The sequence below is a fragment of the Ruditapes philippinarum genome, unplaced genomic scaffold (assembly GCF_026571515.1).
Source record: "Ruditapes philippinarum isolate M1 unplaced genomic scaffold, ASM2657151v2 ctg4708_1_1_1_1, whole genome shotgun sequence".
NCBI classification, from domain to species: Eukaryota; Metazoa; Mollusca; class Bivalvia; order Venerida; family Veneridae; genus Ruditapes; species Ruditapes philippinarum.
In genome coordinates, this window is record NW_026851660.1 from 1 (window position 1) to 63,956 (window position 63,956).

The 63,956-nt window shown below is 33.7% G+C and overlaps 2 protein-coding genes across 2 annotated transcripts; one reads left to right on the forward strand and one right to left on the reverse strand.

The window, feature by feature from the left end:
* The first annotated feature begins 1,123 nt into the window (after nucleotides 1-1,123).
* LOC132735810 (protein GDAP2 homolog) lies at nucleotides 1,124-35,398 on the forward strand. Its single transcript, XM_060722852.1, has 12 exons — nucleotides 1,124-1,497; nucleotides 2,048-2,190; nucleotides 3,304-3,457; nucleotides 9,317-9,405; nucleotides 14,917-14,993; nucleotides 16,622-16,784; nucleotides 22,967-23,144; nucleotides 23,539-23,692; nucleotides 25,060-25,199; nucleotides 26,853-26,907; nucleotides 27,804-27,947; nucleotides 28,892-35,398. The coding sequence occupies exons 1-12, from the start codon at nucleotides 1,229-1,231 to the stop codon at nucleotides 28,946-28,948; spliced, it is 1,623 nt and encodes a 540-aa protein (XP_060578835.1). The 5' UTR covers nucleotides 1,124-1,228; the 3' UTR covers nucleotides 28,949-35,398.
* A 26,760-nt stretch (nucleotides 35,399-62,158) lies between these two features.
* LOC132735719 (uncharacterized) lies at nucleotides 62,159-63,919 on the reverse strand (the record flags this gene model as incomplete). The annotated part of the gene is given in 1 exon segment (XM_060722741.1): nucleotides 62,159-63,919. A coding segment is annotated over 1 exon segment (982 nt), but the record flags the coding sequence as incomplete, so codon positions are not given.
* Nucleotides 63,920-63,956: the final 37 nt, after the last annotated feature.

Sequence of the window (63,956 nt, forward strand, 5' to 3'; positions counted from 1 at the left end):
AAAAGTTATTCACAAAATTTTCTAAGTTTTTTTCCACTATTTTGCCACCCAGAAAATAGTTAGAGTTTCTGACTTTTCCACGAAAAGCCACTCATTTTCCACCTTCAAAATAAACTAAGCTTCATTTTTCACCAATTTCCACCCTTTTGCCACCATAAAAAAAGTCTATGTTCATATTTTCACTCAATGCCACCTAAATGCCACCAAAGGATAGTGGCATTTGGTGGTAATTTTGCCACTACAGTGGAAAAAGAGTGGAATTTTGTCATTTTCCAGTTAATGCCACCTTTTTTACACTTAATGCCACCCTTTTCAATGGAAATAGCTGGCAAGTAGTGGCAAATCTAGGGACGGGGGTCATTGATTTTCCTTATATGTGTATAGCAAAAACTTAAAAAATCTTCTTTGAAAAAACCTAAATAGCTAGAGTTTAGATATTAAGTATGAAACATCTTCTAGTGAGTGTCTACAAAGTTTGTTCAAATAAAAGCCCTGGGGTCAAAACTGGTCCCGCCCCGGGAGGTCATTGATTTTCCTTATACATGTATGTGTATAGCAAAAACTTAAAAATCTTCTTTGAAAAAAACAAAAATAGCTAGAGTTTAGATATTAAGCATGAAACATCTTCTAGTAAGTGTCTACAAAGTTTGTTCAAATTAAAGCCCTGGGGTCAAAACTGGCCCTGCCCCAGGGGTGTCATTGTTTTTAACAATATGTGTACATTTGTATAGTAAAAACTTGAAAAAATCTTCTTATAAAAAAAAACCAAGGAGCTAGAGCTTAGATGTTTAGCATGAAACATCTTATATAGGTGTCTACCAAGTTTATTCAAATAAAAGCCCTTGGGTGAAAATTGGCCCTGCCGGGGGGGGGGGGGGGGGGGGCGATTGTGGAGATCATCGTTTTTCATTATACATGTATGTTTGTAGTAAAAACTTAACACCGTGAAACATATTCTAATGAGTGTCTTCCAAGTTTGTTCAAATAAAAGCCCTGGGGTTAAAACTGGCCCTGCTCCAGGGGCCTGTTTACAGGTGAGTGAACTCAGGGCCATCATGGCCCTCTTGTTGCTTTACCAGTAGTTCTATTAAAAGGGCTTGTTATTGCACACATCTTGCTGATTTTAGATGTACCATATATACTCTCTTTTTTTCAGAATGCTGGCTTCATTTTACTCCTGTGAAACTATATGTATTATGTTCAAGGAGCATAGATTAAATTAGGAAAAATGTCTGATATTGATATAGCTGTCGACCCTCTTGAAGTTAATAATCAGAAATCAAACAATGTGAGATGGAGCCCCACAGGTGCTGACGGAGATGCGGACCCGTTGGGTTTAAGAGACACAGTTGTTCATCTGGACTCTCTCACAAGATGGAATCTTACCTTATTACCACTAGCAACAGATACTGATGATGATAATCCAACTGTTGCAGAAAATGAAAAACGGTCACCATTTCCATGGCGAAATGATCTTAATAATAAGATTGTTTTGTGGTTAGTGCAATAAAGATTTATTACATAATGATATTTTATATGTAAGTCAATTAATATTGAGGTTTATACATGTACATTTTCAAATGAAGAAATTGATAATGAAAAATTTGTTTTTCTTCATGTATAATACATTAAATGAGCTGCGTCATGACAAAACCAACGTTATGCGTTTGCGACCAGTATGGATCAAGACCAGCCTGCGCATCCGCACAGTCTGATTAGGATCCATGCTGTTCGCTATCAGTTTCTCTACTTGTAAAAGGGTCTGTAAGTGAACAGCATGGATCCTGATCAGACTGTGCAGATGCCCAGGCTGGTCTGGATCCATGCTGGTCGCAAACCCATCATGTTGGTTTTGTCATGATGCGGCTCATTTCTTTGTAGAATGTACAATATTACTGTACATGACATGTTTATTATTTTGTGAATGTCTATATACATGCAAGCATAATTATTTTCCAGAATTAAAGCATTTAATTCAGATTTCATAACAGTTTGCAGTTAAAAATTTTACCCAACCATTATTTTATTTTCTATTTAATCATATCAGGAAAGGTGACATTACAGAGTTGAGTGTACATGCTATTGTTCATTCAACTAATGAGAAGATGACAGACAGGTCTTACATCACAGAAAAACTCTTTGCTAAAGCCGGGCCCAAATTACAGGCAGACATTAAAAACAATATAAGAGGTAATGTACTGGTTCCAAGCTCCAAATGTCGCTAAGCTAAACTTTAAGATAAGTCTGATATCTGTGACAGCTTACTTTTACTCTGTTGTTGTGGCATGTTGGATAAAATTTCAGTTATACAGGGAGCATTGGCATAGTGGTGAAAGTGCCTGCAGCTTACCCAGAGATAAAGGGTTCAAGTCATGCTTTAGTCACCACCATGTTTCTCCTTATGACACCAGTATTGGTTTGTTCTTATGACACCAGTATTGGTGTCTTCATATGACACTTGTTTTGGTTTCTTCATATGTCACCAGTATTGGTTTCTTCATATGACACCAGTATTGGTTTCATCATATGACACTTGTTTTGGTTCCTTCATATGTCACTTGTTTTGGTTTCTTCATATGACACCAGTATTGGTTTGTTCATATGACACCAGTATTGGTTTGTTCATATGACACCAGTTTTGGTTTCTTCATATGACACCAGTAATGACAGCAGTATCAGTTTGTTCTAGGAAGCAGACTGAAAAAATATAAGTTGAAGAATTTTGTTGCACACTCTTGCAAAGTATAGTTCTTGGGTGTGTTTTTATATTTTCTTTTATTGAAGGAGGGGGATATTTCTGTTATAACAATTTTCAATTTTAAAAGTACATGCATATTCCTAATTTAAAAACAGTGACCCAATGTAATTGTTAATGGAAATGTGAAAATAGGAAAGTGTTGATTAATTTTCTCTTTATTACATGTTTCATTATTTATATTGTCGTAGCCTGGGATTCAGGCGTTGATAGTTTTTGCTTATTTATAACATTTTTTTTTCATAACATATGCGCTAAAATATTCCGTATTCGTTTGTCGTTATGATAGTCGATTTGCCAAACAGAAACATAACATAAAATCGACAGACTGGAACCCAGGCTAATATTGTCGTTAATCACTGTAGTTAATTCCCGTCATGATTTCTATTGAAACATCACATGGTGCAAATGCTGACAGTGCATTGGTTATATTTTATAACATGTGAAATAAATATTTATATGTGAAATAATCACATGTCACATCCTGTATTTCCTATATGTATAAGAGTTCATTTATATACAATAATGTTTATCTTAATCTAATTTAGTTTGCAAGACAGGAGAGGCTAAGATCAGTGAAGGTTTTGACCTGTTGTGTCGTTATGTGATACATACTGTAGGACCGAGATACAATGTGAAATACGTGACTGCGGCAGAGGGAGCCTTATACAGTAGTTACAGAAATGTCTTACAGCTGGTTAGGTAATTAAATAATTATATACTAAAAAAAAAATCAAGCCATGTACAGCCCAGTTATGAGGGGTTGGGTGGGGGGAGGGGGGGGGTACTTGAACTACATATAGCTTGTCTATCTGGCAGTCATACTATGTTCATCTAAAATCACATGTAGTCAAGGTATTAACTTGAAAATGCATAAATGAAAATATTTAGGAGAGGTGCAGTGCTTTAAATTATTTGCTCAATTATGTTAAAGTTGGAAGTTATTGCCTATCATAAATTTTATAATGATTGATAATTGTCCTGGGCATATGTTAATCATAAGATGTATCAGCTTAAAACTTCAAGATATCCTACTTACAAATGGTATTTATACCAGGATAGTTGCAGATCTTGGGTTATTTTCTAATGTACGTTAAAATATAATTACATTTGTAGACTTTGGTTTTTTAGCTCGACTATTCAATAAGAATAAGTAGAGCTATTGCAGTCACCCGAGCGTCGGCGTCCGCGTCGGCTTAGGTGTCGGCGTAACCACTTATGTTAAAGTTTTTGTAATAGACAGAATTATGCCCCTTTTTCGACTTAGAATTTACGTTAAAGTTTTTGTAATAGTTCAAATATTTTCAAAGTCCATAGACATATGGCTTTGAAACTTTGCACACTTGTTCACCATCATGACCCCAACCTGTAGACAGGAGGAGGTAACTCTATCAAGCATTTTGACAGAATTATGCCCCTTTTTAGCTCGACTATTCGATAAGAATAAGTAGAGCTATTGCAGTCACCCGAGCGTCGGCGTCCGCGTCGGCGTCGGCGTAACCACTTATGTTAAAGTTTTTGTAATAGTTCAAATATTTTCAAAGTCCATTGACATATGGCTTTGAAACTTTGCACACTTGTTCACCATCATGACCCCAACCTGTAGACAGGAGGAGGTAAATCTATCAAGCATTTTGACAGAATTATGCCCCTTTTTCGACTTAGAATTTACGTTAAAGTTTTTGTAATAGTTCAAATATTTTCAAAGTCCATAGATATATGGCTTTGAAACTTTGCACACTTGTTCACCATCATGACCCCAACCTGTAGACAGGAGGAGGTAACTCTATCAAGCATTTTGACAGAATTATGCCCCTTTTTCGACTTAGAATTTACGTTAAAGTTTTTGTAATAGTTCAAATATTTTCAAAGTTCATTGACATATGGCTTTGAAACTTTGCACACTTGTTCAACATCATGACCCCAACCTGTAAACAAGAGGAGGTAACTCTATCAAGCATTTTGACAGAATTATGCCCCTTTTCAACTTAGAATTTACGTTAAAGTTTATGTAATAGTTCAAATATTTTCAAAGTCCATTGACATATGGCTTTGAAACTTTGCACACTTGTTCACCATCATGACCCCAACCTGTAAACAGGAGGAGGTAACTGTATCAAGCATTTTTTTTACTATCAAGCACTAAGAATAGTCGAGCGTTGCTGTCCTACCGACAGCTCTTGTTTGACTTAGAATTTACGTTAAAGTTTTTGTAAAAGTTCAAATATTTTCAAAGTCCATTGACATATGGCTTTGAAACTTTGCACACTTGTTCAACATCATGACCCGAACCTGTAACCAGGAGGAGGTAACTCTATCAAGCATTTTGACAGAATTATGCCCCTTTTTCGACTTAGAATTTACGTTAAAGTTTTTGTAATAGTTCAAATATTTTCAAAGTCCATTGACATATGGCTTTGAAACTTTGCACACTTGTTCACCATCATGACCCCAACCTGTAAACAGGAGGAGGTAACTGTATCAAGCATTTTTTTTACTATCAAGCACTAAGAATAGACGAGCGTTGCTGTCCTACCGACAGCTCTTGTTGATATATATGATCAGTACATGTGCTGGGATTGACAAATATGCATTTAATTTGGATTTTAAAGGCGTTTTGAGCTCCAAACCCCAAGTGTCTGTGATTTCATTAAGTAATTATATGGTCAGTCATGGCTGAAAAAACATTGATTATTTGATAGAGAAACATAACAAAGAAACACTTTGAAAAAAATCATTCATTGTGAAGTTAATATTAATGCAATAAAATCATTTCTTTTCATACAAGATGAGGAATAATATTATAAAAAAGGAATATGAAACAAAGAAAATAAAAAAAATAACTTTATTAAATTGACAGTTTCATTAGAAAGATAACATCTTTACCAACATGTGTTATACAGTGACAGTTGGCATATATAACATGTATAATAGCTGTAAGTAAAATTTATCACTGGCTTGATTGACAATTTTACAATTTGATAACGTTTCTTAACTGTTATAGTGGACCTGGCCGCCACATCACTCTATAATTGTCCTAATTGAGCAGTATAGTCAGAGCATGATAAACAGAACTTCCGTCAGTTCTAAAAATATCAGCACAGTCCATTAAAAGATTAACTCGGGTAAACATAGGTACCTGCAAGTGATTAACCAAATAATTACATTGAAAGTTATACAAATTATATTTTATGAGATGTTATATTCGTTTGGCTGTATAGCACAATTAGTAAGACTGCTTATTAATATGAAAGTGAATTAAGCTAACGGGTTCGAAACCTGTTGGAAACTGTTTAAATTTTTTTACAAGTTTTAATTCTTCTTTTTTTATTTCTTACTGTCTGACAAAATAAATATATGATTACGCATAAATTATGAACTTAAAGATATTTTATTTTTTGTCTCTTGAAAGTTAAAATATTCATACATTTGTAATATGAAATGCAAAACATATAATAAAGGAGGTGAAGATACTTTGTTTAAAATGTTATATAAATACATCAATAAAAATTAACCAAACAAATTATAGTTATGTAGTTTTGTATATATATATATGAAAGGGAAAATAAAAAATAAATAAAAAAAAAACTTTTTTGAAGCCTGTTACCCTCTTGTAGAGGAGTAGGTTCCTTCTGAACATAGACAGTGCTCTACCGATTGAGCTATTGTGACATTTATTATTTACTTTACAATTATTAGTCAAACGTACATGTACAATCATTGAGATGTGCAACATTTCATTTACCTATATAGAATTAAAATAAACTGTTCTGTACTGTAAATAAATATGAAGAAAGTTCTGTTTATCGTGCTCGGATTATAGAATAGATTAGACTTTATATATAAATATATTATTGTCACCTTAGTGCAATAACAGGTTAACTCTTATTTAAAGTTAATAGGAGTTAACTTGTTACTGCTTTAAGGTAAAGATTTTAAAGCAGCACACTTCAACAGTTGTGCTAATTATTATGAAAATATAAATCTTATTTTTGATTAAAATGTGGAGTATAAAGATAAAGTGATTACAATTAGCTAACATTATTGATTACATGCATATTCACAAAAACCACATATAACATGTCATAATATGTTGCCATGGATGCTTTATTCAAAGATTTAAGCAGTATTACCTCCACCAGTCGCAATTTTATAGCATCAATCGCAGAAGTCAAATTTTTGTATCTCAACTTTAGGGGGGAGGGGGGGCATTTAGATTTACCCTTGTTCTTCCGACCATCCATCCATACGCACTACTGAATAGGGATAGTGGGCCATCAAACTGTAAATAGAACAAAAGAGAACAACAAAGTTCATTTTAAACAATAGAGTAAGGGGCCATTGGCCCTCTATTAAACAGTATAAAAAAAACCAAAATAAATGGCCCATTATTCCATTTTGGCTGCATGTCCATCCGCCGTCCTCCATCCATGTGTCCACCATTCTCATTTTGTGTCACATGTAACTCCAGAAGTATTTGACCTAGAGTCATGAAACTTTACAGGAATGTTTATCAGCATGTGTAGTTGTGCACCTTGGTATTTTCGTGTGGATTTTATCAGCACTTTGTAGAGTTATTGCCCTTGACTTAGTTAATATTTACATTTTTCAACTTGTGTCGCACATAACTCAAAAAGTGTTTGAGCTAAAGTCATGAAACTTTACAAGAATGTTGCTCAGCATGTGAAGTTGTGCACCTTGTGTTTCGCTTGTGAATTTTAATTCTGTTTTGTCAGAGTTAGTACCCTTGACTTAGTAAAAATTTGCAATTTTCAACTTGTGTTGTATTTAGCTCTTAAAGTATTTGACCTAGGGTCATGAAACTTCACAGGAATGTTTATCAGCATGTTTTGTGAGAGTTATTGCCATTTTCAATTTTCAATTTTTGTCGTGCATAGCTCAAAATATATTTAACCTAGAGTCATGAAACTGGAATGTTGGTCAGCATGTGTAGTTGTTCACGTTGGGTTTCGCTTGTAGATTTATCCAGTATTTGTACAGTTCTTGTCTTTAACTTTGTGAAAACTGTTTCATTATGTTGTGTTATTTGTTCCTTGAGTGCTTAACTCAAACACTCAAGAAACAAATAACACAACATAATAAAAAGGTTTTTACTTAGTCAAGGGCAATAAGTTTCATGACTCTAGGTCAAATACTTTTTGAGGTACATGCGACACAAAAGAGAACGGACAGACAGAAGAACAGACATGCCACTTAAATGGACTAAAGGGCCTTACTTTTTGTTATTTTCTTTTGTTTAATAGAGGGCCATGGCCCCTTATTCTATTGTTACAGAATGAACTCTATTGTTCTCTTTTGTTCTGTTTACAGTTAGATGGCCCCCTACTTCTCTTAGATAGCCCTGACAGCTGGACGGACGGACAAGAGTAAATCTAAATGACCCCCCCCCTAAAGTTGGGGCACAAAAATGATAATCAACTTAGCATGTATACAGCTACAATCACAAATTTGCTAAACTTTTTACATGAAAAACTACATGTAAAATCCTTTGTGTTAAATTGACTTCACAGAGAATGTGTTATAAACATTCGATTTTCACTATAGTGAGAGGCTACAAGCGGGGTGTGTGTATTGATCAAATTGAGGTGACAAACGGGGTAAATTACATAAAAAACTATGACATGTTTGTGAATTTAATTTTGGGGCCGGAAGAAACACGTAAAATATCGCAGAAATTAGCTATCCAGAGAAATAACCAGTTATATGGTTATTAAAAATCTTCTTGTCTGAAGGTACAAGGCTTAGAGCTTTGATATTATATATATATATTATCATCTATGGGTCCTCTACCAAAGTTGTTTAAGTTATGCCCCTAGTGTTAAAATTGCTCTGCTCAAGATGCGTTTGTAAAAACTTAAAAAATCTTCTTCTCTGAGTTGACAAAGGCTAGAGGTTAAATATTTGGCATGAGACCAAGACTGTTCAAATTATAGCTCTGGGGTCAAAATTGGCTCCGCCCAGGGGTCATTGATTTTCTTTATGTACACATAGAATTTTTTTTAAATCTTTTTGTCTGAAGGTACAAGGCTTAGAGTTTTGATGTTTGCTTTATAATATCATCCATAGGTCCTCTACAAAAGTTGTTCAAATTTTGCCCCTGGTGTCAAAATTGGCCCTGCCTAGGGGCATTGATTTTCATTATGTACATGTAGTAAAAACAGATACTAAAACAAATGTTTTCTGAATTGGAGAAAGCTACAGCTTAGATATTTAATATTAAATGTTGTTTGGTGGACCTATATCAAGATTGTTTGAATTAAACCCTTGGGTCAAAATTTTGCCTTTCCCTACTTTCTTGTCCTTTATTTGACTTACTTTCTTGTCCTTTGATGTGCAGCTTGTTAGTTTTGAACTCGTGTCACATGTAGACCAAAATATATTTGACCTAGAGTCAGAAGATTGACTAAACAGTGTAGTGTTGTGGCACCTGTGTCCTATGGACACATTTCCAGTGAACTTTTTTTTACAAGAAAATAAACAGACATAAGTAGTCAAGTACGATATTACAGTGCTTGAAATTTTTTCATTAATATATTTCAGAGAAAATTCAGTCCGTTCACTGGGATTGTGTTGTGTTCATTCACAAAAAAGAGGCTATCCACCAGGAGAGGGCGCTCATATTGCTGTCAGTAAGTATATAACAGATTCTAGCTCTTCCGTTTTTTATAGCCTTATGGTATATAGTAATTAAACTGTCAGTCCATCAGTCCTCCTGTATGCGTTGAAAGTCAAGTTCTACAGGAATGATCAATAGGTGACCCTTTACAGAAATTGTTCAAATTGTTCCTGGCTGTTGAACAAAATAGTCATAAGAGCTATAAATAGAAATAAGCTTTCAAACACATCTCCTCCTCAGCAACTTGGTAGATATTAGAAATAAATAAAAGAAATAAGCAATAAGAGCCATCATGGCCCTCATGTTTGTTATATAGTACTCAAAGTCTTGTATAAGATAGAATTAAGCTCATAGCTATGTAGCTTGTGTAAGATAATTATGTAGCTTGTGTAAGACGGCATTCAGTTCATAGCTATGCAGCTTGTGTAAGATGGCATTAAGCTCATAGCTTTGCAGCTTGTGTAAAATGGCATTAAGCTCATAGCTATGTAGCTTGTGTAAGATGGTATGAAGCTCATAGTTATGTAGCTAGTGAAAGATGGCATTTAGCTCATAGCTATGTAGCTAGTGAAAGATGGCATTAAGCTCATAGCTATGTAGCTTGTGTAAGATGGTATGAAGCTCATAGTTATGTAGCTTGTGTAAGATGGCATTAAGCTCATAGCTATGTAGCTTGTGTAAGATGGCATTAAGCTCATAGCTATGTAGCTTGTGTAAGATGGCATTAAGCTCATAGCTATGTAGCTAGTGTAAGATGGCATTAAGCTCATAGCTATGTAGCTTGTGTAAGATGGCATTAAGCTCATAGCTATGTAGCTTGTGTAAGATGGCATTAAGCTCATAGCTATGTAGCTAGTGTAAGATGGCATTAAGCTCATAGCTATGTAGCTAGTGTATGACTGCATTTAGCTCATAGCTATGTAGCTTGTGTAAGATGACATAAAGCTAATAGCTATGTAGCTTGTGTAAGATGGCATTAAGCTCATAGCTATGTAGCTAGTGTAAGATGGCATTAAGCTCATAGCTATGTAGCTTGTGTAAGATGGCATTAAGGTCATAGCTATGTAGCTAGTGTAAGATGGCATTAAGCTCATAGCTATGTAGCTTGTGTAAGATGGCATTAAGCTCATAGCTATGTAGCTTGTGTAAGATGGCATTAAGCTCATAGCTATGTAGCTTGTGTAAGATGGCATTTAGCTCATAGCTATGTAGCTAGTGTAAGATGGCATTTAGCTCATAGCTATGTAGCTAGTGTAAGATGGTATGAAGCTCATAGTTATGTAGCTTGTGTAAGATGGCATTTAGCTCATAGCTATGTAGCTAGTGTAAGATGGTTTGAAGCTAATAGCTATGTAGCTTGTGTAAGATTGCATTTAGCTCATAGCTATGAAGCTAATGTAAGATGGTATGGAGCTAATAGCTATGTAGCTTGTGTAAGATTGCATTTAGCTTATAGCTATGTAGCTTGTGTAAGATGGCATTAAGCTCATAGCTTTTAGCTTGTGTAAGATGGAATAGTCATAGCTACATGTATGTACCCCATGTAAAATGACCAATTAAGCTCAAAGCTATGTAGGTTGTGTAAGACAGCATTAAGCTTATAGCTATGAAGTTAGTGTAAGAGGGCATTTAGCTCATAGCTATGTAGCTTGTGTATGATGGCATTTACCTCATAGCTATGTAGCTTGTGTAAGACAGCATTAAGCTCATAGATATGAAGCTAGTGTAAGATGGCATTTAGCTCATAGCTTTGTAGCTTGTGTATGACTGCATTTAGCTCATAGCTATGAAGCTTGTGTAAGATGGCATTAAGGTCATAGCTATGCAGTTTATGTAAGATGGCATTAAGGTCATAGCTATGTAGCTTGTGTAAGATGACATTAAGGTCATAGCTACATGTATGTACCTCATGTAAAATGGCATTAAGCTCATAGCTATGTAAGTTGTGTAAGACAGCATTAAGCTTATAGCTATGAAGTTAGTGTAAGAGGGCATTTAGCTCATAGCCATGTAGCTTGTGTATGATGGCATTTAACTTATAGCTATGAAGCTAGTGTAAGATGGCATTAAGCTCATAGATATGCAGCTCGTGTAAGATGGCATTTAACTCATAGCTATGAAGCTAGTGTAAGAGGGCATTTACCTGATAGCTATGTAGCTTGTGTAAGGTGGCATTTAACTCAAAGCTATGAAGCTAGTGTAAGAGGGCATTTAGCTAATAGCTATGAAGCTAGAATAAGATGGCATTAAGCTCATAGTTATGTAGCTTGTGTAAGATTGCATTTAGCTCATAGCTATTTTGCTTGTGTAAGACGACATTTAGCTCATAGCTATGTAGTTTGTGTAAGATGGCATTTATCTCATAGCTATGTTGCTTGTGTAAGACAACATTTAGCTCATAGCTATGTAGCTTGTGTAAGACAGCATTTAGTTCATAGCTATGTTGCTTGTGTAAGATGGTATAAAGGTCATAGTTATGTAGCTTGAGTATGATGGTATTAAGGTCATAGTTATGTAGCTTGTGTAAGATGGCATTTAACTCATAGCTATGTAGCTTGTGTAAGAAGGCATTTAGCTCATAGCTATGTAGCTTGTGTAAGATGGTATTAAGGTCATAGTTATGTAGCTTTTGTAAGATGGCATTTAGCTCATAATTATGTAGCTTGTGTAAGATGGTATTAAGGTCATATCTATGTAGCTTGTGTAAGATGGCATTTAGCTCATAGCTATGTAGCTTGTGTAAGACTGCATTTAGCTCATAGCTATGTAGCTAGTGTAAGAGGGAATTTAGCTAATAGCTATGTAGCTTGTGTAAGATTGCATTAAGGTCATAGCTATGGAGCTAGTGTAAGGCAGCATTTAGCTCATAGCTATGTAGCTTCTGTAAGATGGCATTAAGGTCATAGCCATGCAGTTTGTGTAAGATGACATTAAGGTCATGGCTACATATATGTAGCTTATGTCAATTGGCATTGAGGTCATAGCTACATGTATGTAGCTTGTGTAAAATGGCATTAAGCTCATAGCTTTGTAGGTTGTGTAAGACCGCATTAAGCTCATAGGTATGAAGCTACTGTAAGAGGGCATTTAGCTCATAGCTATGTAGCTTGTGTAAGGTGGCATTAAGCTCATAGCTGTGCAGTTTGTGTAAGATGGCATTAAGGTCATAGCTATGTAGCTAGTGTAAGAGGGCATTTTGCTCATAGTTATGTAGCTTGTGTAAGATGGCATTAAGGTCATAGCTACATGTATGTACCTCATGTAAAATGGCATTAAGCTCATAGCTATGTAGGTTGTGTAAGACAGCATTAAGCTTATAGCTATGAAGTTAGTGTAAGAGGGCATTTAGCTCATAGCTTTGTAGCTTGTGTATGATGGCATTTAACTCATAGCTATGAAGCTAGTGTAAGATGGCATTAAGCTCATAGATATGTAGCTTGTGTAAGATGGCATTTAACTCATAGCTATGAAGCTATTGTAAGAGGGCATTTACCTGATAGCAATGTAGCTTTTGTAAGATGGCATTTAACTCAAAGCTATGAAGCTAGTGTAAGAGGGCATTTAGCTCATAGCTATGAAGCTAGAATAAGATTGCATTAAGCTCATAGTTATGTCGCTTGTGTAAGATGGCATTTATCTCATAGCTATGTTGCTTGTGTAAGACAACATTTAGCTCATAGCTATGTAGCTTGTGTAAGACGGCATTTAGCTCATAGCTATGTAGCTTGTGTAAGATGGTATTAAGGTCATAGTTATGTAGCTTGTGTAAGATGGTATTTAGCGCATAGTTATCTAGTTTGTGTAAGACGGCATTTAGCTCATAGCTATGTTGCTTGTGTAAGATGGTATAAAGGTCATAGTTATGTAGCTTGTGTAAGATGGTATAAAGGTCATAGTTATGTAGCTTTTGTAAGATGGCATTTAACTCATAGCTATGTAGCTTGTGTAAGAAGGCATTTAGCTCATAGCTATGTAGCTTGTGTAAGATGGTATTAAGGTCATAGTTATGTAGCTTTGTAAGATGGCATTTTGCTCATAATTATGTAGCTTGTGTAAGATTGCATTTAGCTCATAGCTATGTAGCTTGTGTAAGACGGCATTTAGCTCATAGCTGTGTAGCTTGTGTAAGATGGCATTTAACTCATAGCTATGTAGCTTGTGTAAGATGGCATTAAGGTCATAGCTTTGTAGCTAGTGTAAGATTGCATTAAGGTCATAGCTACATGTATGTAGGTTGTGTAAAATTGCATTAAGCTCATAGCTATGAAGCTAGTGTAAGATGGCATTTAGCTCTTAGCTATATAGCTACTGTGATATGGCATTTAGCTCATAGCTATGTAGCTTGTGTAAGATGGCATTTAACTCATAGCTATGTAGCTTGTGTAAGATGGCATTTAACTCATAGTTATGTAGCTTGTGTAAGATGGTATTAAGGCCATAGCTATGTAGCTTGTGTAAGATGGCATTAAGGTCATAGCTAGCCTATGTAGCTTGTGTAAGATGGTATTAAAGTCATAGCTATGTAGTTCGTGTAAAGTGGCATTAAGGTCATAGCTACATGTATGTAGCTCGTGTAAAATGGCATTAAGCTCATAGCTATGTAGCTTGTGTAAGACAGCATTAAGCTCATAGCTATGAAGCTAGTGTAAGAGTGCATTTAGCTCATAGCTGTGTAGCTTGTGTAAGATGGCATTTAGCTCATAGCTATGTAACTTGTGTAAGAAGGCATTTAGCTCATAGCTATGTAGCTTGTGTAAGATGGTATGAAGCTCATAGTTATGTAGCTTATGTAAGATGGCATTAAGGTCATAGCTACATGTATGTAGTTTGTGTTAAATGGCATTAAGCTCATAGCTATATAGCTTGTGTAAGATGGCATTAAGCTCATACATGTCATAGATATGTTAAGCATAGATATGTAGCTAATGTAAAAATAGGTTAATTCTGGTGCTGTTCTGTGTTTGAAAAATATAGGAAACAATTGGTCTAGATAATGAAATGATGGGTAGATGTACTGAAGTTGGTTAAACATCAGTGTAGAATATGGTCAGCCTGTGTAAAACATGTAGCTAGGTCTGTGTCAAAGGACGCTCAATTTTACCACTAATTCAATCAAAATTGTTATTATTCTGTGTAAAGAGTGACAATACACCCAAACATAGACTTTTCAAATATGTAGTCTGGTCTAGGTTATCTAATTTAGTGACCAAGGACATTCATTTTTATCAGTAGAGAATTAGATTTTCTTTTTTTTTTTTGCATAAAAAGAGGCCAAATTTAGGCCTTTTCCCATTGACATAACTGTTGAAACAACAACTAAATAACAAAAAAACAAAAAAAAACCATCACTTTTTATATGTAAGTTGAAATTAATAAAAGTGTATGTTTTGATAAGTTGGTTTAATTTTCCCTATTTTCTTCATAGCCTTAGTGCTAGATATTTCTGAATGAAAATTGCAAGGTATGTTCAAAAAAAGATGAAGAAGAAGAAAAAATAAGTAAGAGTTAATTATTTTTGTTACAGGAACTGTGAGGAGATTCCTGGAGAGATATGGCAGTGATGTTGATGTTATAATCTTTGTCTGTGATGATGAAACTTATGTAAGTTAACAGAACTTTTTAACTTAATATTATTTTAATTTCTAAATGTTTGAAAAAGCTTGTAAGTATCAACTAGACATGGAATTTTGTGATGTGATAGCTGATGGAGGTCTGCACAGGTCACATGGGTAGATTCATTTGCTGTCAGCATTCTAAAGATTAAAGTTAATTCAGCAGAGAATAAATTTATTCGATATCATTTGGTCTAATGACATATCACATTTTATTTTGTGTTTTATAAAAAGGTATAGAGAAATAAAACATGATATATTCAATGATTACATTAATTAAAATATCATTTTATACTTTCACTATTTTAGGATAAAAAAAAAGGGAATTATTTTCTGTAAGGTGACCAAAAAATAAAAATATTTTAAAAGTAGAACTGAAAAGCAATGTATTGAAATGTTGTATTTCACTTGTCACGGAAATTAGACTTTACAATCTGGAAAAAGGGGAGATCCAACCAAAAAAGGATGAATAATCGAAATAAATGAAAACAGTAAAATTATATAAAAAATTACAGACTTTGTTTAATGTAGTGTGTTTTTGAGAGATAAATATTCAACATCTGTGACACTCCCTTGACATCACCATATGTTATACATGTACTTATAAACGTTGATAAAACATTCTTGTTGAAAAAAAATAACTATCCCATCCAGCCAGTTATGTATGTTTATTATTCTTCAAAAAGTTTAAGAGGATATTTTTTTCGTTTATATGGAATATATTAATTACAAAACATGATAAAATGCCACATATTTCCACAAGCCGGGAAGGCAAGTGAAAATATGTGGAATTTTATTATGTTGAGTGAAAACATATACCATATTTCACAAAAATTATAAAAATATCCTGTTGATTTAATTTCATTATCAAAGAAAATGGTTACAAACACCATTAATTGCTTGCTTAAGGCAACAGTTTTCTGCAATTGTACAGCGCGCAGTAATATATTATTGCGTCTTGTTTTGCACGCGATATTTGGCGCTACATTGTGACATCACATAACTCTTTAAATGTTACTACAGCTTTAATTAAAGATATTGGTGTTCAGATTAATTTTCTTAGTTAGACCAATTTTTATCATTCTAGATAGTTTTCAAAACGAAATTCAACAAAAAGTTGTTTTGCATTTATCAGATTTTTCAAAAAAATTTTTTTTTTGAAAATATATTAAATGTATTTGACTGATATAGTACCATATTTCATGGGTAAAATTAAGTAATGCAATTTGTTCTCGAAACTTATAATAAAAAATATTTATTATTTCTTCCTATTTGTTAGTTTTAAAAACAATTTTATCTAAGAGAATGAAAATAATTGAGTAATGTTTTTTTGTTTTGTTTGGTTTTACAGGGCACCAGCACAATTTATGTCATATGGTGATTTTGGCTAACCTTGGGTGCTACAAACTTTAAGTAACACCAGGGTCAAAACCACATCACCTGTCGGACCTAAGAGATGCATGGACTCCAGTAATTCAAACCCATTTACTTGTCTCATATGATAAAATAGGGATAAACGGTGGCTGCAATGCTGCTGCCTCAACCCATAAAAGCAACCACTCAGCTACAAATGAAAAATGAGTGAAATACTTTAATATATACATGTTTATTTTTCAGTCTGTGTATGAAACAGTTTTACCTCTATATTTTCCTCGAAATCCACAAGAACAGAGAGAGAGTTTGTCCCGGCTCCCTGAAGATATCGGCAATGAAATGGGGGAACCAGTTATACCAGAAAGACAAATTAGAATCAGTGATAAACCAACATTTAATCCTGCCGGTATTATCTCCCTTTGTTAATATACAAGTATTGACTAGTGAGAAATAGATCAATTATTTTTAGCACAACTATTCAAAGAATAAGAGCTGTTGTACTCACACAGTTGTCAGCATGGAAGTTAGACACACTTCTGTGAAGTTTTTGCATGCAAGATGCAATCTGCTAAACTACTAAAGGGAATTGGTTGAAATTTCCTTACTTTCTAAAACAGCTACAATAAATCACCAATATTAACAGTCCAAGGGAGAGAACTTTAAAAAACAATCTGATACCAAATTTTTATCACACTGCTCATTTTTACTGAATATGTAAACCTAAATATATAAGAACAGACCAAACATAAATAATAATAAGTTTTTAAAGGTTTTTGGGAATAAATCCAATCAATTATTCAGTAAACATGTGTTAAAATGGATTCTTACACTTCTGTGAAGTTTTTGCATGCAAGATGCAATCTGTAAAACTATTGAAGGGAATAGGTTAAAATTTCCTAACTTTCTAAAACAGCTGCAATAAATCATCACCAATATTAACAGTCCAAGGGAGAGAACTTTAAAAAACAATCTGATACCAAATTTTTATCACACTGCTCATTTTAACTGAATAAGTAAACCTAAATATATTAGAAAAGACCAAACATAAATAATAATAAGTTTTTAAAGGTTTTTGGGAATAAATCCAATCAATTATTCAGTAAAACATGTGTTAAAATGGATTCTACAATAAAATATTCACAAAGTGACCAAAGAATAGGATTTATCTACTCTCCCCTTTGAAGTGAGCAATAAATAGCTTATTTTTTTTATTATACAAGTTTTCTGCATCTATATATATTATAAATACAAAAAAAGACCAAATATAGGACATCTAAAGATTAAATATTAAGCTATCTTTGGTTAATTTGTACAATTTTCCATCCCTTTTCAGGTAACTAGACCTATATAGTGGTATAAACTATAACCATGAACAATACAAGAAAAAAATGCTTTTGGTATAGCGGGGGTTCAGAGACTTTTTATGTTCTCCTCCAGGTCCATTCGGGTCCATTTGACTGGGGGGGGGGGCAAGAATTCTCTCACCCCTAGGGTGCCCTGTTTATTCAGGGAGGGGGGAGATATATATGCTATGTTGCCAGGAGGGGCTGATTACCAAAATTTTTGTAATCTTTTTATTCAAATTTAAATCCCAATCTCTAAGCAACTAGTTTAAATGGAAGTAGATATCGAGGATGGTTGACCTGAGCGTGTGGATTGACCAAACATCACAAGAAAACCTGACTGACTTTTTCTAAATACACTGTAATTATAATGTAGTTAATATATACTATTAAACTCCAGCAAATTAACAAATAAACTAATATATGTAATAAATTTAGATTCAACTACTTTAAATAATATATCTGTGGTGAATCATGCTTAATAAATAAGTTTTGTAATGTAAACAATCATGTTTTTAACATCACTTGGCACTATATGCTCTACATACTGTACAGCATAACATAATATACATGGTTTGTTAAAATAACACTACTGAGGGGGTCATAGGTCAAAGTCTTGAGCTTGAAGTCAAAATCGAATAGTAATTGGACCAATCAAAACACAGGAGACTACTGTGCCGGTTCATCAGAACAACTCTTATATCGGGAGTTTGGTCGGACTATAACTAATGAAGACAAAGGAGACAACACCTTCTCCACCAATCAGCAAAGTTAACAGTCTACAATGTTTGGCCATTGAAAATGGCATTATGATTATTATTTTTTGCTGTCAAGTTGAGTTGAATTAGTAATATATTTTGAAAGATAGACTATTAACATGGTGCTTGACCAATAAGTGATAATGAAAAATGTTAAAGTGACATTATGCCCATCCATGGGTAGATATAGAGTGAACAGTTGAAAGTCAAAATAAGTTAACATTTTCGCATAATTATGCCCCCACTTCGAAGAAGAGGGCCCCCACTTCTAAGAAGAGGGGGTATATTGCTTTGCACTTGTCGGTCAGTCCCGTTGTCAGTCCGTCGGTCCTCAGACCAAATGGTTACCGAGTGATAACTAAAGAACCCTTAGGCCTAGGAACTTCAAACTTGGTATGGTGATTGGTCATGTCCAGTAGATGATTGATTTTGGGGTCAAGGGGTCAAAGGTCAAGGTCATATTGACCTTGTAAGCAAAAACGGTTTCCGATCAATAATTAAAGAACCTTTAGGCCTAGGAACATCAAACTTGGTATGGTGATTGGTCATGATCAGTAGATGACCCCTATTGATTTTGGGGTCAAGGGGTCAAAGGTCAAGGTCATAATGACCTCTTAGGTAAAAATTGTTTCCGATCAATAACTAAAGAACCCTTAGGCCTAGGGACTCTAAACTTGATATGGTGATTGGTCATGATCAGTAGATGACCCCTATTGATTTGAGGGTCAAGGGGTCAAAGGTCAAGGTCACATTGACCTCTTAGGTAAAAACGGTTTCCAATCAAAAACTAAAGAACCCTTAGGCCTAGGGACTCTAAACTTGATATGGTGATTGGTCATGATCAGTAGATGACCCCTTTTGATTTTGGGGCCAAGGGGTCAAAGGTCAAGGTCACATTGACCTCTTAGGTAAAAATGGTTTCCGATCAAAAACTAAAGAACCCTTAGTCTTAGAAACTTCAAACTTGGTATGGTGATTGGTCATGACCAGCAGATGACCCCTATTGATTTTAGGGTTAAGGGGTCAAAGGTCAAGGTCACATTGACTTTGTAGGTAAAACGGTTTCCGATCAATAACTAAAGAACCCTTAGGCCTAGGAAATTCAAATTTGGTATGGTGATTGGTCATGACCAGCAGGTGACCTGTTGATTTTGGTCAAGGGGTTAAAGGTCAAGGTCACATTGACCTTGTAGGTAAAATCGGTTTACGATCAATTAACTAAAAACGCTTAGGCTTAGGAACTTCAAACTTTGTATGATGATTGGTTGTGACCAGCAGATGACCCCTATTGAGTTTTTGGTCAAGGTGCCAAAGGTCAAGGTCACATTGACCTTTTAAGTTAAAACGGTTTCTGATCAATAACTAAAGAACACTTAGGCCTAGGAACTCTAAACTTTGTATGGTGATTGGTCATGACCAGCAGATTACCCCTATTGATTTTGGGATCAAGGGGTCAAAGGTCAAGGTCACATTGACCTTGTAAGTAAAAACAGTTTCTGATCAATAACTAATGAACGCTTTGGCCTAGAAACTTCAAACTTTGTATGATGATTGATCATGACCAGTAGATGACCCTTATTGATTTTGGGGTCAAGGGGTCAATGTCATATTGACCTTGTACTTAATGACAGTTTCTGACCAATTACTCAACAACTCAAGTTGCCTTGGTTGATATTTTTATATTAAACTAAAAATGCTTTTGGTATACACATTTGAAGGTCTTATGTAATATGACAACTTGGCTTTCATTAATGAGGCCTACTTGATTCATAAAATTTATGCATATATTATTTGGTAAGATTTGTAATAACTTAAATTGCTGCACACAGCCTACTTGTCATGACCAGTAGATACTAGATAACCCTTATTAATTGTTTGTTCACTGGATCAGAAGTCATGCATAATAACCTGATCACATGACTAATTGGCTGCCGATAGGGGGCATACATGTTTTACAAACATATCTTGTTCCTTTCAATTTTATAATTTACTTCACATGAACGATAAATAACTCAATAGGCCCTGTGAAATGTGTGTAAATATCCATCAAAATGTATCTATAAAAAGAGTAGGGCAGTCTTTTTTATGTATTTAGGAAGATTTATTTTTATACCCCCGCATAACAAAGTTGTAAGGGGGTTGTAAGGGGGGTATACTGGAATCAGATTGTCCGTCCGGCCATCAGGCCGTCTGGCCGGCCGGCGTCCGTCGGTTTTTTCTTGTCCGCCCAATAACTAAAGATTCCTTTGACCCACAGTCTTCATATTTGGCATGGAGGTTAGTCATGATTAGTAGATGACCCCTTTTGATTTTGAGGTCACCAGGTCAAAGGTCAAGGTCACAGGGGCCTTGACTTCAAAAAGCTTGTCCGCCCAATAACTTAAGATTCCTTTGACCCACAGTCTTCATATTTGGCATGGAGGTTAGTCATGATAAGTAGATGACCCCTATCGCTTTTGAGGTCACCAGGACAAAGGTCAATGTCACAGAGGCCTTGACTTTAAAAAGCTTGTCCGCCCAATAACTTAAGATTCCTTTGACCCACAGTCTTCATATTTGGCATGGAGGTTAGTCATGATAAGTAGATGACCCCTATCTATTTTGAGGTCACCAGGTCAAAGGTCAAGGTCACAGGGGCCTTGACTTCAAAAAGCTTTTCGCCCAATAACTTAAGATTCCTTTGACCCACAGTCTTCATATTTGGCATGGAGGTTAGTCATGATAAGTAGATGACCCCTATTGATTTTGAGGTCACCAGGTCAAAGGTCAAGGTCACAGGGGCCTTGACTTCAAAAAGCTTGTCCGCCCAATAACTTAAGATTCCTTTGACCCACAGTCTTCATATTTGGCATGGAGGTTAGTCATGATAAGTAGATGACCCCTATTGATTTTGAGGTCACTGGGTCAAAGGTCAAGGTCACAGGGGCCTTGACTTCAAAAAGCTTGTCCGCCTAATAACTTAAGATTCCTTTGACCCACAGTCTTCATATTTGGCATGGAGGTTAGTCATGATAAGAAGATGACCCCTATTGATTTTGAGGTCACTGGGTCAAAGGTCAAGGTCACAGGGGCCTTGACTTCAAAAAGCTTGTCCGCCCAATAACTTAAGATTCCTTTGACCCACAGTCTTCATATTTGGCATGGAGGTTAGTCATGATAAGTAGATGACCTCTATTGATTTTGAGGTCACTGGGTCAAAGGTCAAGGTCACAGGGGCCTTGACTTCAAAAAGCTTGTCCGCCCAATAACTTAAGATTCCTTTGACCCACAGTCCTTATATTTGGCATGGAGGTTAGTGATGATTAGTACATGACCCCTATCGATTTTGAGGTCACCAGGTCAAAGGTCAAGGTCACAGGGGCCTTGACTTCAAAAAGCTTGTCCGCCCAATAACTTAAGATTCCTTTGACCCACAGTCTTCATATTTGGCATGGAGGTTAGTCATGATTAGTAGATGACCCCTATTGATTTTGAGGTCACCAGGTCAAAGGTCAAGGTCACAGGGGTCTTGACTTCAAAAAGCTTGTCCGCCCAATAACTTAAGATTCCTTTGACCCACAGTCTTCATATTTGGCATGGAGGTTAGTCGTGATTAGTAGATGACCCCTATTGATTTTGAGGTCACCAGGTCAAAGGTCAAGGTCACAGGGGCCTTGACTTCAAAAAGCTTGTCCGCCCAAAAACTTAAGGTTCCTATGACCCACATTCTTCATATTTGGCATGGAGGTTAGTCATGATTAGTAAATGATCCGTATTGATTTTGAGGTCACTGGGTCAAAGGTCAAGGTCACAGGGACCTTGTCAAAATAAAGCTTTTCCCCAATGCCTGTCCAGAGTGTATTGATTTTGACATTTTCACATTTGAAGCATGTAGAATACATAACTTAGCAATGCACTAACTTAGTCACCTCAGACTTGGCAGGTTGGTTGTCCTTGAGTTCTAAATGGCCACTGTTGATTCTGACAAAGTGGCATGCGGGGGTATTCACGCCATGATAGTGGCAGTTCTAGTTTACCCTAAACATTTTCAAATATCATATGTGTTTGTCAATCACCATTATAACAACATGAACAAGTTTACTGAAATACATAGTCAATTAAAGTCAATTTGACAATGAAAAAATGAGCATAATGTCACTTTGATATATAAACGATCAAAGTTGTAAAAAGACCGTCCCACTTTTTTTCATGAATTAAACATTACTGTATCAGTAGGAATTCTGAAGGATTTTTATAGGCATTTCAGTCTATCATATGAATGACTGATTATTTTTTTCATAGTAAATTCAAAAATTGAACACAAGTATGACAAAATGTCAAGTTATTTTGAGTAATCCCTCTTGAACTCTTGAAAAAAAATGCAAAAGAAATTTCAGTTTCCATTAATTATCTCCCCAACAGTTATACAATTTCAACTCAAATTTTATATATGGATAAAGTATCCACTTCCATCCGTACTTATACCTACACTTTTCTCTCAATTACAGGTCCACAGAAAGAAGATGAATTCGAGAAGACAGTAGATTTGAACGAGGAGTTTGGAAAGTCTATAAATGGGTCAGTAGGTCAACATCCCTTCGCCAGCATGCAGGAACATCCTGATGACCAGAAACAGCGCAACCCAAGGACAGTAAATGAGGTCAAACATATAGAACAGCAGAAAAGGTATACAACCAGTCAATTACATCAATCAAGTAGGATATTAGTGTTAGAAAAATAGGTTTTTATTTATTACTTTATTTACAAGCGGGAATATTTTTCATTTAATTTGTCAGTTAATTTTTTACCATTTTGCCAGATTATTGAGCACTATTTTTTCCATTTTGTGTCACCTTTTTGTAGTGGCTGATGGAGATAGATTCAAAGATCATAAAGTCAAATGTGTACAATTCTTTACCTCAATGGACTTCTTAGTTAAAACAGATATCACTTTTGTCTCCTTTTTTACAAAATCATCTTATATCCACTTGTTTGACAGTGAAAGGTTGTTAAAATACCCTCATAAATTTTAGGGGTGTGATAAGGTATTTAAAAGTTCTCATATGTGATATGATTACAGGTATGAGAGGTTATTAAAACGGGCTCGGACTGAAGATCTTACAGAGATTTCAGCTTTGCGTTGTCTTTATCGGACTGGTCAGGATAGATTTGGACGCCCTGTTATTGTGTTTGTGGGTAAAAACTTTCCAGCTCATACTGTGGATATGGAAAAGGTAAAATCTTTGAAAATACACTTTTTGTTCCCTGGTTTAGATTACTTTAAATCATACCAACTCTGTTAAGGTCAAATAATTACTCTTTCCCTAGCGGGATATCTTATACAGTATATGTGGATTATTCTGCAGTGACTTTATTACTGGGTATTCTGCGGTCAGTTTCAGCACGGCAGAAATAAAAAAATACAGAATATTTCTCAATTATTTGGTTATAAACCTGTCATGATATATGTCCTACATTATGATCTGTGTCGTCTAAAGTGATATCAACTAACAGATTATAACGGTTGAGGGGTCATCAAGTTGTGTAAAACTGCTGCCAGCAATGTTTGAAAGGATGTATTTATTGTTATAAATTATGTCAATTTATAATGATGAAAAAATTTGCAGCAGAAATCAAGTCAGCAGAAATAAAAACATGCCAAAATTTGAAAAAAAACACGGAATTTAGAGCCCACAGAAAAAACAACTTATATGGTAATATTCCCTCCCTTTATAATTATTTAAGACAAGAGCAGATGAGATACTGCAAAATCAGAATCATTTGTGGGGTGCTTTTTTTCCTGGTTTTCTTGGATTAATTAATCTACAAATTTAAGATCCATTGCAATTTTATTTCACCTGCTGTAAGATGTTTTAACATTATTTGTATTTAATTATCTTTTTCGTCTTCTTCAAAAACAGAAAACCCAAATTTAAGGGCCAATGAAATCTTTACATTTTTGTCAAAAACCGTAAAATTAAGTGAATTCACAATAGTAATGTAAGAACTAGTAAGAATTGCAAGTTGTACATATATGTGTGTAGTCTATATTAAATGAGGGTTCATCTGCCAGCAAGGCACAAACAGAGCAGCTTTCATTGTCGAGCATGGATTGAACTTTGAAGCACAAAGGGGTGAAAACTTACCTCCATTCAATTTCCACCTACTATTTGCCAGAGAAATAAATTTTTAGCCAAAAGTAGGTCACTGTATGGTGGTCAATGAGAATCTAAAAGTATAAAAACCTGAAACAAAATAAGAAAAGAATGTAGCCCTTTAAAAGGGCTGTAGGTGCCAAGCAAAGGGTCTGCCTTTTAAGTTGTCATTCTAATTAGGGGCTCATGCACCCTAGTACACCATCCTCATTGACTCTGCCTACTTCGTAGGGTCACTTCTCTCGGCATTAGTTAGGACTCCGGCAGCTGGTCCACAGAACATGATTTTGAAAATGTTAATAACTTTTAACTTTTCAGTGAAATACGAATTTTTCTGGCTGAAAAATATAACTCTATATCTAATTCTATAAGAATGTACAGTCTACAAGAAACATAGAGAAAAAAAGATGATTTTACCATGCTATGAATTGTTGTTTTATTTTCAGGCATTGTTATATATGATACGGTTAATGGATCCAATTGTGGACAGAGATTATGTTGTCGTGTATTTCCACACACAGACCAGTAATGAAAATCTACCACCTATGAACTACTTAAAAAATGTCTATCATACCTTAGATCATAAGTAAGTATATAATTATCTAAACATTATTTTGTTTTAAACAAGAGTCAGGAAGGAACTAATAGTAATAATATTTCACCAAATAATAGGTTAGAATAATTAATGTCTTTAAGTTTCAATTATAACAATAATCTTCATAAGTATTAGTATTTAAGTTTGGCTGATTTTGAAAAAAGCTTGTAATTTATTTGTACAATCATCCTGGGCTGTGCTTCATAGAAAGTTGTTAGTGTATCCTAAGACCTAAGACTTATGTAAACTATAGGACTAAGTTAAGACCATTTCAACAAATATTTACATCTTTAGTAAAAAGTTTATTTAGACTTTTATCTAATTCATTCTCCTGAGAAAATTGCAAAATCTAGAGGCATGCGCTTTATACCATAATGTAAAAATGTTCATCTGCATGGCTATTCAGAGATAATGGGGCATACAAACACTGATTTTCCATGAAATGCAACCTGGAATCTGGAACATAAGATAATGGGGCATACAAACACTACAGAAGCTGTGTAGTGTTGCTGTCAATTTGACAGCCCATTGATAAGTTACAGTTATGTCTATTCCTATAATTATTCTTTTATTATAGAAAAACTTATATCATTGATTTTCATAACATCATGTTAAGACCATTTAAATAGATATCGATATCCAGTTGGTTTATATTGTCTCTTACATCAATAACTAAGGAGAAAGTAAATGAGCTGTGTGACGGCAAAACCACCATAGTGGATTTGTGACCAGCATGGATCCAGACCAGCCTGCGCCTCGACTCGGTCTGATCAGGATCCATGCTGTTTGCTACAGTTTCTCTACTTGTAATAGGGTTTGTAAGCAAACAGCATGGATCCTGATCAGATTGCGCAGATGCGCAGACTGGTCTTGATCCATGCTGGTCGCAAACACATTACGTTGGTTTTGTCATGATGCGGCTCATTAATCTATTTTCACTAAGATAAACATGACAAAATGGTAGCATGTGAGGGTGTTTGGATGAAAAGATAACATGGCTCAAATCTTAATTTCATTGTCGTGTTATGTCTCAGCTTGAATTGAAAGGGTCTAAACAGGAATCATTGTCCTTACTGGAGTAGGGCTCAATTCCATGATCTATTTCTTGAGAGGCAGACATCTATATTAGAAGACCACAACTCCAATTTTTATGCTTCATTTATTTTATAGATATATATACACAAAATACAATCAGGGGACAATAAGGAAATATAACAAAAGGCATTATGGAAAGCACTATGGGTAGTAATATAAAAAAATCCTCAATATTATTTATACCTTACCTTGCTGAGTTTATGTCTTTTCCGTGCCTTGAAAACAGACATTTCCATGCCTGGAATTTAGAACAGCCTATAAATGGACAATTTTATATCAAAATGTTGAAAATGTATATAGAAATTTTCAAAAAAAGCTCACATATGGTGACATTATTGATTTGACGGAGATCAGCTGTCAAAAATGTTTACGTTTAATTTTCACTCCACTTTCTTTTCAGTCAGTCTCTAGCTTACATTTGAACAGGTAAAAACACAGAACATGAGACATATTTCACAATAAAATAGGTTGAATCATTTTTTATATTGGGGGATTGTTATAGTTTGCACTATTAAATCATGATTATGTTCATAAATTTATACTTTTCAGATATAAGAAAAATTTGAAGTCATTCTACATTGTACATCCTACATGGTGGTCAAAGGTAAGCACTACTAAGGGTAAGGGGGTCACAAATGTAGTTCAGGCATTTCAGAATAGTATTTCCTGTATAGATCATGATGGTAAAACAAAACAGAGGCTATTTTTGCTTGTTTGATATCGGGCATTGGCTTGACTTTCTATATATAGAATATATTGAATGAGTGTAAATTCAAAGAATGAGTTGAATAAAATTATATTATACGAGCCTCTGGCGAATATAACATTCTATTTTTGCATACTAGTACCATAAATACAGACTGCTTAAAGTGAAAAAGAATCACTTTTTCATTGACATGTCTGAAGTGTAATGTTCATATATATAACGCAAAAGAGGTCAAAATGTATGCATGGCCTTGCAAAACCATTTTTATTGAGTCGCAAAAGCAGCACTGACGTGTGATAAAAGTGCATAGCTAGCCCACTCACTCTGGTGATATTGTTAGTATAACATTTGTTTAATAATCCTTACCCAATAGATATCTTAAACGGACTTGCCCATCTTTCATTCTGAACAAAACCATTTGTCATTTTTATGGAAAAATTCAAAATAATTACTGACTGAATAGCAAAAAAGTGCGAAGCATATTCATACCTTTGGTCTGCGAGGTATAAATTTTCCCATCCAGCTTGTAGTGAAACACAAAGCCTCAGAAACCTACTACAACCTGCTTTTTGTATTTGTTTTATGGATACAGTATTTCATTCCCAGGCATAGAATGAAAGTTTCTGAGTAAATATTCTGTGTAAAATAACCATGATTTTAACTCAAACATCTGTTGTCAAGTTAATTGTCAAAGTTAAGTTTATGAACAAATGAATATAATAATGCTTAAATATTTATTGCCTTCAAAGTTTTTATCACTGTATGAAACCAGTATTTTTCATTTTCTATTTCAGTTTGCAACATGGTTTTTCACAACATTTACAGCATCAGATATCAAACAGAAAGTTCACTCACTTAAAGGTGTACAATTTCTATATGCCAAGATAAATCCAGATCAACTTGATATACCTCCATTCGTTTTAGATCATGATATACAGGTATTAAGTTACTTTGATTAACCATGATATACAGGTATTTAATGACTTTGATAAATCATAATATACGGGTTATTACTTTGATAAACCATGTACATGTAATTAGTTACTTTGATAAACCATGGTTTACAGAATAACTTTGATAAACCATGATATACAGGTAATTTATCAATATGATGAACCATGATATGTAGGTAATGTATCAATTTGTCAAATCTTTTATGTTATTGTTGACATTAGAAATAGACAAATGAATCATCTTTGAGATATTAAGGAAAAATAGGAACTTCCAAAGTTTTTATGCCTCCAAAAGGTGGCATATTAAAAATCCCCACTTGCACAACATTTTGTAACATCATTTTAAAATAACTTGGCATAAATATCTACTACATCATGATGATGTGTCACCTCTCAGAGACATGTCCCTACCTCAAATGTCAAGGTCACATAGATTGGAGGTTCACATTCACACAGAGTTAAAAGGTACACACATTCAAGTTAGGACTGTAACATTGCATAGAAGGTCTTTTAAATAACCTAGCATGTATGTCTACCACATTAAGAAGAGGAATTTTGTCTAAGACCCATGTCCTTAACTCCAAGGTCAAGGTGGTTAGTCTGCTATGAGTAGCATTTTATTTCACAAGAACAATATTAAGCAATTAGTTACTTTTATGCTCTTTTCTTTTCATTATTCTGCCGTACTTACAAAACCTTTCCGGGGCATTCTTCAGTTTTGCAAGACAGCTCTTGTTTACTCTTTCAATAGCTGGAGAATTGAATATCTTTATGTAATATGATAATTAAAAAAGAAGAATAAAGTATGTAAAGTGTTTTATCTCATACTTGTGGTCAGTTGCTAGTAATTATAATTAACAAGTCCAAAAAAAAAAAGTAACTGTAATAAATATGTTATGCTGTATGAATATTTATCTTTTTTTTTCCAGGAAAATGGGCCGAGATATTTTGTGCCATTTGAAGAAGGTACCGTTGAAGATTTGTGATAAAGTATAGAGACATCTACTAGGATATATGTATTCTACAAATATCAAATATTTTAGTCTGTGATTTTGGAAGCAAGCTTTGCTATATATATGTAAAGCAGGGGAAAAACATTTAATCTTATTGGATGAAATTTTTTTATAGTATTTATGGTCAGACTGATTCTTTTTTTTTGCTCTTTTATCAGCGTTTTAGTCTTATCATTTGTAGCTTTTGTATTATTGAGAAAGCAGGGGCTCTAACTAGAGCAAGGGCTTTAACTATATAAGGCTTTTTGTATCGGAGTTATTGCTCATTGCTATACTAATGCATTCCATGGTAGTTTGTTTTGAAAGAGTATTTTTTGTGATTTCTTTAAAGGAACTCCACTGAGGTCCAAAGCCCAAAAATATGTAATTTGAATTTCTTACAAAGATCTGCTGGGGCACTTAAAATAGAAAGATAGGCAAAAGATAATTTAGAAATATGCTCAGAAATAAATTGAAAATTGTATTTTTATGCTATTCTTAGTTTGATTTGAGAGAAAAGTGTTGTAACACTTTTCAATTTTAGGTCATTTTTCACAATAAGAATAATTATTCTGAAAAAGGGAATAAGCAAGTGATCTGAAATTTATGCACACAAGTTATTGGTCTAGGCTTACATCAAATAGATCATTAAGCTCGAAAAAATATTTCCAGTCTGGCCAGGTCAAGAAACCTTGATGGAGTCCATTTAACATAATAAACATTTTTTCCTTTATTTTAGAAATTTGTGAAAGCATTATTCCTGTTTTAAATGTAGTGCAAATGAATTATATTGTTATATTAAAATGATAAAAAAAGGTATGAATCAATCAATGCTGTACAAAATAGATCTATATATTGATATGTATGAAATCAATATTTTTGGCTTGTTTTTGAAGGGTAAAAACTGGTAGAAGATGGAACATTTAAAGTATCAAAAATCAGTTAAAGTATCTAGCATGTTTGGAAACATAACATACATTTAACCAAACCAATGACTCATTTATAATGATAATTTGCATAATATAATAATGAGATTTTTTCACACACTTTATTCATTGTGTCAATATGTAGTTTAAGACACATGGAAAAACTTTGGTATATAATGGTTACTCATTATTATTTTGTAAGGGTCATGTATAACAAACCCGCTATTGATAATGTTCTTAGAGTGTTTGAATATGCATAGGTAAAATTACAAAATGGGCTTATGAAAATAAAAATTTCAGTTGTCAACAAAAGCTATGAAACTATCCTCACTTAGGTAACTATCTTTTTAGCTCGACTATTCGATAAGAATAAGTAGAGCTATTGCAGTCACCCGAGCGTCAGCGTCGGCGTCGGCGTAACCACTTATGTTAAAGTTTTTGTAATAGTTCAAATATTTTCAAAGTCCATAGACATATGGCTTTGAAACTTTGCACACTTGTTCACCATCATGACCCCAACCTGTAGACAGGAGGAGGTAACTCTATCAAGCATTTTGACAGAATTATGCCCCTTTTTCGACTTAGAATTTACGTTAAAGTTTTTGTAATAGTTCAAATATTTTCAAAGTCCATTGACATATGGCTTTGAAACTTTGCACACTTGTTCAACATCATGACCCCAACCTGTAAACAGGAGGAGGTAACTCTATCAAGCATTTTGACAGAATTATGCCCCTTTTTCCACTTAGAATTTACGTTAAAAATTTTGTAATAGTTCAAATATTTTCAAAGTCCATTGACATATGGCTTTGAAACTTTGCACACTTGTTCAACATCATGACCCCAACCTGTAATCAGGAGGAGGTAACTCTATCAAGCATTTTTACAGAATTATGCCCCTTTTTCGACTTAGAATTTACGTTAAAGTTTTTGTAATAGTTCATATATTTTCAAAGTCCATTGACATATGGCTTTGAAACTTTGCACACTTGTTCACCATCATGACCCCAACCTGGAAACAGGTGGAGGTAACTCTATCAAGCATTTTGACAGAATTATGCCCCTTTTTCGACTTAGAATTTATGTTAAAGTTTTTGTAATAGTTCATATATTTTCAAAGTCCATTGACATATGGCTTTGAAACTTTGCACACTTGTTCACCATCATGACCCCAACCTGGAAACAGGTGGAGGTAACTCTATCAAGCATTTTGACAGAATTATGCCCCTTTTTCGACTTAGAATTTACGTTAAAGTTTTTGTAATAGTTCATATATTTTCAAAGTCCATTGACATATGGCTTTGAAACTTTGCACACTTGTTCACCATCATGACCCCAACCTGTAAACAGGAGGAGGTAACTCTATCAAGCATTTTGACAGAATTATGCCCCTTTTTCGATTTAGAATTTACGTTAAAGTTTTTGTAATAGTTCAAATATTTTCAAAGTCCATGAAACATATGGCTTTGAAACTTTGCACACTTGTTCACCATCATGACCCCAACCTGTAAACAGGAGGAGGTAACTCTATCAAGCATTTTTTTTACTATCAAGCACTAAGAATAGTCGAGCGTTGCTGTCCTACCGACAGCTCTTGTTTCTTAAGTTATTACCTATCGTAAAATGCTCAAAGAAAACTCAAAACTAAACCAAAGGAATTATTTTTTCTTAATGAATACAATGGAATATGCCCAGGCACTATTGTTATTGAAATGTTGTTATTACAGGTGTATCCATAAAATGTCAATATACATGTTTATCAGGCTATAACTTGGTATAAAATATGAAAGTCTATCTCATGTGATAAAATACCCAAGCTTCAGAAAAAGTGATGATTTTTTAGCTTGTCTGTTTCAAAGAAAAGGTCAAGTTATTATGATTGCTGCATAGTTGCCTTGCTAAATTAATGTAGCCTATGATTCAAATGATTTTAAAAGGTATAAGCATGAAACTTGGCATACTTGCTTATCATGACAAAGTGCAGTTATAAGACAAAGGGTATTATTCTAAAAGCTTTATTATGGAGTTATGCTTCTTTTAAACTTTGTTAAAAAAACTTGGTCAGAATTTGAGCCGCATCACGACAAAGCCAACATAATGGGTTTGCCACCAGCATGGATCCAGACCAGCCTGCGCATCTGCGCAGTCTGATCAGGATCCATGCTGTTCGCTTACCAATCCTATTACAAGTAGAGAAACTGATAGCGAACAGCATGGATCCCGATCAGACTGCGCGGATGCGCAGGCTGGTCTGGATCCATGCTGGTCGCAAACTCATTATGTTGGTTTTGTCGTGACACGGCTCATTTGTTATTGATAGTCATCATCCATTACAGACAAGCATACAACACAATATGTGGTGCTTTTGTTTATGAAACTTTGTAATTTTGGTGCCAATACATAAAAAAGCCCTGTCTTTTATTTTAATGTAGACTTTTATATGAAATAATGTTGTATGTCTTTAAGTGGTGGCTAGTAAAAGCCAAGAATTTTTCATGAGAAAAATTAAAACCTCCAATGTTGTATTTTTATTGGATATGAGATAGTGCAATTTATCTATGATACTTGTGTTCAAGGCATTAATTTATAAAAATGCTTGATTATTTTGGAAATGTTAAATATTAGATACTTGTCCTTTGACACAAAATTAATTAATTAATTAATTTATCTGAGATATGTGTATGTTATTGTTGGGGAATATTTATTTTGAAGTTTAAGAAAAAAATGCTAAATATGTAGAAAAGGTGTTTTGCTGATAGATGTTTGATAGAAAAAATGTACATGTATTGTTTTTTTTTAAAAAAAGCTTGCCTTAATTTAGTTTTATAAAAGGTTTTTTTTTTCTAATGGAAATATATTGGTTGAAGTTGGAGTGTGACAGGTTAGGCAGCTGGGTGACAACAGTTTCTTCTGTATTTAACTTTTCTGTCATTTCTAGAGACATTTTAACTGATTTCCTCAGAATGATTTTCATCAAGTGACCCCGCGCATATGGCTAGGAATTTGTGATTTGATCATTTTACATGATTTTGGCCTTGCTCTCAATATATAAAATTAGTTTCGTGGAAATCCAGATTTTGTTGCAATTTACTATGATTTTGATTTGTAATCTGTTAAACTTGATTTTGACTTGTTTACCATTTTTGTAAAATAAAAAAAGATTTATTTTTATGAAATGTATCAATGCCTACTTTTGAAAATGGAATGACCCAGTGTTATCTTTTGGGTTTTCTATATCCAAAGACTCATAGATCTTGATTTAAATAACCAATACATAAGGGTATGGTCGAACTGCACATTTAATTAAGAATGCTGACCTCCTGGCATAAACTGTTACTATCATTGTTTACTTAGTTCTCAAAAATGGATTTGTACCTGAAATAATCTATTTTTTCTTAACCTTTCTCATGTCTTGATATAGTAAACGTTTTTGAATGTAGAATATATCTGTATATATAGTTGCTTTACACACAAAGGTGCAATAATTTTTCAAATTTCACTTGTTTTCATATTAGCTTGCTTTATATGCCCCCAGATTGATATATCAGGAGGGCATGTTGTTTTTAGTCTGCGTGTTTTTCTGTTTTGTGTGTCTGTTGAAATTTTTTAAGCCATGACCAACATACGCAAAGATAAAGAGTAATATAGAATCACTAAAGAATGCACATAATGACAAAATTGTAAATGTTGCAGGCTCAGTTTGATTGAGCCTGTTCACGGACAGTCCTAGATAGTGCAAGTTACTGTCCACGCCCACCTTAAGCCGTATTCAACATTTAATATGAAATGGTAAAATTGGAATTTAGAAACATCCGTAGATGTGTTTGTATGGGGGTTATCATGGAACCTTCAATGTGACATGTAAGTGCCATATGGTTCCCAAGTAAAAGAATGTGCCATAAACAAGAAAACAATGGGCGGAACTAAATAAAATGAACAGGATGTCCTACCACCTTTAAACTTTCAAACTTCAAAGGCGCTTGTATGTTAATGAGCTCTACCAGCCAGACTGGCTTTGAGGTTGCATAGCCAAAGGTCAAGGTCAACAGGGTCAAGGACCCAATGGCATTCATTTGAACTAGCATTTGTTGTATATTAGATTTGTTTTACATGTATTTATATTTTTTATCAATGTTCAGAACTTTGCTTCACTAGTTGTTGATGATATACATTTATATTAATTAAGCTGATGTTACCTTAATGCAATAACAGGTTAACTCCTATTAAATTAGATGGGATTTAATATGTTATTGCATTAATATGATTATGTGTTTGTATTCTCCAAAATTTATAGTCTGAAATAATATGAGATTGTCAACAATAAAAATTTTACCCTACAACTGCCTGTTAGATAAAATTCTAGCTTGTAAATAAACTTAACAGTTGGTGATAGTGCTTTTGGTTTTAATTAATGAATGTACATTTGGCTATTGAATGAAAATAATATATTTGTAAGGCATGTCAGTACAGTAAACTCCACTTATAACGATATCACTTATAATAATATATCACTTATAATGGTATCGCTTAATACCATGTACCACCTATAATGATATCACTAATTAGATATACCACTTAAAACAATGTTGATGCAGCGGGCTCAACTCTTGTTTTCAAATTTTTGCTTCTTTTACATGTATATCCTGGTATAATGGTATGAATTTGGCGGTCCCCTGAAAATCGCATTTAGCGGAGTTTACTGTATTGATAAAGATAATTATAAATTCTGCTGTGTCATTATCAGTTATCTTGCCACTTTTTTATCATATACTTGATTCATGATATGTTGTACATTTTTTTTAACACTGCGTAAAGGCAAAGGACAAAATTATGTTTGTTTGTTGTCTCCTGACATATTCCATAGTAACTGTACTGAAAAATTAATCATCATAAATTTCGAAAATTATTTGTTCAATGAAGACATAAGAAACAGCATATGAGGGTAAAATTATTTGGTTATTAGTTGAACTATACAAAAGAAAAATGGGTAAAGAGATAGAAAACAAATATAACTTCTATCATGCTTAATTTTAGTGCTATCTTTAAAATGATGTATACTTGATATGTGTGAATGCCTGTTAAAAAGAGATATGTTAATTCTATGTGAGAGTATGATTAAATAGGGATATAACTGCCTCGGCTGAATTTTGGTAAAAAGAATGTTAAAAGGTATACTGCTTTTTCAAGCGAATTTGGCTAAAATGGAATACATGTATATTAATATATAATATTATATATTTATTCCCTATGAAATGAGGATATATTTTGATTTTAAAGGTATGTAAAAACAACATGATTCATCTTTGTCAAAAAAAAAATCAGATTGTTTATAAATAATGATTTATTTCAAAGATGATTCGATAACTTTTTTTGCTTACTTACACATTGTTAATAATTGTGAATAGAGGAAAATATGTGAATGTGATAAATGTGGTTCAAGAAAAAATTAATTTGTACATATCCAATTATGTAAGATGTTTATACAGGGTGTCAAACCAAATACATGATTATTATACAAGTGCTTGTTTGTTGTTTTTTTTTCTTAAAGAAAAGCTTTGGAATTTTTAGATTGACACATTAGACATAGATTAGCAACATATCAAGTTTTATAAACTTTTGCTGTTAAGACTAAACTCCGCAATTAGAAATTAAACTCCCCATTGCGAAACTCAAATTCTTATCGTTGACACTTGAACCCTTACCAAAGAAACCATAGATACTCAAACCCTTACAAAAGTGCCTGAAACCCTTACCATAGAGACTCAAACCCTTACAAAAGTGCTTGAAACCCTTACCATAGAGACTCAAACCCTAACCAAAGGGACTCAACCTTGTTAGAGACCAAAGAGACATTAACCCTTACCAAAGAGACTAGAAATCTTACTAAAGAGAATTAGACCTGTAACAAAGAGAATTAACCCTTTGTCGATGAAGTTCTTACTGTTGATACTCGAACCCATGATTGGCGGGAAGTGAGCAGACGGAAGAACAATTCTCAACACATCTGTGACCAAAGTTATAACACTTGTCTGTTAACATATTAACAATCATAGTCAGCTTCCGGTGTAGATGAAACCTAATATGATAGTGATATATTATTTATTAACCCTTAAAATGTCCATTATTCAATCAGAATCATACCATTTATCATTTTAAGAAAAAAAAATATATGTATATTGACCACAAACACTATCCCCTGGCATGGTCCACCCTAAATTTCTTAGAAATCAGTGATCGGTCCTCACCGAAACGATAAGCAAAATATATACATGTACATGTTGATTTACACAGAAACAATCGAGTTTCGAAATGATAATTAGCAAAACTGTTGGGCCAAAGTTCTTACAAATTTAGCGATCGGCCCTACCAAAAGGTAAGTGAAATGTTTATATTTTATTGTTTCGAAGTGATGACTTTAAAAACCAAATGATCTGCAACATATGTAACGTTTGAACAACTCTGGGAGATAGCTTATATTCATGTACAACTTTCATCCATAAAGAACAGGCTCAATTAAACCGAGTTTACAACAGCTCAAATTGTGCTGTGTTTGGCGATCTTCAAATTCCCCTTTTGATTATTTGTGTTTCAGTTGAATAAAAATTTCAAATAGTAAGGCTTAACTTTTACATATGTCTTCAATTTTATTGTTATTCCCTTCTGGTTGAGGGGTTGCTTTAAAGGCTTGATGCATCAGAATTGCAGCCACCGTTTTATCACTGCGTGATCGTAGGAAGCGACTGAATGGGTTCGAATTACTTGAGTCTATGCACCTCTTAGCTCCAGCAGGTGAGGGGTTTTGACCCTTGGTGTTGCTTTAATTTTGTAGTACCCGAGGTTAGCCAAAATAATCCTTCCTCTTTCGGCGCCATATGACCCAAATTGTGTTGGTGTGTAAAACCAAACCAAACAAACAATTTTATCGTTGATTTTTAGTAAATTCTGACAAGTCATTTCTGAAATTTTACTTGATAAGAATGTGAAGAAAAACTAACTTGTTGTAGTATATTTTAAGCTTCAGAACTTCAGAATATCATTAAAATAAATTCTTGATTTTGAATATAACATTTTCATTATTATCATCATCGGTTTAAATCCAACAACTCTTAATTAGGATTCAACAAAATATTTATTTGTGCCACAGGGGGTGACATGAAATATGCAACATTACCAGGATATGCTACTAATCATAACTGAAAACGATTACAAAAAAGCAAGAAAAAAAACAACAACAAAACAAACAAACAAAAAATAACAAAATAATCAAGGCAAAGTCAATTCACTTTGTTATTGTACACTTTGAGTGAAACATAAACATATAACACTCGTTTCATTGCAGTCATAACCGTGATCAATGCTGATACTTGTGGTGAAAAACATCCCTAAGATATGCTTTATTTTATTTTATTTTAATTTCAAAATTTATTAACCCCGTCATACAAAGGGGTCGGGAAGCATCCCCAGTGTACCTTATAAATACAGTGATAATATAGGTATGCAAAGATGTAAGTTTTGTTGGTCTATGAAACATTAAAGTGAAGCTGGATATTAAAAAGTTGATAAAAAACACCTGGTCCAGTGGATTGATCGGAATGATAAACAATCTTCATGCAAATTTTAGAGTTCTTTCAGAGAGGATTTTGTAATTTGCATTTCGAACAAAAATGTGATGGAAAAACTTTCTTTTAGTGGCTCCTCCTGTTGAATAAACCATATACATGTACAATGTCACATCGCTTCAAATTAACTGTTTATTAATTTATTTCAATTTTGATACTTGGAGATCAAAGGCAGCATTAATTAAAAGAATTTCATCTATATAAATTTCTCATCTGACCTCTGAGATGGATATATCCAGTGTGTTGTCTACACTGTAAGGAGGATAACAAATTTCACTGAAATTAGTATTATTGTCAATTTCACGACATGGTCCGTTTGATGTTGTTTTTTGTTACTTGGTGCCGCTGAGGTGGCTTGGTTATGTCTAGGGTTGAGTTCTGAGGACGTGATTAGTTTCGTTGTGATTTTTCCATTTTACATACTGCATCACTCGAAATTACTCTTGCTTGTATGAAATATATTCATAAGTGTTGTTAAAGTTTGTTCACTATTTTAATAGTGTTCTTCAATGGTTTTTATAACTGCTCAAAAACAAATATTGGAGGTAATGAAAAAGTAATGGTTTGTGTTGTAAAACCACTTTTGATGAGAAATAGATCAAATACAGAACAAAGAAAACACTGTCAAGCACACCGATGGCAAAACAAAAACCGCCTAGGGACCGCCTTAGGGGATGTGTCCATTGAATGCCAACCTTCCTTGTTTCATACTTGCAGTGATATTCTATACTGTTTCCGCAACGTTCCTAATTTATCTGATTTTTAAAGAGAAATGTCATATCGTCGCAATGCGTAGGACAAAACACCAATGCATATATTTATTCGTGAAACATTCTATCTGCATATTGTCTTTTCGCTGCATAACAGTATTTCATGGCTGTTTTATTTCTTTGTTAGGCCTATCTTAAGAGACCAAATTTTGTTGCATCGACAGTTTCAATTTTTCATTTAGGAAACATATTAGTAGAAATTGTTGTGCCCCGTGTGGTGCTCCAATGCTTGTTCCGTTCCGTTTTGTTCCGTTCGCAAAGTAAAGCCTTTTGCTGCTTTGGATGTTAATGCACGACAAAGATACATCAATTATCATGAGAAATTGTAGGTAGTTAATTTCGAAAGTAATATAGTCTAAAAGCCCCGTCACACTAGACTGGGCTTTTATTGTGTTTGCATGGCGTTGTAAAATTTAACAAAGCGTCGCGAGATTGCAAGAAAAATATATTTTTTGACATGGAGACTTTGCGGCGTCCTCACGGCCATCATGGCGTTGCTTCGGAGCTTCCATGGCGTTGTAGTGCGTTCTTGCGGCGTTTTAATCGGCGATTTCTGCGTTCGGACTGCGCTTCTACCGAGTTTTTTGCGCTTTCACTGCGCTTTCACAGCGCTCACACGGCGCTCTCTCAGCACTGACACTGTGCTGAAATCGTCCTTCATGTACCAGCGACTCATGTCGGAATAGTCATGTACCTGCTGCAACTGCATGCAAGCATCAATATTCTAGCTTGCTGCCGTTCATCATCCATGGTTTAAATGACATTTACTTGCAAAGTTCTGTAAAAAGGTTAGTATTTAACACCAGTACACATCTAAAATCTTAGTAATGTTGAAATGTGTATTTTAAAATTTGTACCTAAAATGCTTCAAAAGCCATCATTTAATATTCAAAGAATTACTGCCATTTAACCATAACTTACATGTTTTTTTGGTGAAAATTTGTAGACATTTCTATTCAAAAATGTGCACCTAAAATGCACCAGAAGACACCATTTAACATGTAAATTAATGTTTTTTCCTGGGAAGAGGAACCCAGAGCCCCCATAGAAAGGAGGTCAGTTTGGTCAATTCAAACTTAAAACCCCCGAGGTCCCAACTTCAAGAGTGTTCCAGTACTTTTCAAGGATAAAAAAGGCAACTCGCCAACTGTACATATTGTTTTTAAATTGATATTTTTCTCATTATACAGAAATCCACTTGTAAAATATAATCCCATACTGGTTGGGAAAATACTTCTAACACTGGATCAACTATTTTTGTAATAACTTGATGTTTATTTAAAATATTGACTCTCTTAAGCAAAGTTTGGTTCAAAGACTACAATAGATCTATATCACACAAATTATTTATCGAAAAAGAAACTGGTACTTCTTTATAGTCCTAAATGAGGTATCCACACAGTCTTTGTACCCTTTTTTACGTTAATTTCTATGTCAAATATTGCTGAAAAATCAGCATCAGTCAATTATTTTTACATTTTTTATGTTGATATCTCAACCATTTTTCAAAAATCTTTCCCAAGTCGGTGGCCTGTCATCTATCTAATATGGTAGTTTAGAAAGAGGAGCACATTGATGGAGTTTTTGTGAACAAAAATTTGAGGTAATTTGACAAACAAACAAAAAGTTAACAAATTTTTTAACAAAGGCCGCACTCAGAATTCAAAAATTTATTTTAAATATTAATACAAGGGAGAAACCTCTATTTACTGTATTAATCTATTTAGGTATAAGGAAGAATTCAACCTTAACAGCCATGAGGCAAGAGGTGAAAGCCCAATATGGCTTTTTCTGCTTTTGGTGTATATATTATGATTTAAAAAAAGGTTCTGTGGAGTCTAAAATTTTAATTTAGAAAAAATATTTTCAGGAGAATTTCTTTCTAGAAATAAGAGCTGTTCTATTACAATTTCTTGCTATCATGAGGATATTTAATATTAAACATGTTTTGAAAAAAATCATGAATGCAAAGTCCGTTCCCTTATTATACATCCGAAAAAAATGTAGGCGTAAACTATTATGCACCTGGTTGTCCGTCCGTCTCTGAACACCTTTCTTGTCCTGACTTTATCTTTTTGACTTGGCAAAAATGTTAACCAAAATGAACCAATGTACAGAGCGCAGGTTTGACCTTTCTCAAGTCAAGGTCACACTTGGTGATTTCATATAAAAAAAGCATTTTTTCACTCTGTATCTTTTGAACCAATAGAAAGAAATAATTTTTTTTGGCAGAAATATTACTGATAATGAGACGGTATGCAGAGCATTGGTTCGGGCTTCCCGATACCCCAGGTATTATATGATTTTTATAGACTTATATAAGAAAACACATTTAAGTTTCAATGTGTGAATCTACAATGTCTAAAGCTTAGATATTTAGCATGTTGCATTGCCTAATTTTACCTTAACAAAACTGATATGAATTATGTCCCTTGGTTTAATATTAGCCCTGTCCAAGGTCTTGATTTTAATAGACTTGTATATTGGCTAAATAATAATAATGATTACCGCATTTTTATAGCTCCCTTCTAAAAAAAAAATGTTCAAAGGCGCTTTACAATGGAATTATATACATTTACAATGACTTTAAAAACAAACAAAAAGTAATAAAAATATTAACACACATATATGTATACATTTACAAATTATAAAATATGCCATGATTAATCTAAAAGTCTAAAACTCAGTCGATAATACAAATGTTTAAAATAAAAAAAATGTACATGAAGAATAATCTAGGACTTGAAAATAAAATAAAGAGAAACGTTAAAACTATTAAAATTAAAAAAAAATACAAATCAAGATAAGACAACTGAAATCTAAATCCAATTTGATAAAACAGTAATCAATTATTGAATTGTGATTCAAAAATAGACTATAATATTTCAAATGTGTACCCAGATATCTCATAACGAAATACAGAACGCCAATTCACAGTGATGACAAATACAGCACAGTTAGTTACTATAAATTTTCTGGAAAAAAAGTGTTTTTAAAGATTTCTTGAAAACATGTATTGTTTTTGAGTCTCTGATACTGTCTGGGAGTGCATTCCACAGTTTTGGTGCCACCGAAAGGAAACTGCGGTCACCATATCTTACAGTCCTACTTTTGGGAACAGCAAGTTGCTTTGAAGAGTTCTTTGATCTTAAGTTTCTTGTTGGTTGATATAGCGCCAGTAAATGTTTAAGGTAAATTGGTGACTGGTCATTTAGGGCTTTATAAGTTTGCATAAGGATGTTAAAATCTACTCGGTAAACCACAGGAATCCAGTGTAGTTTCTTCAATACTGGAGTGATATGTTCAAATCTGGATGTTCTTGTGATGATGCGGGCAGCAGTGTTTTGAAGATGTTGTAGTTTATTCGATGTCGTTTTAGGTACACCATATAAAAGTGCATTACAATAATCCATGCGTGAGGTGACTAAAGAATTCACTAAAGATTTTGTTGCATCAGTATTCAGGTATTTCCTTATATGACCAATCTGGCGTAGTTGTCCATAACAAGATCTGCAAAGTGAGTTAATGTGCTTTTCCAGGGTCATGTTGTTGTCCAATACAGCACCAATATTTCTTACACTATTTGATGGTTTTATGTTTTCATCTCCGATAGTCACAGTTATGGTCTCAACATGCTGTTGGTTTCTCTGAGATTTAAATATAATAACTTCTGTCTTGTCAGGATTGATTTTCAACATATTATTGTTCATCCATGTTACTATTTCAGCAAGACAGCTTTGAACTCGATCTAAAGAGTCATTCTTATAGACCGGACATGTTGGTTTAAAGGAGAGGTACAGTTGTCCATCGTCTGCATAATAATGGTATTCCAATCCATGTTTCTTACATATTGCACCAACAGGTTTAGTGTACATAGTACAAAAATTGGTCACAGAACGTATCCTTGAGGCACACTATAGCTCAATTTGACTGGATTTGACAGTTCACCATTTATTGTGACAGTCTGGTGTCGATCACTTAGATATGAACGTATCCATTCTAACGGTTTTCCAGAAATGCCAAAGTTGGTGTTAAGGCGCTGTAGAAGTGTAATGTGGCCGATTGTATCGAATGCAGCTGATAAGTCCAGCATAACTAACATGGTAACATCGTTGTTGTCTAGTGAATTCAATATATCATTTTGAACTTTTATCAGTGCTGTTTCAGTTGAATGGAATTTTCTATATGCAGATTGATGGGGATCGTGAAGCTCGTTTGCTATTAAATATCCTTCCAGACGAGAGTCAACTATTGTCTCAATAATTCTAGACACGTATGGCAGATTCGAAACAGGTCTGTAATTCTTTAGAATGTTGGTATCTTAATCTGGCTTCTGGATGAGCGGTCTGATCAGGGAACTTTTGAATGATTTCGGAACATATGAACGAAGCGGTCTGATCAGGGAACTTTTGAATGATTTCGGAACATATGAACGATCTAATGAATAGTTAATCAGTTTTGTCAATGAGGGGACCAATTCGTCCAAACATTCTTTTAACAGCCATGTTGGTATCGCATCCAGTTCACAAGATTTATTTTGTGATTTTGATATAACTTTTCTCAGTTCATTTTCAGTTACAAGTGTAAATTCAACTAGCTCATCTATTTCACTATTCATACACTCTTGTGTGTCGACTTGTACAGCTTGAATGTTTGTCTCTGATCGAATCTTGTCACGTATTTTATCTATTTTATCAAGACTTAACATATCTGAGACTTATTGTGAGAAACTATGATGCCAAGAGCTTAGATATTTGGCATGTAACATCACTCGTGGACCACAAAGTAACTGGTATTAACCATGTCTCTCATTTGAAAATTGGCACTGCCCTGGGAATCACTTATTATATATATATATAAAGAATTTAACAAAGACAAATGTCAGGGAAAAATATTTTTTCCCACATTTTTTTACTTTAAGTGACCATTGGTATAAATTACAATTATTCATACAAATATCTTCCTTGTATCCGTAATAAAGCATGTATCCAAAATGTTACTGACTATATATTAATAACAGCTTAATATGCTTGCAATGTATTCTTTTTAGTCGGAGCTAAATTTACATAAATTTGCATACCATATCGCGTGTACATCCCACTGTGTACTTCACCTTTCCAGTTGTAGTACCATCAGCACGAGCATAACACACCTGTGTGAAGGGAGAAAAAATACCTAGTAATTATGGCATAAATTCTGGATGGTTGAACTTAGAATTCATATGAGTATTGATAAAATATAACCATAAGCCTTATATTGTGATGGTTGACTACTTATTTCCATAGTTAAATGGAGATAAGCCGGTGTTAAATTGTTCAATGTTGAGAACTGAGCCTCAGTCATGTTTTTACTTATAGAAGTTCCCCTTCCAGCAATTAAAAAAAACATTTCGATAACAAATTGTTGAGATGATGATGAATTTTTAAATTTTGATTGAGTAAGGGTCTGAACAGAGATATTACTATTTCATTTGTATGACCATATGTATGCATGTTTGACAATACTTTTTTGATTTCTTATCAATGTTTACTACAGTCAATCAATTTTCAACAGGGATTGTTTTAACGCGTTGCTGGGTCATTAAATAACGGGAAGGAGTCAGTTTATTACATTGAAATTGAAAAACGACACTTCCAACCGGGTCAAAATTTACCCCATAACATCATTGTCATATGCACTGTTCGTTTTGTTTGGTTAATTGATAAAACGTGCATACACAATTCAACTTGAGCATATGTTTTTGTACAATTTTTATATCAATATGCAATGCATAAGTAAATGCTTTAACAGTATTGTTTCATAAAAATCTTGGTAACTGTTAACTGTTGTCTTGAATAAATGATATTTAATCATTTTCTTTTATGTAAATATTTCATTAATTAATAGTAATGTTATATTTAATTTAAATACAGAGCATGTAGTAATTAATTGACTTAATACCATGACTGTTTGTTTGTTTTGTTTGTCTGTTTTGTTTGTTTGTGTGTTTGTTCCTATTATTTAACTTAGTGTAATATTGATTGTGTTAGGTCAATAATACTCAAGTGCGCTTCATAGAAGGTCGTAAGTCTGTTATCCGTCATATAGTCTTAAACTAGGACTTTCTTTGAAACTTACTCTATATACTACTATTTTATATTACAAGGTTTGAAGGATGGAAGTATACCTCATTATTACCGCAGTCAGTTATGTTCATACAATCTTCGCTGGTATCAAAATTGTCACAAGAATAACACTGTATTGCAACAGTTCCTTTGTAAAAAAGATAAAAAATACAGCTAAAACGAATATGAAAAACTATGTAAACCAGATAAAGCGGTATACATGTAAATAAATTATGCTTTACGTGATAAAATTACATATTATTAGATTTATGATTTCAATTTGAAACAGTGGCAGATTTATTTTCAAAGAACAAAAAGAAAATATGTCTAATTGGATATTCAATTATTTTGAAACTTCTGTAACACTGCCAATGTTATACTCATATGGGTATTTCCATTTCCACATACATTATTAAAGACGACCCAATGTGCTCCTTTGTGCATAGATTCAGGGATGAGTGGCCTGTTCATTATTGCCCAACATCCGAAATCTAGTTGTATAGCTAGTATCTATGGTCCCTGTCAGTAATCGAAGCCAAAGCAGTAGATTGCAGGTGACTGATTAAAACTAAACAACCCTACGGAATCACACTATAATTGTAATCAGATTGTTGCAAATGCTACAATGATCAAACCACTTTGAGATTACAATATTGAATCCCTCATAAATTCGGTTATAAATACCTTGTATTAAGTAGGTTAAGGTAAGAAATACAAGGAGAGAAACGCCATACAGCACTGTAATAAAAAGATAGCTAAAATAGCAAATGTACCCATTCAAAAAACGTTATACTAAATAAGCAAGTATTAACAATATCCTGATCGTTTTCCGCATTACAATGAAGTGATTATATAGTTTCAATTGTATTACTAGGGTAACTTGCAATGCAAAATATCTTTAGGCACTTAGATTATCTTCTCTTTATAGGCTAGCTTTAAACATTTTTAATTGTCATTTTTTAGAATTTTAGAAAACATATCTGTTTATTTACAGCTAAATTGTATACCATTTAACACAACGTTCATACGATAGTCGTCTTAGATAATAATCATTATTTGTTAAGACACGAGTACAAGCTATTTTCAGAAAACTCACAATAGAGGTTAAATTAATACATAAATAAATTTAAGCCTTAAGATATAACACAGAACTTAATAAGCATTTAAGTATTGCCAACAAGAATTTCAGACTTTGTTAATAACATTCACATACCTTCCATAATCTATAAAAACTCCTTTGCCAAATTCTTAATAAGCTTTAGAATGCTGTTTTTTGGCTACAGACTTACAGGTATTTTTACACCAAGTCTGCTCTGCTATATACAGATAAGAATTTTATTGCATAAATTTCAGTATGTAATACATCATATCATCCAGTTATCTCTAAGTTTAATGGAATAAAATCAAAAGGTCGACAACACATATGAGCCGTGTCACGACAAAACCAACATAATGGGTTTGCGACCAGCATGGATCCAGACCAGCCTGCGCATCCGCGCAGTCTGATCAGGATCCATGCTGTTCGCTTACCAACTCTATTACAAATACAGAAACTGATAGCGAACAGCATGGATCCTGATCAGCCTGCGCGGAGGCACAGGCTGGTCTTGATCCATGCTGGTCGCAAACGCATTACGTTGTTTTTGTCATGACGCGGCTCATATATAGGAACAATTATATGAAATTTAGTAAATACGAGTAGTGCCACTGCTCAGACAAAAGCGATATAGTCCATATAATTTCGTGACGATGAAATCTTGAATTCGTGAACATGAAAACGTTAAGTTCAGAAAATAAATTTACGAAGTGAAGCTTAAGTCGTTACTTCGTGAAGTTAAAATAGTGAATTCGTGAAGTTAAACTCATTAATTCCAGAAGTTGAATCGTAAATTCATTAATTTAGTGAAAACGTCCATTCATCAACTTTCAAGTTAAATTTGTCAAAACACAAAGATAAAATCGGGAATTCATGAAGTTGAAATGTCCACACAGGTCTTTCGTATTCGGATCAATTTGTGCTTTAAATCAAACATTGTTTTTTTTTATGTAGTACCTCTTAAGCCGGGCGTGAAGGATGTTGCACAATTTCATTATTCCTCATGTACAGATTTAATCAAACCGAGTCTGCAATTTTTAAGTAATTTTAATGATTTAAATGCTTTCGAGCGATCACTTAATACATGTTTATGAATAATAATAATAATAATAATAATAATAATAATAATAATAATGATAATAATAATAATTAAAATAATAATAATAATAATTAGAATTAAATAAAGTGGTCGTAATAAATATAAAACATAACCTAATAAAGCAGTCTGCAAAACGCTCAGTTTTGTTCGTAATTTTAATTCATTCTTTAACGTAAATTCATTATACACGAATAATTAGGCAGAGTAACAGTAATACAAATGTCATAATTAACTTTAAAGAGTGAACCGATTAAATAACCCACTTGCAGTACGCACGCTAAATGCGTTCCATTTCCCAACCGAGTAACAACAGTAGCGTGATAGATCCGACAGATACAAGACCTAAAGATTTGAAGAATATTTCTCTTTAAAATATTATTAACCAACAGCTTGTTAATTGGTGAGATTTCACCGAGCCATGGAAAGGTGTTAAGAGTATGTTATCGCATATTGTGACTCATTTGGTGCTATATTTGCGTGTTATGCAATAGTATAGCATTTAAAACTTATTGGTCTGAGAGAGAAAAGCCGATTTGTGACACTTCCTTTGTTGTGAGACGGATTGTTTTGAATCGGCACAGTAATAATGATGCGAGTTGAAACTCATGTATTTATTTACGGATAGGAACCTATCAGAGACTTTTTTTGCCCAAATAACGGCTAAATTATCTTTAATTACGTAATAAGTAGAGACCCATTCTTATATAGAATTGCCAAATAGGGTATAAATATCACAATTTTTCAAGTACAACAAGTGATGTTTTAGTTTTCATCACCAACTTATATTGCTTGTATCTGACCTTAATCCATAATATATTTTATTTTACGTTACTGTTATTATTACATTTATGTATTTGAATGTATAAAGGTACATGCCAAATAATGATATATTTAGAGGGGCTTATACCTTTCTTTAGACACGAACTATTGCTCAGCATTGTCGTGTTTATATGTAAAATTCATGTTATACATTTGTTATGATATTAGGTTTCATGAATCAGTCATTTTTACAAATATATAATACCATTTGCATTGGAAATAGTAAAAACAAAACGAAAAACGTTTCAGAAAAAAGTTTAATTTGAAGTATGTGCTTCTTAACAAGTAAAATATGCGCGATATGCGCCCAAATAAAGGGTTAAACTCATTGCTTACGCTCATGTCAAACACATAATTATTTATTGTCCTGTAAATATATCGAGAAATGATTTAATTAAAAAAGAAAAAAAAACATTTGTCCCGTAAATTAGGAAATAATGTCTCGTAAATTACATTCTTGTATTATAATGTTTTAAGTTCACACTAAACATAGAGAATCTGTTTCTTCTTTAAAACCAGTTCCTACATGAAAACACTCATTAAAATATTTCTTGTCAATGATCAGAAACTAGTCAAATATTTTACTTTCATGACTGAAATTAATTACACATACTGTTTAAACCTTTTATCTTAAATACCAATAATTTTTCAGCCATATAAATAGCTATTTCGAGTAACACATGGCCGATTGAATTTGGCAATATATGAAAACGTCAACCTGTTACATTTTTAAATTTCTCTATTCAAAATTTTAAGTAAAAAGCTGTTAATTGCTGTGTCTCGTAAATTAGAAAATTACGCATGAGCAAATTTCATCAATTCGTTTTTTTCCTCCATGAACTGAAGAATATCATCAGGCACAACAAAGATTCTTCCACCTTTTCCAGTAGCCTTTGGAGCCTTTATCTTACGCAGAACATTATTTTTTCAACCCAAATTCGATCCATCTTTGTAGGCCACTTAAACCTTTGTATAGCTTTACCACTCTTTGTCATGAAATTTATGTACATTGAATCATCATTTTTATCAACTTCTAGAACTTGACCAATATAACAGTTACCATCATATTCTGCAACAACAAAGTCAGACACATCAACATTATCTTTACCTTCATCATCACTATCTTTAGCATTAGATTCGCCGTCACCACTACTTCCTTTTGCCTTATCATCAACTGATGCTTGTTTGAAGTATCAGATACATTACTCGTATCATTCCTTTGTTTTACTTCCTTTAATGTTACAATGTCCCATTTACAACTGGACTCTGAATTAAATCCTTGTTCACTAAAGCATTTTTGACATGCACGGGTTGTGTTTCTCATCAACAATAGGTTGGGCCTACCTTCTGATGAAATTGCATGCACTGACATTGTACCTTTGATAGGTTTTATCCTCAGTTTCTTTACTTTTGTCATTATATTTTTCTTGTGCAATAAGCTGATAACTTATCTCGCTCTGGTTAGCTTTCGCCCATGCATAAAAATCTTGGGCATCTTGTATTACAGCTTTGGACTGTTCAACAGCCATATCAGCATTTCGTTTTGCGGTGCCCCCAACACCGTCACACGCGCTTTTTCCATGTCCACTCTCGAAATAGTGCCAGCTTGCCTTACAGCCATGTATACGTTCGAAATTACACACAAAATCAAAAATTGACCGATTCATATACTGTGAAGACGGTGAATCTGTCCAAAAATGAGCATACTTTAGTTCAGGTACAAGTTCTTTGACAGTTTGTATGGTTTTTGTTATGATGGCAGATACCATTGAGGCGTTGTGGCTGAGCACTTCCGATACAAATACCATGCTTTGTGACAAAGGGTGCCATCACTGTCATTGAAATATATAATTGTATGATGTAGGGTTACCATAGAAGAATTCCAATATGCAGACTGTATCTCTTCAACTGTTTGACAAGTGTAATTTTCGCTAAAGTCCATCTGAATCAATACATGATTATTTGGTAAGTTTTCTTTCATTAACTTATCTGACTTGTATTGTTTCTTTACCCTATCTACGTGTGACACAAATTCTGTAAACTCTTTCTTCATTGTATTTACAAATTCTGCACTTGTCATCTCCACATCTACAATTCGCATCCTTTCTTTACCACATGACAGTTTAACTCTCTTCCATTGTTGAAACTTCACCTTGCATTGTGAAATCTTAGCCAGAGTATTATCAAATTGTTGAGGTTCATCTCATCTCGGTTTATATCTACAAAGGTATCTTGACTAGTGCACGAGCATATGTTCATGTTCTTTAATGACCTAAGCTTAAAACTCATATTTTGATGTCTAGCACATACGCAAACACTTCTGGAGGCAAAATTAACTAAAGTCAACTCCTTAGGTCTAAGTCTATAGAACGATGCCTTTGAAATCTTGTAGTCTGTTTCTGAAATGAATTTTAGATGGATGTTATGCATGTAATCATTGAGAATTCTCTTTTTTTTCTTCTCACCGCCAACTTTAACGCTGTCACCTTTGCCAGGCATTACACGTGAATTATCATCTCTAATAAGAAAATCACGAACATCGCGTTTTATTTTCTCTGCTTTTGACCTCATGTTCTTTCTACTCTCTCTTTTATTTCTCAATACCTTACGCCTACCTAAATCAGTCATTTCCTGTAAATACTTCCTCAATCTATATTTCTTTATCACCTTTCCGCGAATAATTGTTTGCAAGTGGTCAATGTCCCTAGGGTTTTCAGCCATAGTTGTTTTAATTTCTTGAGTCATACACTCTGCATAAATCAGTTGTTTTCTAACTTCTGGAACCTCTCGAGGTTGGAGTCCGGCCTTCTTCAATAAAGAATCTGTTTTGCTTCTAGGGGTTGTAGGTTGCTTCTTTTGAGCAGATTCAAAACGCTCAATTCGTTTCTGTGCAGTTTTAAGTTTTCTTCTTAGCGTTTCATTTTGGTCTTCTAAAGTTTCAATGCGCTGATATGACCTTTTCAATGCGCGTGACTGTCTCTTCTTCGGAGCTTTCTTACCATTTGATCCAGACTCTCGTGTGTGAAATGGCATTTTCACTGTTAGTATATCTTCGTTTACAGTACTACTAACTCCATTAGCATCTTCAGTGCACGTGGCTTTTATTTTTTCACCTTCAAAATTACTTTTAGAAGCTGTTGTCTCATTATGTTGATCGTCATTATGTTTTTTGTGAATATTATAAAACTTTTTCCCGTTCTTTCTATTATTTGCCTGCCTGTACTCTTTTTCTTCATCAGTAAGTAGCTCTGTTGGTTTATAATAGCCTTTGACCCTTTCCCGCTCTTGTCTTAACCACTTTTCACCTAAATGCTCTTTTTTTCTGGCACGGTACTCTTTCATGCGTTCTGATTTTGATTTAGCCATCCTGGAATAGGACGATAATTATATCTATCAGGGTTACTTTAAAACTGAGTTTAAACTTAATATTTCTATTTTATTTTTAATGGAAATAATACAAATTCCCTTTGAATTAATTTTTTATTGTGATCGTTACAATTACTTTCACACTGTTTCTTCAAAATACTTATAGAAACTAAAAAAACATATTTCTAATTACGGGACAGAAATATAAAATGATATATCAGAAATGTTCATTCTTTTGTGTAATTATACTAGAATTAATCAAAGTTGGGAGATACCAAATTGTGCATAAATCGAATATTAACACATCTAACAAACAGTTAGCTTAATAGTGACGTGTGAAATGTGCATACACAATGAAAATGTGAAGATGTAAAAATCCGTTCCCTTTTAAACGCACTTATCCCAAAAAGGATAACATTCAGAATTGATATTGTTTTACTTAATCACGTAAATACATACAACATTATTTTTTTATATGTCTTGCACTTGCTATTTTTGTATTTTTTTTAATAATTACCCGTCAGGCCGGGGATTCATTATTTCTAATTTACGGGACTTTATTTTCTAATATACGGGACGAAATCGAGGGCTCAGCGCAAGACTATTCTAACTTGTATTTTGAAAAAATTTCAGGAAATGGAAAAAATATGTTATTTTGTTGTGATTTCATTTTTTGAAAAAAAATCACAACCAATCTTATCAAAAAATAGAAATAAGTTATGTACATGTTCATTTTATCAAGAAAAGTGTAAAATATGTATTTTATTGCCTACATGTTAACATAGCCTAGTATTGCACTAGAAAAGCTACTTTTTCCTGAATATTTATAGTGCAAAACTATTCTATCTTGAGTTAGAATACTTAAGCACTATAAAATATGTCCCTTTGATTCCTAAATCTTGTGCAAAACTATTCTATCTTAAGATAGATTACTTTTGCAATAACTTGAAAGTTAAGAATGTCTATTATCTATAAAGTTAGAATATATGTATACTTTTTGAAAGTAAATTTGATATCTTAAATAATGTTTTTTGAAGGGATATTAGGGTTAGAGGCTGTTCTAAGACAATATTATATAGTATAATTTGATATTGTTACATATTTGCATAATTATGGGTAATTTATACCCTACTAAAATATATAAAATGGTAACCTTGACTTATTATCTTGCTGAATTCACTATACAAACACAAAAATAGGGTGATAATTTTCATTCTAGTCATATCTTTTGTTTTTATATACAAATTCTTAAAAGAATGAAATCTGCAGATTCTTAATATTAAACCTCATGTTGAGGCAAAAGCCCTTGTTGCAAGTTTATTAATATGCATGTCACTTAGCAAAGGGCACAATCATGATGTAAAAATAACTGACTGCAATGACACAAATAATAAAATGATGAACATAATTATGGTACTTTGTGCTAGAAAGCATTGCCTGGGCTATGCATGCATCCTTGTTGACTGCTTTTACGCTCAATTATAAGAATTTTACAATCCATTCAAATAGGTACTGGTAAAAAAATACATGACGTTATTGAAAATTTATATTTACTAAAACATTTAACAAATTTAAAAGATAAATTTTAATATCATAAATTCAATTTATAGATAAATTGTTCTGTGACTATAAATTTTCAAATATAATAAATTATGATCTTACATATAAAACAACAACAAATTTTCTATTTATTTCATGCTTTTTTTATGGGTTTTAATCATTTTTCCTGACTTTTGCCAAATAATGACATGCACTGTCATTAATGATGTCATCAAATCATGATGTCAAATTGTTCTTGTTCAAAAATAATCCTGTAAACTTTTACGAAATAATGTTACATTTTTGAAATGATATGACAGTGCAGATAATCATGTGCTTCTCGTATTCAAGCACATTTTAACAGTATGTGTACGATATTTCTACGTATTTAAGTTATATTCTTTTCATCTGCATTCTGATTATAGCCTTGCTACTGTGATAATTATATTTTAATGAAAAACATGTAATAAATGGAATATTGTGAGAAATAGACATAGTCATAAGTAATATGTGATATATGATGAGAAGCACTTAAATATTTGCAAATATGTTAAAAATCAAACAGAATTCATGAAATACTACAGAACTATTGTTTGAATATAAACATAATGTGATAAAGTTATATTATGTATGATGTTACGCAGAAAAATAAAAAATCAAATGCCTTAAAACCATTAAAAATAATGAAATAAATAGTAAATTTGTTTATTTTGCATGTAAGATCAAATAATATTTCATTTGGGAACACCAGCAGTGTTATATTTTCATTTGTGGCTGTGTCAAAATATTGCATAGGATGTTCATTTTATGAAATATATTTCAATATTTTTTTCAAATATATTAAACCTCACTTTATATATAAAATAACTATGAAATATTTTGTCTAGGGAAACATTTTATTATTTTAACATATATTATACCGGTATCTCAATAAAAGATGGACACTATTGAAACAATTAATAAAATTGACAATTATGACCCAGGAAAACACTTTTTGAATTTTACAAAGTTTGCCAATCAAAATTTACAATTTCTTAGAAACTGACATTTTACAAGTGTATTTAAATACAAAACACAAAATTTAATGAAACTCTTTAGAACTTTAGAAGATACATTTTAGTCATTTTATCAATTAATTGTCATAATATTGTAGTATTAATTAATGTAAAAATAATAATGTAAAAAATGTGCTGCTTTGCCTTTGGTAAAAACAATCCTAATTTTAAGAAATAATTCCTCAAAAACAAAATAATGTTTTACTGTAAGTAATAAAAGTTGTTGAAGATACATAAATTCAGTGAAAATTCTAGAAGTTTTCAAAATTAAAAATTTTAAAAATTCAACATTCACAAGCACATAACTCTGATCAAATTGTATTTCTAGATTATCTAGTATTTATACTTTGTAAACACAAAGAAAGAAAGAAATTATGTACTAAATCACCCAACTTTCAAACTTTATAAATTATTTCCTTTTATTAATAGGAGTCAATATAGTTTCACTATAAATCAAAGCACAGCTAGAAGGCGCTGAATTTGTTTGGGTCTCAGAATGTCAGAAAGGTGAAGGTTGTGAGATTATAAAACAATTTGTTTTTGTATAGTGCCACCAATGCTTTCCAGCGTTTTAATTGTAGTAGATTGGCTATAATACTAATTGCAACACTGATATTCAATCCAATGTTTATTTGACTAAACAATTTGAAAAAAAAGAGTTGTCGTAATTGGGATTTGAACTCCAGACCTCGAGAGGAAGCGAGAGCGCAAAGCCCTCAGCCACAGTGAATTTATATGTTAACCGCCTGAAGAAAACCATATAATTCTTTTTAGGGTTTGTAACAACGCTAACTGTTGTTTAACACTTGTGTAAATAATCATGGCGCTTACTATAAGCATGTATATTTATAGAGAATAAAACAATATTAGAAATCTTCGACCATTCGGGAATTATTTTGCTTGAAAATTAATCCGCCTGTCATGTGACCATATTTACGCAGTGATCTCCCCTAAATTTTTCGGCCCAAGTGTTACATAAATTATTAAGGGAAGTAACCGCTTCAAAAAAGCGGACTACTTTCAGCACTTGCAATTAACAGCATTAGAGTCTGAAATTTCGCAACCCTCATTTGTTTGGTCTGACGACCCAAACAAAAAAAAAAATGAAAATGTTGCGCATGAATTGCATGCAACTGTAAGAATGGGCTCCAATATGATTAAAATCAGCTCCTAATCAGCACTACGCATTAGGATCTGATGACCACCAATAGGTTGTCACCTTCTTGTGACCTTCAAACAGCAAATCATGAAAGCGATATGGTTTCTTATTTTCACAATTTTGAGAAGAAACATGGTGTTGTCCATATAGCCGGCAGGTAAATTGGCAAAACAACAATGCTCCTTTAATTTCCAGTTTATTTCACATTACTTCAAACATTTTTTTTCTATCAAAAATCTACAATTATGTTTACTTTCAAAGAAAACGATATTTTGACACTTCGTCTAATTCCTATCTGTTAAGGACGGTTTGATTTCTTGCTAAAAATAGCTTTCCAGGGAAATCCAAATCACAATGAAGATGAAACAAATATGGGGGGGGGGGCAATCAGCAATCAGTTCTACATGTAAGAAATAAGTAGATCTGAACTTTAGTCAGATTGGAAAGCACCTTTCTATAAAAACTGCATCCTTTAATAAACACTGATTGTGAGAAAATATTGTCACCAATCTTGCATACTTTATCCCGGGATTTAATATTTTATACTATTTTGATACTGTTACAGGCATATTGTAGTCTTTTTGCTAGTTCCTTTATTCTCACATATGAGTATATACGTATTTAAATAGAATTTTGAAAACATCATATCACAAAGGAATTCATTGCACAGTTGATATAATATAATGATGATAAAACTTGTAAACACTCAAATGTTCCAAACTGGGAACAAGGGGACACTCTGCTTAGTGTTTTATCACTGGGGTAATTTGCCTTGTTACCTATCTGTTGTGATTGTCCAGAATTTTTGAGACACACAAATACTTTGAAACAGTGTATTTTGGTCAAGATAGGGATTTAAAACAGTGGTCTCCTTAACCCAAGAAATTTTGAATGGTTTAATACACCTCAAAGCGTCCTAATTAAATCCCGACAGGGACTTTGAATTCTTTCATGTGAGGAAGCTATCCAGCTAGATAGGAACGTCAGTGGTTCTACTCAGGTGCCTGTTCGTGCCTGAAATAATGCACGGAAGGGCACCTGAGGTTTTCCTCCACCAGTAAAGCTGGAATGTCGCCAAATGACCTATACTGTGTCAGTGTGACGTAAACCCCCCCCCAAAAAAAAAAAAATAAAGGTTAATAATTTAAGCTTACTGGCAACACTTCATTCAAATAATATTTTTTTAAATTTTCAATTGAAATGATTTTTGCATGACTGTATTGACATAAAGCTTTTTTTATTCTTCTGTTGTTTTATTGAAATTTACTGAAAGCCAGTACTCAGGAGCACTTAATTATCACTTTCATCATCCAGTGAACTTGATTGGCCATAAACCATAAATCTTTAAATGTAAGCAATTTTAATATTCATTATTACTATAAACAACTAAAAAGGGAAAATTTCTTTTAATATTGTATACTACTGAGGTCTGATTTTTTATTTTTTTTATTCTTTGTACAGAGAATTTGAAATGTCATGCAGTCATTAAAATAAATTAATCTTTACAAGTGTTTGAAATTGACTGTTACACTTGGCCTAATAAATGAGGAATCAATTTTATTCATCTTGAAAACAATGAAAAAACACACAAAAACACATTAGAATATGTTTTAAAACTGTAAAATTATGTAAAATATGATGATAGAAAACGTGTCATAAATATTCTGGGAATTTATGACATCATGAAATCTTGTGATGACATCATCAGACTTTGTTATTTTTCAGTTAGAATAGTTCAAATTAAAATAACTCCTGTTAACAGCATCTTTTATTTCGGTAGACTATTCTAACTTGAAGTTAGCATAGTCTTGCATAAAAGAATATCCAGTTTTTAAATTTAAAGTGATTGTCAAACTATTCTAACTTGACTTAGAATAGTATTGCACTGAATATATTATATCACCAGATAGAATATTTTCTTAAAATGTGTAAAACTTAAAAAATAGTGGGAAATTAATAACCTCTTTTTAACAGAACATGTATTGAAGGAATTTATACAAGAAAATGTCAAAAAACCATTTTCTGAAAAATGTCGAGTTAGAATAGTCTTGCGCTGAGCCCTCGAAATGTTTTTAAGCAGAATAAATGCCGGTGTTTATTACTGACACTTAATTTTGACATATATTTATCAATAATGATTTAGCTAATGATTTTGTACTTATATATAATAACACAATCGGTAAATGAAAATGAACATATGTTTCAAATATCTACCTAGTTTAAGTTTTCCGCAAGTCAACTTCTTTTCAAAAATATGGCGCCGAACATGTGACGTTTACTTAACGAGAAAACGTCTAAACATATTTTTTACGTAATATTGTAGTGGCAAAAATCTAAGACACGGTTTCCTAGATATAATAATAGTGGTTGTATTCCACGAGATAACGAATAAATAAATAAATACATACATAAATGAATATAACAAAAATGGATGAAAGAAAAGAAAAGAAATGGCTTTGATATGATGACTAAAACATTTAATTATTTACAAAGCCGTTTTACTATTATTATTCCTTTTATTTTATTTTTCAGGATATATTTTCTATCATGATCAAATACATTTAATGTATCCAATTTTAAATAATACATAACAATTTTAACTGCTAGTGGTTTTAGTGGTTTACGAAAAACTAAGATTGACAATCCTGATTTATCACTGACATCATATTTAAGCAGCTGTCGTTGGCAGATAAACTAAATAAATATACAGAGCGTGCGAGACTTTTTCCGGATACTTGCTAAAACATTTACTATCCGAAAAATAGGATTCTATCTACACGTGCTCGATAAGGAAACCATGCCCGCTAATATTGAATAACTGCAAATCGGCTCTTACTCGGCAGTAATTAGTGTAGCCGCTTTTTCATGACGAAACCAGTGCTGATAGTGAAAATTGTGATTGGCATATTTTAATTAGCCAGGTCAGGTATTTCTAAAAAGGCTGATAACACTGTAGCAATGTCAGGATACATTCAAATTTATTGCATAGATAATACACGTGGAGCTCAGCTCGCAGAGACAAATGAGTACACAATAACTTTTTGATATCCTTTTAACTCTAAGAAAAATGTCAATTATTAATTGCTTACTATTTAAATTTTCTAGAAAAAGTAAGCAAAACATTATTTTGTTTCATATGACAGGAATGAATTGCATTAACAATCCTAGGTATTGTTGAAAACTCATTGTTTTACATGCCATATTAAGTAATTGGACCCATCCTTGTTTGTACGTGACTGCTGGGGAAAAACAATGTTGTGCTTAATTAAAGCGGTGACACTTTCTATATTTTTATCTGATATCAAGTTGTTAGAGCCGATTTGCAGTTATATGGGTAAGAGTTTGATAAGACTCCCTACGGTCGTCTTAATACAAACTCTTACCCATACTTAATGTCAATAGTGAAGTACGATTTATGTACATGTTTAGACCAGTAACCATCTGTGGACAACTGTCGGGTCTTTTGACACTGGAGGTATTTTCCGTATACTTCGGCGCTTTTTACATTGTTTAACTCATTTCATACAGACAAGATAAATTATTATGTAAATAACTATTACATTTAGTTATGAATATTTTAACCTCGAGAGTTTATGCAAAATTAAATGTTCATGTGAGCAGCTTTATCATATTCAACAAAATATATACTCTTCATCATTGTTGCGTTCATCACAAATGTCTTTAGTTAAGAGGTCTCTTTTCATCTTCTTTTTTTCTACAGAAGCCTCTGCTCTATCTTGAACTTTCTTACTTCAGACTTATTCGTTATTGTCAACAATTGTTCGCCGGAGTTTTTCCGTCGGAGAAGAACTATATAAGATTTTATATCTTTTCAACATCTTATCAAGCTTTTCCAAACCATTGTATAATATAAGAATGAAATGTATATACGTTATGTGTATAGGTTAGAATAAGAATATGTTAATTGCTCCTAATTATTGTGATAATATGTTTACACATGTTTTTCCAATCCTATGTCTGTAACAACTGTTCGATCGTTTAAGCTTCGTTTGCAGTCTTCTTCCATTTCGTTGGATTAAGATTATTTTATGGTGCATCTTATGCCGTATCAGCAGGTTAAAAACTGTGTACTGTATGGGAAGATCAATAAAAAACAACTAGCAGTGTATTATAGTTGAAAAAAGGTCCAAAATGTTATAATGGCCATTAGAACAAATATCTATTAAGCAAAAAAGATCCCAGTACGCTGCTGAAAAAATCCGCATTGACAATTAACATTATGAAATAACAAAATAAAAGGACAAATAGAAAACAATAAAAAGGTTAAACTAATAGCAACAGAAACATTGAATCAATAAAAAATAGTGAGGAGGTGGAAGGGTGGGGGGTTGTGGAGTAGAAAATAAGTCAAAAAGCAGGAACAAGTACCACACACAAATGAAAACAGCACGAACGGTTCGAAATTTTCTTGTTATTGAAGAAGATGCACGCTGATTGGCTGGTAATGATCGACGTGCAAGCAGGACACTTTCTGATGGCTATTAAACACATGAATAAATTAACAGAAAGCAAAGTGGCGTTTAATTCCCTGAATGCAAACTTGCGGTGTAAGAACGAGAGAGTTAGCCACAATGACATAAAGATTTTTATCACTGGCTATAAAATATATTATGTGCATCGTGGCCGATATAGCAGGTAAAAACTGTGGTACTATGTATGGGGAGATCAATCAAAAAGCAACTTGACAGGTATATGAGAGTTGAAAAAAGGGCAAAACCATTTATTATGCCATTAGAACAAATTCTATTAAGCAAAAAATATCCCATTCTGTGAAAATTCCGCCAAAAAAGCCCAGATATGCATAATCTGGGATGACCGCCAGATACACAGGTATGCTGTAGTGCAGGAGACACTATTTATAAAGATAATTTAAAGGTGGCAAATTAGTAGGTACAGTAAGTTTAATAATAAATTGGTATACCTGGCTAAAAGGGAATCTAGGTGAATGAAGGTTTATTAGAACTCTATAATAAGAAAATTATTGAAAAAATTGATATCTTCTATAAAATAACACTGATACCGTAAGTGTAATATTGATAACCATAATGAATGCAAACAAATTGATCAAATATAAGTGAAGATCAAATGTACAGTAAATCTTTACATATATACAAAACATAGCACATAGAGAGGCCGATAGTCGTAAGTGGGACTTCGATATCTGTTTTTATTGTGAAATGGTATTAAGTAATTGGTTTTGCCAACTATTACGGCATTAATGCTTACTTCACCATGTTCTAACAACTACAATGGTGATATATAACACATCACATATAACAATTCTATGATGCCGCCGTTACAACGGTCAAAATTAGTCCTAACTAATACAAAGACAATGTTGTCATCTATTGTAAAGATAATGTCCATAATTAGAAGTACACTGTTGCGTTGCCGCCTCAGTCGGTCAAGCTGGTGTATATAGCAAAATTTACAGTGACTTATTGCTAGTGCTCCGCCGTCAGACGGTTCAAGCTAACTGGACATATAAATAGAATGAATTTACCAGTTAAAAAAGCTGTAACAGTTCTCCGCAGATAGTGTGTTAATACTTGCCTGCCGTCAGTTCAGTCAAGTTTTTGACAGAAATGGCACTTTTGATTATGTACATGTTATGTATTGTCAACTTCACTCCATTGACTTGATGCCAAACCCGTATGAAGGATATCAAACCTTGGATTGTCTAAAGCTCTCTAGTAACTTGCTCCATCAGCCAGTCAAGTCCGGAAATTTATGTTGGTATAGTTGAGTTTATAATCTTCCTACATGACAGTCAGAATAGACTTTCAATTGGATTACGGGTTAAAAGATTCTGTTTTCCCATAAGTTAGAACCGAAATCTCGCTGCCTCAGACAGTCGAGTATAGAAAATATTTTCCTTTGAATTAAGTTACAGGGGTAGGGTTAAGGGAAGGTCTTAAGTACTTTTGTGTAAGCGCTTGACGACAAGCGACAATTTTTGTCAACTTTGAGACCTCTGAGTAAGTCCTATCGTGTGCTAAGGTCTGAACCCCCCCTGATCCGGAAGGAAACTGTGATGTAGTAGTGTGTGTAGGTCAAGATGGCAGAATGTTCTAGGAACATAGCTTTAAAGCCGCCTGGAATAGCTAAATTGTGACTGTTTCCGTCGCGCAACTGAAATGAAAGAGGAACCTATTGTGGGTGCGTAAACAGAGCTAAGTTTCTTTACTGCAAAATTCTACCGGACAGTAGTGAAGTCGATTTTTAGCCTGCTGAGGAATGATGGTGGATTGTTTGACCCTTGGACTGTTTATAGTTCATTTTTTAGATGAAGCTTTGAGTAACGCTTGGCCAGTTGACATTTGAAAATGAGCGATTTCCCTCGAATTGATCAATTGGTGTGAGGCCATTTTTGAGAGTCGTGGTTATTTCGCTTTACTCGAGAAAGTCATAGAAGCCAGAAAGAAACATAGTCCTAAAAGAAGGGTATTATATGCAATATCGTTAACCCAGACTTAACTCTGTATCATTTCTGAGAAGATTTAAGGTAAAACCTTAGCGGTTGGTCGGAGTAGCCCTTTGCTTTCTTATGCTATAAGATTTCTGTATGAGGAAACGTGTGACAGGATAAGAAAATCATAACAGGGCGGAATTATTAAGACAATGCTGAAACCATGGACTAATGCAATTTGGCTGTAAGCCTAAGTCATGGCATATTGAAATGAACTGGGCCCAGCTTATGGGTTGAAATCGGAGCATTGCCTGGCCTGTATAATGTGTGTCATGCCAAAGCGTAAAAAATGTTTAAACCATTGTGATATGATTTTTGAGGTTGATGTTTGCCAAGGAATTCTTAAGTATAACGAATATAGACTTTGTTCATTGAGCTGTAGCAGGTGCTCTGGACGGGCACGTTTGTGGCTGAGGGTCCATGTTTGGAGCTAATAGGGAAACCTTTGTACCTGTTAAACGGGAAAGAAGGTCTGAGAAAATATTTTCTTTTCCAGGAATATGCTTTGCTTTTATCAATATATTGTATTGCATGCATGACAAAATTAAACCCCTCACCAACTTCATAATGTGAGTATCTTTGCAGGACTGCTTATTAATGATATAGACCACAGCGAAGTTGTCGGAATATAATGTAATACATTCGTTTTTTAAATGGGGACCCCAAATTTCTAATGCCAATACAATTGGGTAGAGCTCCTTAAAAGTAATATGAAAAGACAAAAGATGACTTGGCCATGCCCCGTAAAACAAATGTGTTTGAAAAACTGCCCCAAAACCTAAAGAGCCTGAAGCATCTGTATGTAACGATAAAGAATTTGAAGAAACCCATCGTTGGTGCTGCAGCAAGTTTTTGCCATTGAAATGTTTAATGAATAGATCCCAGGCTAACATGTGTCTCTTACTTTCCAGATTAGCTTATGCGATGGTGTTTTTTAACCTTGATAGTTAAGTCAATCAAACGACGCAAAAAACATCGCCCAGGTATTACTACCAAACAACAGAAAATTTAATAACCTAATCAGAGATTGTAACTCTTTCAAGTAAATTTTTCTTTTATTCTTATGGAAGTCTACAAAATGCTTTTAGTTTTGTAAGCTTTATCTTGAGGCAAACGAGCTTTCCATTTGTATCTGAATCAATTCAATGCCCCATTTTGAATGTGATTATCTGTCTAGCAGATTCTGTTTTTTCGTGTTTAATAGGGACGCCTGTCGAGTGACAAAAACGTAAGAAAGAGTCAAGATACCTTTGACATGTTGGGCGATTATTGGCTACCATTAAGAAGTCGTCTAAAATGTGGACAATATGGGAAATACCTAATTTATATTTTGCTATCCATTGAACTGCAGTACTAAAAGATTCGAAAATGTTACATGAACTAGAGGAGCCCATCGGGAGGCATGTGTCGTAGTAATATTTCCCATTAAATTGAATACCTAAAAGATCATAGTCAGAAGGATGGATAGGGATTAGTCTGAATGCATTTTTTATATCTGTTTTAGCAAAGAAGCTGCCTTTTCCACATTGAAGGAGGAGATTGACCGCATCATCAAATGATGCATACTTGACAGTTTTCATTTTGGGGTCTAGAAAATCATTGACTGATTTGCCTTTAGGGTGACTTAAATGGTGAATTAAACGAAAATCTCCGGACTTCTTGGGAACCAAACCAATAGGACTAATTTGCAGAGATGGAAAAGGTCGCATACAGAAGGGACCTTTTAGTCTTTTTTCTTGAATTTCCTCCTGTAATTTGTCACAGATGATGTCCGGAAAATCTGAGCAAGATTTGAGGTTAGAGCAGGAGGAGGGTAATCGAGGTCCTAAGTAACCTAGTTTGAACCCTTCTGAAAAACCCTTAATCAAATATGTTTTATGAAGATAACCTGTAAGATATTCACTCAGTTTTTGAATTTGAATAGGGGTTCGAACACTTGACTTATTTCTTTCTGATGGGATGGGATTGGGCGGTTCCAGTTTGAATGATTGTTTGTGCACCGGTAGTGGTAGAGGCCTGCTCTTTGCTGTTGAATGAGCAGTGACCGGAATGGTGGGACCCTCTGCAGAAACCGCAGACATGGGGATGTGGACATCTGGGTTCTCTACAGAGACCTCTTTTATTGAATGTCCAGCAGGTGTTATCAAGGAACTTGGATTGTCTTTGACTTTTGTAGTTGGTGTTCCGAGGGAACCTGCCGGACCCCGCCCGAAAGGGACGATTAGATTGCCCATTAGAGAAGTTTGACATGGTTGGTTGCGTAGTGGCCATTACCCAGAATTCCGTGTGTAGAGTATCCCATGGGATGATGGCGTGCTCCCTGGACATCCGAAATTGGCTGTCGTAGAATGACCAGGCCATGCCTGGACGACGGTGTGCCAAATCCCTAACTATTTCCCCATATTTCATGAGTTGGGGAGTTTCATGTGGGTAGTAGCTTGAGTATATTGCTACGAACCTTAAGAAGGCGGAAGTCCAGGAATCAATGGTATAAATTTTCTTAGCATTGTTTGAGGGCGCTAAGCTGAGTTGATCCTTAGAGTTAATAGTTAGTGCGAAACTGGGTGTTTGGTAACCTGTTGTCGGTAGGAGATTAGCAAAATCTATGAATTTGTTGTATTTGATTTTTCTGGCTATTGATTTGGAAACTGAATAAGAAATCGGTGTTGACACCGGCTCCGAAAACCTAAAGGTGTTTGTACCTGTCACCAGGCGTGAGTGATTATTTAATATATCTGCCATTGGATCAATGTAGTCGCTGTCGGAATCCGATGAATCAATTTCAACTGGGCTCTGGTTCGACACAGAGTCCATGTCACTCTCTGAACTGTCCTCCACCTCCATATGTGATGTGTTCGGCCTGTGAGAAAGGGGTGTAGGCGCAATTGCATTTCTTGAAGATCTTTTCTTTTGAGCAGAAGATTCGGTCTGCAGAAGATTGTGCTAACACCAGCGTTTCA

What these genes read in the sequence shown, in the direction of transcription:
- LOC132735810 (XM_060722852.1), top strand. Translation starts at nt 1,229, where the DNA reads ATGTCTGATATTGATATAGCTGTCGACCCTCTTGAAGTTAATAATCAG. An exon ending in ACCAACATTTAATCCTGCCG is followed by an intron (nt 16,785 to 22,966) that starts GTATTATCTCCC and finishes TCTCAATTACAG; the next exon opens with GTCCACAGAAAGAAGATGAA. An exon ending in CATATAGAACAGCAGAAAAG is followed by an intron (nt 23,145 to 23,538) that starts GTATACAACCAG and finishes ATATGATTACAG; the next exon opens with GTATGAGAGGTTATTAAAAC.